At 38.7% G+C, this 72089-nt stretch overlaps 4 protein-coding genes and 1 non-coding gene across 5 annotated transcripts; 4 read left to right on the top strand and 1 right to left on the bottom strand.

The window, feature by feature from the left end:
- Nucleotides 1-1650: 1650 nt before the first annotated feature.
- Nucleotides 1651-4266, top strand: LOC113891795 (olfactory receptor-like protein OLF3). The gene is made up of 3 exons (XM_027540278.1): nt 1651-2579; nt 3452-3478; nt 4236-4266. Exons 1-3 carry the CDS (start codon nt 1651-1653, stop codon nt 4264-4266), a joined length of 987 nt encoding a protein of 328 aa, XP_027396079.1.
- A 6000-nt stretch (nt 4267-10266) lies between these two features.
- Nucleotides 10267-10339, bottom strand: TRNAV-AAC. The gene has a single exon. It is a non-coding gene; the product is annotated as a tRNA-Val (tRNA).
- Nucleotides 10340-15625: 5286 nt separating this feature from the next.
- LOC113891827 (olfactory receptor 6B1) lies at nt 15626-16558 on the top strand. Its single transcript, XM_027540307.1, has one exon. It carries the CDS (start codon nt 15626-15628, stop codon nt 16556-16558), a length of 933 nt encoding a protein of 310 aa, XP_027396108.1.
- A 29715-nt stretch (nt 16559-46273) lies between these two features.
- Nucleotides 46274-47206, top strand: LOC113891826 (olfactory receptor 2A5). The gene has a single exon (XM_027540306.1). The coding sequence runs from the start codon at nt 46274-46276 to the stop codon at nt 47204-47206; it is 933 nt and encodes a 310-aa protein (XP_027396107.1).
- An 11927-nt stretch (nt 47207-59133) lies between these two features.
- Nucleotides 59134-60063, top strand: LOC113891825 (olfactory receptor 2A25-like). Its single transcript, XM_027540305.1, has one exon. The coding sequence runs from the start codon at nt 59134-59136 to the stop codon at nt 60061-60063; it is 930 nt and encodes a 309-aa protein (XP_027396106.1).
- The last annotated feature ends 12026 nt before the right edge of the window (nt 60064-72089 follow it).

The raw sequence follows: 72089 nt of genomic DNA, 5'->3' as shown, positions 1-72089 counted from the left end.
TCCAATCAATCTGATGTAAGTGACAGAAAGCTTTCAGTGCAAAGACTTGAAGGTGGTATCTTTGTTCAATGATCATTTCTAGTACTTTCTGTGTGATATTCATTTTCTGAAAGTTCTCTTTTTAATAAATTCCTTGACATTTTGGACCTTATTCAAAACAATACTAAATCCTGAATATATTATAGTTAACAATATGAAAATAAACTATAATAGCAAGACCTCCAGCCATCTGTGTTATAAGTGGTGTAGTCTGTAACAATCATCCTAAAAGTTTTTATGCTAAAACTGGAAACGTTTAATAAATGTAATCTGTTGCCCGTCTGCTGTATGAATAGTAAATAAGCCTTTGGAATACTGACCCTCATGTGCAATTTTCAGGTACTGTCACAGGAGTATCTCAGAGACTTCAAACTCCCACCTGCATATTTTACTTAGGGATACATTTCTTTCCTTAAGTAGTAAACATAAAATAAGTTTTGTCTTGGGGTTAAAAAAAAAAACTGTTCCTGTCTCTGTTATCATGTTCTATAATTAAGATGTGATTTTATACCCTTCTGCCTTCACTGGTGAGGAGTGATTCCTGTTATATTGGTGAATGAATGAGTTGTCCTTTCCTTGAGAAAACATTGCTATTAAGTAATAATATGAAGGGCTTCCCTGATGTCTCAGTGGTAAAGAATCCACCTGCAATGCAGGAGACACGGGTTCAGTCCCTGGGCCAGGAAGATCCCCTGAACCATGAACCATGGCAACCCACTCCAGTATTCTTGCTTGGAGAATCCCATGGACAGAGGAGCCTGGTGGGCTATAGTCCATAGGGTCACAAAGAGTTGGACATGACTGCAGTGACTGAGTATGCACACACGATAACATGACATCATTAATCACATTATTAAATTACCCTTGGAGGGCATAAGAGATACATTTCAACAGGTAGGTAGGTATACCTTGTCTTCATTTAACACCTGATTCTTGAAGTTGGCCATCGTGGGTAGACAGGTCCACCTGGGCGACTGGTGTGAGGTAGGTGAAGATGAGACCTTCCACCTGACACTCTCAGATTAAAAGGGAAATTATAGAAAACAAATTCCAAATCCCTTGGTAATAAGTATGAGAATATTACTTAAAACATTCAGGATTTCATGAATACATTCCATTGAGGAGGGGTGAGTACAGTTGTGTCTGAGACATCCAGAGAGTAAACAAAACAAAAAAGTTAAATGGTACCGAACATCATGTAGAATTCAGAAGAAGATCTTTCATGTGGGCTAAAAACTGTCTCACCAGAAAGACAGTAATGATCCCCTCTAATAACTACTAAGTTAACTAGAATTTTAAATCTAAACACTTCATTAATTTCCTTCCTCCATTTAAGAGTAGATATTTGAGAGAAAACTTATGTTCTAAGAAATTGAATTTCAAGAATGTAACCTTTTTTTCCCCTTGATTTCCAGCTGCACAACTGGGTACTGTTAGATTCTTCCTCTACAGATACGTTAAGCAGAGTCTGGATGACGATCTGGCTGAGACATTCAGGGAGAACTTTAAGTTCAAAAGGGTAGGTTCTCCATGTGGTATGAAAGCCATCTTCCAATTCTGAGTTTCTTTAATTTGTCAGTTTGACATCTTTAGTTCAGTTCTTAGAAACCAATGGGTCAGGGGAATAAAACGCAGACATGGGTGAGTGAGTTCATTCTGCTGGGGCTGTCCAGCGACTGGGGGACTCAAGTCTCCCTCTTTGTCTTGTTCTTGGCCATGTACTTGGTGACCATTGTGGGAAACGCCCTCATCCTTCTTCTGATCAGACTGGACAGCAGGCTTCACACCCCCATGTATTTCTTCCTTAGTGTTTTATCTCTTGTGGACCTCTGTTACTCAAGCAGTATTGTCCCTCAAATGCTGGCGCACCTGCTCTCAGTCCAGAAGTCCATCCCATTCTACAGCTGTCTGATCCAGCTCTCTACGTCCCTGGCATTGGCTGCGTCTGAGTTCCTATTGCTGGGGGCCATGGCCTATGACCGCTATGTGGCGGTGTGCTACCCGCTGCACTACACGGTCATCATGCATGGAGCGCTGTGTCTGGGACTGGCCGTGGGCTGCTTGGGGGCTGGTCTCACGAATTCACTGCTGGAGACAGTCATCACCTTTCGGCTTCCCCTGTGTCACAGTGTTATGAATCACTTTGCTTGTGAGACCCTAGCAGTGCTGCGGCTAGCCTGCGTGGATATCTCTTTCAACAAGGTCATGGTGGCCATCTCAGGATTTCTGGTGATCATGCTTCCCTTTTTCCTGGTTCTGTTTTCCTATGGTCGTATCGTTGCTGCCATTCTGCACATTCATTCTGCTCAGGGACGTAGCAAAGCATTTGGGACATGCGCCTCTCACCTCACTGTGGTTTCCATGTGCTTTGGAACTGCCATCTTCACCTACCTGGGGCCACGGTCCGCCTACTCAGTGGACGGGGAGAAGATGGTTGCTCTCTTCTATGCTGTAGTGGCCCCTATGCTGAACCCCTTGATTTACAGCTTGAGAAATAAAGAGGTTATGGCTGCTCTCAGTAAACTTTTAGACAAATTCAGAGACAAAGGGTAAAGAGTATAAAAACTTCTTGTTATCTATCATCAAAATCAAAAAGAAGGTCAGATAAGTGAAGGGGGGACTGCCACATTTACACTAAAGAAGACTATTATGGTCAGATCCTGGATTTCAAGTGAAGAATTTCTCCACATAATTAATGCATTTCCTTTTGTAGGCTAATACCAGGTAATTTACATACCAGTGATTCATGAAAGGGCCTTTTCTTAGATCATCTTATCTCAGTATCCAGTAGTATTTAGGATTCTTCTCCCATTTTTACATTTTATTAGCTTGTCCATGTTTAAAGGAATAATGCATGGCTTCATCAAGCAGACCTGGTCTGTGGATTGAATGGATAGATGAATTCTGACAATTAGGTCTACTTACACTTTTGTGGACTAGAAGAGAAAATGTCTGTTTCTCTTTCTACATGACAATACTCCAATTGTTTTTAGAACAGCTTTATTTCCTCCAAATGATTTTTTCAACTCCTTAAAAAAATAACATCAATTTTGGAGCTTTCAATACTCTCTATGCCTAAATCTGGACTGTGATATTATATTCTGAAGTAAATAATATATGACAGAATATCTGTTCAGATCATTATGCTGGATCTTATTTGCTTTGAAGATGAGAATTCTGTGGCTTCACTATAGTCTTTTTTATTGTGGTAAAACATACAATATATAATATAAAATTTGTCATTTTAGTCATTTTTAAGTGTGTACTTCAATGGCATTAATTACATTCATAATGTGTACAAACATCAGCACTGTCTATTTCCAAAGTTATTCATTACTATAGTCTTTTATTCAACTAATTTTCAAAGACCAGATTCCTATAAACTGGTTACAAAGATTCCACGCCCACTGTACTCATTTTCTCTTAAACTTAAACAAAGGTATGTGCATTTTGTTTTGCTAGTCAGTATTGATTTTCACACACCAACCGGCCTAGATTGTTTTGAATTTTAATTCTCCAGTTCATTCCATTTGTTTACTTTGTCTTTCTGTTGATATAGTTACAATAAATGGAAGAAGTTATAAAAATAAATACCAAATCAGATCAGATCAGATCAGATCAGCCGCTCAGTCGTGTCCGACTCTCTGCGACCCCATGAATCGCAGCATGCCAGGCCTCCCTGTCCATCACCAACTCCCGGAGTTCACTGAGACTCACGTCCATCGAGTCAGTGATGCCATCCAGCCATCTCATCCTCTGTCGTCCCCTTCTCCTCCTGCCCCCAATCCCTCCCAGCATCAGAGTCTTTTCCAATGAGTCAACTCTTCGCACAAGGTAGCCAAAGTACTGGAGTTTCAGCTTTAGCATCATTCCTTCCACTAGTACACATCAATTATATGTCACTGCAAACTTGGGGAGAAGGGGTCCAGAATGTCTTATAATTGGAATCATACAGTATACAGCCTTTCATATTGGCTTCCTTCACCTAGTAATTTGGATTTAAGTTCCTTCATGTCTTTTCATGGCTTAATCATTCATTTCTTTTTGGACCCGAGTAACATTCTATTGTTTGCATGTTTATTCATTCACCTACTGAAGGACTTCTTGTCTGCTTCTAATTTTCAGTAATTATGAATAAAGCTGCTTATAAACATTTGTGTGCAGGTTTTGTGTGGACATATTTTTGACTCCTTTAGGACTCCTTTAGGTAAATACCAAGTAACGTGATTACTGGATCATATGGTAAAAGTATTCTTTACTTTGTAGAAAACCACCAAACTGTCTTCCAAAGTGGCTGTACCGCTTGGTATTCCCACCAACAGTGAATGAGAGTTTCTATTGCTCCATATTTCTCCAGCATTCTCCAGTGTTTAGGATTTTGGCTGTTCTAATAGTGTGTAGTGGTATTTGATTACTGACTTAATTTGTATTTCCCTGATGACACATGATATAGAGTATCTTCTCATATGTGTGTATTAATACTAGCTTAAACTCTTCCAGAATATAGAAAAGGAGTAAACGCCACATTATTTAATGAAGTCAGGATTACCCTCACACCAAACCAAGCCAAGACATTATAGAACGGAAACCACAGGTCAATAACACTCATGAACAGCCACACAAAATTCTAAAAATATTGCAAAATAAAATCCCACACTTTGCAAAAATATAGTAGCTTATAAGTTAATTTAGTTCCACACCTTAAAATAAATCACTGTATATATTTCCCTGTATCAATAGACTAAAAGGGAAAACCAGTTTAGCACTTCAATAGGTGGCAAAAAGTATTAATGTTAATAAAAAAAATCTTTGCAAACTAGGTATAGAAGGAAACTTCTTAACCCAATAAAATGTATATACAAATAACTTACAGCTGACATCAATATTTATTAGCAAAAAGTGGAATCATTTTCTCATTGAGAACAATGCTTAATGTCCATGATCATCAGTTTTCTTATTTGGAAATTCTGGCCAAAGGGATAAGGCCAGAAAAAGAAATGAAATGCAAATTAGAAAAAAACAAATAGAATCATTTTGTTCTCAGAAGGCATTATTATTTACATGTAAAATCTCTAGGATTCTACAACAAAAATCTTGGAATTGATAATGGAATTCGGCAAGGTTGAAAGATGCAAAGATAATATGTAAAGTATGCGTGTGTGCGTGTGGGCAAGCTAAATCGCTTCAGCTGTGTCCTATTCTGTGTGACCCTACGGACTGTATCTGGCCAGGCTCCTCTGTGCATGGGATACTCCAGACAGGAATACAGGAGTGGGTTTCCATGTCTTCCTCCAAGGGATTTTCCTGACACAGGGATCAAACCCAAGTCTCTTAGGTCTCCTTCATTGCAGGTGGATTCTTTACTACTGAGCCACTGGGGGAGCCCACATTTATGTATCAGTTCAGTTCAGTTCAGTCATTCAGTCATGTCCGACTCATTGCGACCCCATGAATCACAGTACACCAGGCCCCCCTGTCCATCACCAACTCCCGGAGTTCACTCAAACTCACGTGCATAGAGTCGATGATGCTATCCAGCCATCTCATCCTCTATCGTCCCCTCTCCTTCTGCCCCCAATCCCTCCCAGCATCAGGGTCTTTTCCAATGAGTCAACTCTTTGCGTAAGTATTGGAGTTTCAGCTTCAACATCAATCCTGCCAATGAATATTGAGGACTGATTTCCTTTAGAATGGACTGGTTGGATCTCCTTTCAGTCCAAGGGACTCGCAAGAGTCTTCTCCAGCATCACAGTACAAAAGTGTCAATTCTTCGGTGATTCAGCCTTCTTCACAGTCCAGCTCTCACATCCATACATGACCACTGGAAAAACCATAGCCTTGACTAGATGGACCTTTGTTGGAAAAGTAATGTCTCTGCTTTTTAATATGCTATCTAGGTTGGTCATAACTTTCCTTCCAAGGAGTAAGTGTCTTTTAATTTCATGGCTGCAATCACCATCTGCAGTGATTTTGGAGCCCCAAAAAATAAAATCTGACACTGTTTCCACTGTTTCCCCATCTATTTGCCATGAAGTGATGGGACCAGATGCCATGATCTTCGTTTTCTAAATGTTGAGCTTTAAGCCAACTTTTTCACTCTCCTCTTTCACTTTCATCAAGAGGCTTTTGAGTTCCTCTTCACTTTCTGCCATAAGGGTGGTGTCATCTGCATATCTGAGGTTATTGATATTTCTCCCGGTAATCTTGATTCCAGCTTGTGCTTCTTCCAGCCCAGTGTTTCTCATGATCTACTCTGCATATAAGTTAAATAAGCAGGGTGACAGTATACAGCCTTGACGTCCTCCTTTTCCTAGTTGGAACCAGTCTGTTGTTCCATGTCCAGTTCTAACTGTTGCTTCCTGACCTGCATATACGTTTCTCAAGAGGCAGGTCAGGTGGTCTGGTATTCCCATCTCTTTCAGAATTTTCCACAGTTTATTGTGATCCACACAGTCAAAGGCTTTGGCATAGTCAATAAAGCAGAAATAGATGTTTTTTTCTGGAACTCTCTTGCTTTTTCCATGATCCAGTGGATGTTGGCAATTTGATCTCTGTTTCCTCTGCCTTTTCTAAAACCAGCTTGAACATCTGGAAGTTCACGGTTCACATATTGCTGAAGCCTGGCTTGGAGAATTTTGAGCATTACTTTACTACCATGTGAGATGAGTGCAATTGTGCGGTAGTTTGATCATTCTTTGGCATTACCTTTCTTTGGGATTGGAATGAAAACTGACCTTTTCCAGTCCTGTGGCCACTGCTGAGTTTTCCAAATTTGCTGGCATATTGAGTGCAGCACTTTCCCAGCATCATCTTTCAGGATTTGAAAGAGCTCAACTAGAATTCCATCATCTCCACTAGTTGTGTTTGTAGTGATGCTTCCTAAGGCCCACTTGACCTCACATTCCAGGATGTCTGGTTCTAGGTGAGTGATCACACCATCGTGATTATCTGGGTCGTGAAGATCTTTTTTGTACAGTTCTTCTGTGTATTCTTGCCACCTCTTCTTAATATCTTCTGCTTCTGTTAGGTCCATACCATTTCTGTCCTTTATCGTACCCATCATTGCATGAAATATTCCCTTGGTATCTCTAGTTTTCTTGAAGAGATCCCTAGTCTTTCCCATTCTGTTGTTTTCCTCTATTTCTTTGCATTGATCGCCGAGGAAGGCTTTTTTAAATCTCTCCTTGCTATCCTTTGGAACTCTGCATTCAAATGGGAATATCTTTCCTTTTCTCCTTTGCTTTTCGCTTCTCTTCTTTTCACAGCTATTTGTAAGCCCTCCTCAGACAGACATTTTGCTTTTTTGCATTTCTTTTCCATGAGGATGGTCTTGATCCCTGTCTCCTGTACAATGTCACGAACCTCCATCCATAGTTTATCAGGAACTCTATCTATCAGATCTAGTCCCTTAAATCTATTTCTCACTTCCACTTCCACAAGGGATTTGATTTAGGTCATACATGAATTGTCTAGTGGTTTTCCCCACTTTCTTCAATGTAAGTCTGAATTTGACAATAAGGAGCTCATGATCGGAGCCACAGTCAGCTCCCAGTCTTGTTTTTGCTGACTGTATAGAGCTTTTCCATCTTTGGATGCAAAGAATATAATCAGTCTGATTTCGGTGTTGACCATCTGGTGATGTCCATGTGTAGTGTCTTCTCTTGTGTTGTTGGAAGAGGGTGTTTGCTATGACCAGTGTGTTCTCTTGGAAAAACTCTATTAGCCTTTGCCCTGCTTCATTCTGTACTCCAAGGCCAAATTTGCCTGTTACTCCAGGTGTTTCTTTACTTCCTACTTTTGCATTCCAGCCCCCTATAATGAAAAGGACATCTTTTTTGGGTGTTAGTTCTAAAAGGTCTTGTAGGTCTTCATAGAATCGTTCAACTTCAGCTTCTTCAGTGTTACTGGTTTGGGCATAGACTTGGATCACCATGATATTGAATGGTTTGCCTTGGAAACGAACAGAGATCATTCTGTCGTTTTTGAGATTGCATCCAAGTACTGCATTGTGGACTCTTTTGTTGACCATGATGGCTACTCCATTTCTTCTAAGGGATTCTTGCCCACAGTAGTAGATATAATGGTCATCTGAGTTAAATTCATCCATTCCAGTCCATTTTAGTTCACTGATTCCTAGAATGTTGACGTTCACTCTTGCCATCTCCTGTTTGACCACTTCCAATTTGTCTTGATTCATGGACCTAACATTCTAGGTTCCTATGCAATATTGCTCTTTACAGCATCTGACCTTGCTTCCATCAGCAATCACATCCACAACTGGGTATTGTTTTTGCTTTGGTTCCTTCCCTTCATTCTTTCTGGAGTTGTTTCTCCACTGATCTCCTGTAGCATATTGGGCACCTACCGACCTGGGGAGTTCCTCTTTCAGTATCCTATCCTTTTGCCTTTTCATACTGTTCATGGGGTTGGTATTTAAATATGTAGATTAATTAAATGTATAAATATTTATATAAATATAAATTATATACATATTTAAGGTAATGATATTTTTGTAAACATTACTGAAAATTGTTGAGTAGGGAATTCCAAGACTTTATTTCTCCACAAAACAGCCAATAAGCTGGCAAAAACTTTTGGAATTAACCTTTGCAGAACTCTGGAATCTGGTAAAAAACTGACTACAAAAGGGGAAAGATTAATAAAAACTGAAAATGCTGCATTACAGTAAAATATACTGGGGCATTTCAGCTGCCCACTTATTACCTCTCACCTCCCAAATTTGTGACAGCCATGAAAGTTACAGTCTATACTCCTGGTGCAGGTTGCCAGTAAAAAACACTAATCTGGACCTTACTCAAAGAATTTTGGCTGTTTCAACATGTCTGGCAGCTACCTGAAGAGCTGGCATAAAGGCTGGCCTTTGTTTTACTGACTCAGGACTTGTATTATCAGGACTGGGATGGCTTTCCAGGTGGCATTTGCTGAAAATATTTAAAGGCAAAAGTATGGCAGCCTAACGCTAGGGTTAAGAGTCAAGACAGCCAACAACCAGACTGAAAAGACTGGGAAGCAAGAGGCTGGGAAAGGATGTATATAAGGGAATAAGGGCTTTAAAAGGTATCCCTGGTAGCTCAGCTGGTAAAGAATCCACCTGCAAAGCAGGAGACCCTGGTTTGATTCCTGAGTCAGGTAGATCCTCTGGAGAAAGGATAGGCTACCCACTCCAGTATTCTTGGGCTTCCCTGGTGGCTCAGACAGTACAGAATCTGCCTGTAATGCAGGAGACCTGTGTTCGATCCCTGGGTTGGGAAGATCTGCTGGAGAAGGGAATGGCAACCCACTCCACTATTCTTGTCTGGAGAATTCCATGGGCAGAGGAGCTTGGCAAGCTAAAGTCCATGGGGTCACAAAGTGTTGGACACAACTGAGAGACTTTCACTTACTTTCAAGGGCTTCCCAAGTGGTGCTAGTGGTAAAGAACAGTTAATAGAGCTGAAGCATAAAAACTAAATTGCAACAACTAAAAATAAGACACTTCTTTCAAATCCTATTTATCCTGAATCCTTTTATCCTAAAATCCTAGAACAACTGACATCCCCCCAAATGTATCATTTGATATCATCGACAGTTTTCCCAAATGGATCTTAAATATATCATGATGTGGCGGGCACTAATGGAAAGAAATGACAGAGGGTCCGCCAGACAGTATCTGTGCTAACCCGGTTCTGGCCACCTGCTGTGGTGGCAGTGTGCCAGGGAGACTGAGAACGGGAGCACGCTTCTCCTCCAAAGATTGGGAATGTCTATCGTCAGAGTGTTCTATGAATTACTGTGTCTGTGTCTTTACACAAGATGCTTAGCGTCAGAATTCCATACAAATGATCTCAAATAGGTAGGAGGAGTTCTTGAGATACAAACTGGCTATATTCCATGACACACTGACACTATCTTATTCTAGAATTCAGCTATACAGTCTTTTCTTGGAGATATATATGTATTGGCTGGCAGTTGCAGGTTGGATAATTTTGCAGATCTCTGTCCAGGGTATGTGGGAAGCGTTAAGGAAACCCAGGGAACTCACTCTCTGTCCTGTTTTCCCTCAGGTCCTGAGGCCCTTCAGCTGTCATCTTGTATCTGTTGTGTTCCATTTCCTTCTCCAGGGGATCTTCCCAACCCAGGGATTGAACCAGTGCCTCCCACACTGCAGGCATACTCTATACTGTCTGAGTCTCAGGGAAGGCCCAAAATAAGGATGCCTACCAGTGTTGTTTCCGCCTGGTTTCGAACCAGGGACCTTTCGCGTGTTAGGCGAACGTGATAACCACTACACCACGGAAACCTGCATGTTATGTCTAGATTTTTAATGGTAAAGGACAGTTCTTTTTTTTTTTTTTTTTATTGCTAAGCAGTAGTCCAGTATATGGGTGTTATCACTGTTTGATCTCTATTCATACTTCAGCCCTATAAACTGTGTTAAAGCCTGTTTAATTATCATAGACACATTGGAGGGCTGAATTGCTTATAACTACTAATATCTCCAGTTTTCATTTCATGAAACCCCAATGAATTAGACAGCTTTTGCTTCTGTGAGGGTTATTTAAGAGTTCTTCAGATTTCAGAGAAGTGATTTTAGTAAACTAAAATTTTGTCCTAGAACATGAAATACTGGTCAAGTGGTTCTCAAAGGCAGCTGACGAAGTAATGATCCCATTATGATAAATTTATTTAGCACACAATTACAGCAGAAGCATTTAAACAAAAACCTTTATTTAAAATTTTACTGAAATGTAGCAGTATGTTTACTTTAGATATTAGTATCTCCCATGGAGTACTGATATGATTGTCCTGTTTTAAGTAACTGAAGATTGAATAATAATTGAAAAATCTATGAAAAATGAGTGTTAGTCCCTCAGTTGTGGCCAACTCTTTGCGACCCCATGGACTGTAGCCCACCAGGCTCTTCCATGGAACTCTCCAGGCAGGCATACTGAGTGTGTTGCCATCTTCCTGACCCAGGGATCAAACCCGGGTCTCCTGCATTGCAGGCACTTTCTTTACCATCTGAGCCACAGGCCATCCTGAAAATCTACAGATAGATTTAAAAGTAGTAATTTTTTTTTTCTCTTTGTGCTTCAGCAAAGACTAAATTCACAGGTGGTTCTTTTCAAAGCATGGATTTCTTTCCCCTCTGGAACTAATACTGTATAAAATAAGTTAGATTACCACAATAGGCAAATAGAAATTTCTCATGGCTCCCACAAGAGACGTGAACTGCCTTGTCAAAGTGCTTTTCTCCTGGGTGTTTGCAGAGATGTAGGGCAAGTCTTAAAACCGTATAAAGCTCTCAGAATCCAAAGATCTTCACAGTGTGGTGCGCCTAAGACCACTGCAGCTTCCTGCAGGAGGGCAATGGGTGCTCTGGCCCCAGGATACTGGGAGAGCCATCCTGGAGCCACATCAGGCCCAAATGTGTTCCCAGTGTCCAGGGCTCACCTCTCCTCTAGTCCTGACTATCAGTTTGGAAGCAGCTGGGTAACCTGTGGCCATTCACCCTTTGTATGTTTAGACAGTGTGCTTTTCACATCTACCCAATACCTGAATCTTTCTTTTCTACTTCTTCCTATTTTAGAATCAGTGAAGAATTTCTTTTCATATCCCAGCCATTTAGAGGCTGCTGAGCCAAGGTAAGAGTCCCTTCTCAGAATATCATTTTATTTTTTAGGACTCAGTCTAATGATTATCTCCTCTCTGATACATTTACCAAGCATTTCTGTATGTTCATTTCTGTTTTACATGTATGATAGAATATGTATCTATGTCACATTTCTTAAAATGTGGACTCATCTCTAATAGCTTGTGCCTATAATGAAATTTCAGCTCTGTTTCAGGTTCATATGGCACAGTGACGTTTAAATACCAAACATTTAATTCTGTTGTCACACGTCTTTCTTCTATCCACTCTCAATCTCCAGCAATCAGTCACAGTCATAATCTCGTCTTTTGAACTCTAAGTACAGCCAGATATGCAGAGAGCACATTCCTCCTACTACGTTTGAGGGGTATCTCTTGATATTGGGTCAGAAATGAAAACCCCAGGCTCTGATCCCAGCCTGCAGTTTCTTATTATGCCTTCTGACAGCAATTTTGCTGCTGCATCTTCCTGGCAATTTCTTTGTGATGGTGGCTACAAAAACTGCTGCTGTCTTGACAGGGAAGGAGGTTATGTTTCTATCATATCTGGATTACTTGGATCCTACCCTTGTACAGAATCCATACAGAGTTAAGCAGAAGTGTACACTCAACAGGCACAAGAATGGAGAGAAGAAGCTAAAATGCTTGATTCTGGATCATTGGTAAAAGTCTCAAATGAGGGGGTAACAAATTTGAGTACACCGTAGTGGAGTAAAAACCACCATGAGTGTAAAGGTCCACAAAGTTTATGGTAAAATCATACATTGAAAACGCATGTGGTCAAGTCCTCCTATTCATATGCAATGGTTAGTGCTCGCACCCTTCGTTTAGTGGGTGAGAAATAAGGAAATCTGTTGTGGTTGTTGAGCCTCCTCTAGGAGTGTAAATTTACTCATATAACTTGTGAACAAGTATGTCTGCGTATGTTTGTCTTCTTTTCTTTAATAAATGCTATAACTGGGGTGATTTTTCTTTTCTTTGTGTGTGTCTTTGTTGGCTATGAAGTTGTATTCCAACTAGTGCTTTAATCTCTGATTTGGCAACCCTGACCCAACCAAATCCATGCCCCCCATAACAAAAACCAGGGTGCAATGTGAGGATGTTATCAGCTGCTGAAAACATTCAATGATTGCATATTGTCTATAATATAGAATAACTCTTAAATACCTTAATATTTCATATGAGGAGAAGGCGATGGCACCCCACTCCAGTACTCTCGCCTGGAGAATCCCATGGACAGAGGAGCCTGGTAGGCTGCAGTCCATGGGGTCGCTAAGAGTCGGATACGACTGAGCGAATTGACTTTCACTTTTCACTTTCATGCACTGGAGAAGGAAATGGCAACCCACTCCAGTGTTCTTGCCTGGAGAATCCCAGGGACGGCTGAGCCTGGTGGGCTGCCGTCTATGGGGTCGCACAGAGTTGGACACGACTGACGTGACATAGCAGCAGCATTTCATATGAAGGAATCTACAATCTAGTCCTTAACACTATTTTATCTCTTCTTCTCTTTCCCTAGGCCGTTGCTCTCTCTCTCCCATCCCCCTTTTCTCTTTATGTTTCTATTCATTTATTAACTTATAATTTTCCCACTCACAGAGGAAATAGGTCTTAATGAGATGCCTCCCTGAAAATGTCAGGCTATTTCATATCTCTTTGCCTTTGTTCACTCTGTTTCATCTGTCTAAAATATCTCTAACATTTTTATTGTCAAACTTATCTTTATTGTAATGATTTTCTCTCCTCTGATACATTTACCAAGCATTTCTATATATTCATTTCTGTTTCATATGTGTAATTGAACATGCAGTCTGTCACATTTGTAAAAATTTGGGCTCATCTTTAATAGCCTGTGCCAATAATGAAATTTCAGTACAATTGTAGAATATTTCCTAAAATTATCAGACATTTTAAATATTTAAAAAGTTGTGTTGAGTGAAAAATCTGGTATTCCTTATCTATATGTGAGACAGCATTGTGGTTGAGGCTGTGCTTTTGTAGTCAGACAGATGGTGTCTTCACTTTAATTCTGGTTTCATCACTCTCAAACTTGGAAATGTTACTTAATCAGTCTAAACTAAAGTGTCCTCTGTGAAATTAGAGTAACGGTGCCTCATTTATTTGTTTTGTGTATTTAACGGCATATTTGAAAAGTACTTAGCAAATTTCCCAGCCCCTAGTAATAACTGATAAATGATTATTAGAGAATATTCTGGACAATATTGAACAATATTCTGTTCAATATTCTGAACAATATTCTGGAATATTGTTCAGGCTTCATGTTAAAACTCATCAGAACAAAACCCTAACAGATTCTTGCCCATTGCCATCTCTTCAACTATGAGGAATGTGTCTGTAAACACCAAAGTTTTTCCCATTACAGTAAATGGCATCACTTCCATATAGTGAGCCATATACCTGAATTCCTCCTTGATTTCTCTCTTCTCTTTCCTCCCATATTTAATCCATCAATTACCATTAAAGATGCTTTTAACATACATTTGGAGTCCCCTCACTTCCATGAAACAAGGTTTTCAAGGTCACCGTCACCTTTGAGTAGCCACCAGCAATCTCACAACTCCCACTCTTGCACAACTCCCACTCCCACAGTCTTTTGCAATGTCAGAGCGATCTTTCCAAGCGTGAGTCATACTCTGCTCCTATTCAGCTTTAAGCCTTTCACTTGCTTCTCATGGTATTTAGACCACTATTCAGATCCCCTGTTATGAGCTGTGGGGTCTTACACGTGCTGGCCCTGCTTGCTTTTCCCCCCTAGTCCTCATTTCTTCTCCCTCCATCACAGCAGGCATGGCCTCATCTCAGTGCAGCTCTCTCCCACCTCACTCTTCAGAAGGCTGGGCCTCCGGCATCCTCCTCTGTGCAAATATCACCTCCTCAGAGGTCAGAGAGGCATTCCCCAATCACACGTGTATCATTTCTGTTTTTTAACCTTCATAGAAAAGGTCTCAAATTTTATTATGTATTTCTTATTATTTGCTGATTAAAGAAAATCTCCTCCAAGAGACTTTTACCTCCACCCCCAAGGACTTCAGTGTCCACAAGAAGAAGCTCATGTCCACTTCCTACTCTGCCTGGTCCACAGCAGTCACTCTCCTCGCTCCTGTGAGCCCATTCTTATCTTTTAAGGCCCTGAGATGGGAGAGGAGCCCTTTCACACTTACTGTCATTTATATGTTTATAAATTTTACTTTATATACAATTTTACTTACATTATTTCATTTGGGTTTTGATCCACATTGACATAAGCTAAATGAATATTAATATTTGCACTTGCAGAAGAGGAAATTGGGTTTTGGAGATGATAAGATTTTAAGGTTCATATAGCAATTTACGACTGAGGTCCAGGTTTTTAATACTGGAAAGCCTGACTCTCCCCACCTCACCGTCTCATGTACCTCGCAGACAATGACAGGTTTCACTCTGTCTCCCTGGATAGTACAGGGGGAAAAGCATTGTAAAGGCAGAACTTCCAGCGCTCTGGGTGGGTGGTAGGCCAGGAAGGCCAGGTGTATCCTTCACAGTTGGCAATGGTAATGTGGAACATGGTTGTTTGATACTGTTTAATTTGGATGTGGTTGTGAAAGGCAGTGTAGGGTAATAGATACAGCATGGTGTTTAGACTTAGACTTGAATGTGATTCCTGCCCTGCTACCAGTGGGAATGTGGTAGGTTACTAATACTTCTCTAAAACTCAATTTCTTCATTACTAAGATGTATAAAAAGACTATGTGAGAATCAAATTACATTGTGTACATAATGTACCCAGTGTATGATCTAACCTATAATGCACTATTAAAAATGATGTTACTGTTGTTACTAGTCAAAGAAGGCAAAAGATGGAAGGTTCCAAATGGACCGTGGAATCTGACCAGTAATTTTTTCTCCCAGGAGAGTTAAGCCCTGTGTTTCCAATATGGAAGTGGAAAACCAGACACGGGTCACCAGGTTCATCCTGGTGGGGTTCCCTGGGAGCTGGGGCATGCGTGCAGCAGTGTTCCTCATATTCCTCATGGCCTATATTCTGACAGTGGCTGAAAATGTGACCATCATCCTGTTGGTGCAGCAGAACCGGCCACTGCACAAGCCCATGTACTTCTTCCTGGCCAACTTGTCCTTCTTGGAGACCTGGTACATCTCTGTGACTGTACCCAAGTTGCTGTTTAGTTTTTGGTCCGTGAGCAAAAGCATCTCCTTCGCTCACTGCATGATACAACTTTACTTCTTCATTGCACTCATGTGCACGGAATGCGTGCTCCTGGCCACCATGGCCTACGACCGTTACGTGGCCATCTGCCGCCCACTACACTACCCCACCATAATGAGCCATGGGCTCTGCTTCCGCCTGGCTCTCGGTTCCTGGACCATTGGCTTTGGCATCTCCTTGGCTAAGACATACTTCATCTCTCGCCTCAGCTTCTGCGGCCCTAATGTCATCAACCATTTCTTCTGCGACATCTCTCCAGTACTTAACCTCTCCTGCACAGACATGTCCACAGCTGAGCTGGTGGACTTTGTCCTGGCACTGGTCATCTTCCTCCTCCCGCTCACTGTCACTATTCTGTCTTACGGATGCATCCTGGCCACCGTTCTACGCATGCCCACGGGCAAGCAGAAGGCGTTTTCTACTTGTGCCTCCCACCTCGTGGTGGTCACCATCTTCTACTCAGCTACAATTTTCATGTATGCCCGGCCCCGAGCCATTCACGCCTTCAACATGAACAAAGTTATTTCCATCTTCTATGCCATTGTCACCCCTGCCCTCAACCCTTTCATTTATTGTCTAAGGAACCGAGAGGTCAAAGAGGCAGTGAAGAAGCTGGCTTATTGCCAGGCCAGATCTGACTAGTCTGTTACAAGTGATTAGATGAAGTAATTTGATTTGGAGCCTGCTCTTCAACCCCCATCCTTTCTCCTTTAATGCTGCAGCTGGATATTAACATATTACTCATGTTAATGTGACCTCACCAGATCCACATTAACCACCGGCTCTTGGTTGTGTCCTGAGATCTACATCTGCGCCTGTGGGCTGTGTTTTAAGGGCATGCCCTTTGAACAGTGTGTTCTCTTTGACTGTGATCCAAAATGGGGTTTCTAAGATTGTGAGTAAATTCCTGAGTTGAGTGGGAGAGAGAGATGGCAGCATATGAATTAGCTGTTTTAGGATCTAGCAAGTACTATACTCTCCAGGGAATCAGATTTGGTGATGGCTTCCTGACTTCTCTGCTTCCTGACTGAGACAGAGGTAGCTGCTCCTTTAATAATCCCATTGTGGCTTTGATGCCAGGAGTCAATCTCGGTGGCAAAGACTAGAGGAACAGTCTCTAGCCTCTTTCAACACTTGTTGTAAACACCCATTTCCCTGCATTAAAATACCCTTCTGCTTCAAACTAGCTGGAGTGCTTTCTGTTATCTGCAAGGTGTCACCTATAAGTGAACTGTACCTTTTATAGTTTACATTTGGTTTTCTTACATAACTTATTCAGTTGTTTTGTGTTGAACTTCATATTTCCTTCCTAGCAGTCACAGCATATTTATTTGTATCCTCCAGTGGATGAACACATGATCGCTGAGAAGTAAATGAGTATCATCACATTTATTACTTGCTGTAGGAAGCTTGCGCTCATAGTCCCCTTTCCTTCTGGTCTCAGTCTTCTCTCAGTCCTCTTCAGCTTTCTTTTACTTCCTCTGGCCTCACTCTCTTACCTCATATACAAGTAGCCAGCCCGGTCTTGGGAATTAACAGATTTTCATCCTATACCACAGTGACTCTCTCCTCTCCTCCTTCCTTATCTGACACCCTACCCATGTAAGCTTTACCTTTTTGATAAAGTGAGCCCACACACCTGCAGAAGTGCATATGGATATGCCTACTCTTTGTTCATAGTTCTGACAAAGGCAAAGGGAGCTATACTTTAAACTGTATTCAATGTAACATGCTGATGTCAGTACGAATTTAAATGTTCTATTGTGTGAGTACTGTGTGCTCAGTCATGTCCAACTCTTTGCGACCCCAAGGACTGTAGCCTGCCAGGCTCCTTTGTCCATGGAATTTTCCAGGCAAGAATACTGGAGTAGGTTGCCATTTCCTACTCCAGGGGATCTCCGTGATTCTAGGATTAACACATGTCTCCTGCATTGACAGGCAGATTCTTTACCACTGCGCCACCTGTGACGCCCCATATTGATTCATATAATTACCTTATTTGCTTATAGAAGAAAGATAACACTTTAAAACAATGATTTTTTGTTTTTTGATTTTCAATCAACTCATGAGGTAGCCACTTATCGAGACTTTTCACCTTTCCAATTTGTTTTAAGTGCTGAATTGCCATAGAATGGTCGGCGTTGAATTCTTCGGCAACTTCTCACATAGTTGTAAGAGGATCAGCTTCTATGACACTCTCAGTCAGTCATTGTCAACTTCTGGTGGCCGGCCACTATGCTCCTCACATTCAAGGCTCTCATTTCCTTTGCAAAACTTCTTGAACTGTACATTTGTTAGAAGTTCTGGGCCAAATGCATTGTTGATGATACTAATCGTCTCCTCTGCTTTATCACCTATTTTTAACTGGAATAAAAAATCGCTTGAATTTGCTTTTTGTCTAACATCATTTCTATAGTCTAAAATATAAAATAAGCACCAACTAATAAACCCTTACAAAAAACATAAAGTGAGGAAATGCACATTAAAATGAAGTTTAACATAACCACATTCATTTAAAAATAATCATACGGTAGCTTTATTTTTAGCTTTTAAAGGAATCTGCATACTGTTCTCCAGAATGACTACACCAATTAACATTCCCAACAACAATGTAGGAGTGTTCTCCACACCTTCTCCAGTATTTATTATTTGTAGACTTGTTGATGATGGAATACTTTAGTAACAATGGTCTAGGAATGCCTATGAGGAGGTAATATTTTACACAAAGCCTGAATAATGAGAAGTCAGACAGTCATGCTAAATAAAATGCAGTGACTGAAAAGCACAGGTTCTGGGTTCCCACTTTGAAACTAGTTCCTGCTGTGTAAACTTGGGCAAGTTTAGTCTTTCTGTGTCTGTTTTCTCATTTGTAAAATGAGGCTCATAACTGAGCCTACTCTGTTGCATTGGTTTGAAGATAAGTAAATATACGTACTTAATCAGTACGCAGCACAGAGTAAGTGTTCTTACTTAAAGGATTGTTTTTATTTTTGTGTCAGGCAAAGCTTTATAGGCAAAACACGTACTGAGTACAGGAGCTTGTAGTGAGAACCAGAGTAGCATGTTGAATGAAGAAGGCTAATAATACTGGAAGTAAAGTAAAACTTGTAGTATAATAATTCCAGTTTAGACATTTATACTGGGCTTCAGTGGTGGCTCAGCTGGTAAAGAATCTGCATGCAATGCAGGAGCCCTGGGTTTGACCCCTGGGTTGGGAAGATCCCCTGGAGAAGGGAATAGCTACCCACTCCAGTATTCTGGCTTGGAGAATTCCATAGACTATACAGTCCATGAGGTTACAAAGAGTTGGACACGATTAAGGAAATGCATCCATATGGGAATAGTCAGGGGGATGTTCATTACAATGTTGTTTATAACAGAAAAAAATGAAAAAACCCAGCATGTCAAAAAAAAAATAGAGTTGGATAGAGTAAAACGTCCTCGTGATGGAAAATATTGTAGCTAAAAAAGTGGCATGGGATTTTTTTATTGATAGTATAACTCACATTATACTATTGAGTAAAAAGCAGTTTGCAAATAAGTAATTACAAAAATGATGTACAGCATGATCCCATTAAATACAGGAATATATGGCATATGTATACTTTTTTGAAAAGAGATGAAAGAAGGAGCATTAATAATTTCCAGACTGCAGGGATGAGAGTAGATAGATCAAATATTAATCAAATGAAGGTTTAATAACCCAATAGTGTTTTAGAGAGCTAGGCAGCTATTTCTTTAACCTGATTCTTACATTTTGTACTTGTGATATTATGCAAAGGCAGAATAACAAAGAACAGCAAAATTGTTATTCTGCCTTGGTGTAATATGGTTTTCCTTTTTCCCTTTTGTTTATTGCCAGATTCTTTTGAGACCCAGAAGCCTCTGGGAGTTGGGCTGGTTATGACACCATAAATGTATACATAGATAAACATGCTATATTAAAATATGAAATTTAGGTAAGTTAATATTTCTGATTTATAACAGAGTATAAACAAATGCTATCTGTGGTTTATTTGATATTAAAAAATATGAAGCCTCAAACAGTGAGGCAAAGCTTCTGGATCAAAACAACTTCATCAACCTTGCCTTTTGCTGAACAGGTTGTCATGGTAACAGGAGGGCGCAGAACTGAGAGCATACTAAAGCAGCTATTATAACTCTACATGAAACATATTTGACATTTGGAGCATTTCCCTTTTGATTCATGATTAGACTGAGGCACGGAAATGTCCCCGTGGTGGGCTGAGATCATGTGGCCAATGACAATCTGAAAAGAGAAATATCTAGAGATACAGATACAAAATTAGAAGTGTTTATCTAGGAGTGGATGCATTTCAAGCATTTATGTCTCTTCCACTTCCCTCTAGTCCTCCTCCATTTTTTTTCTTACCTAATATTTTCTTTTTTAAATTTATTTTTAATTGGAGTGCAATTGCTTTAGTTTTTCCTGCACAACAAAGTGAAGCAGATGTATGTATACCTATATCCCCTCCCATCCCACCCCTCTAGGTCATCACAGAGCAGAGCTGAACTCTCTGTGTTATACAGCAGCTTCCCACTAGCTATCTATTTACATATATTTACTTCATATATTCTTCTGTTTTTCTACTTAATAAATGCTGTGTTCCTTGTTTCCTAGATAAAATAATTCCCCCCAAATGAAAACACTACTGTGCTCCTGTCGCTCTCCTCTTTAAAACACTTCATTGTTTCTCTTCACCGTCTCCAAAGACGACATCCTTAGCTTGGTCATGAAGCTGTCTGATGTCCTGCCCATTCTTGCCCATCAGCATCCACTTCTCCATCATCAGGGCCAGATATTCCCACCTAGCACTTTTGTTCTCAAACGTCTTATAGTTTATAAAACACAGCATGCTCTTTTAGGCATGCCTGTCTTGTTCAGGCTGTTTCCTGAATCTCTTTCAAGAATCTTAACAACAAGTGCCTGCACTTCCTGTCTGATGCACAATCAGCTGTTCTGTGTTCTCTTTTTGATATCAAAGGAACAGGAACTCATCTCATTCATCTTTGTTTTCCTAGATTCTAATAGCCGCTGGAATAGAGTTGATGCCTGATTAACACAGCGAATGTAAGCTAAACTAAGGGAGAGTGTTTTATTTTTTAGATTCCACGTATAAATGACAACACAGTGTATTTATTTGTCTTTGTCTGACTTACTTCACTAAGCACAATAGTCTCTTGGTCCATCCACATTGTTGCAAATGGCAGAATTTCATTCTTTTCCGTGGCTAAGCAGTAGTGCATTGTGTGTGTGTGTGTGTGTGTGTGTGTGTGTGTGTGTGCATACCCGGCATCTTTATCCATTCATCTATTGATGGACATTTACATTACTTCTATATCTTGGCTATTGTAAATAACGCCGGTATGATCATTTGGGTGCATGTATCTTTTTAAATTAGTTTTTATTTTCTTTAGGTCATATGGTTATTCTTAGTTTTTTGAAGCAGCTCCATACTGTGTTCCATAGTGTGTGTTAGTTGCTCAAATCAGGTCCAACATTTTGTGACCCCATGGGCTGTAGACCACCAGGCTCCTCTGTTCATGAGGTTCTCCAGGCAAGAATACTGGAGTGAGTTGCCATTTCCTTCTTCAGGGGATCTTCCTAACCCAGGGATCAAACCTGGGTCTCCTGCACTGCAGGTGGATTCTTTGCCACCTGAGCCACCAGTGTTCCATAGTAGTTGCACCAATTTACAATCCTACCCACAGTATACCGGGGAAGGCAGTGGCACCCCTCTCCAGTACTCTTGCCTGGAAAATCCCATGGATGGAGGAGCTGGGAAGGCTGCAGTCCATGTGATCACTCAGGGTTGGACACGACTGAGCGACTTCACTTTCACTTTTCCCTTTTATGCATTGGAGAAGGAAATGGCAACCCACTCCAGTGTTCTTGCCTGGAGAATCCCAGGGACCGGGCAGACTGGTGGGCTGCTGTCTCTGGGGTCGCACGGAATCAGACACAACTGAAGCGACTTAGCAGCAGCAGCAGCAGCAGCAGCAGCAGTACACACCAAGTGTTCCCTTTTCTCAACAGGCTCACCAAAACTTGTAATTTATTTTCTATTTGGTGATGGCCAATTTGACAGATATGAGATGATATCCGTTGTTTTGATTTTCATTTCTCTGATGATTAGCAGTATTGATTATCTTCTCACGTTCCTGTTGGCCATCTTTATATCTTCTTTGGAAAAATGTCTATTCAGGCTTCTGCCCATTTTTTAATTGGGTTGTTGGTTTTTTTTAATATTGAGTTATCTGGACTGTTTTTATAGTTTGGATATTAACCCCTTATTGGTCACATCATTTGCAATTATTTTCTCCCATCAGTAGATTATTTTTATTTTGTCAGTGGTCTCCATGGCTGTGCAAAAACTTTTAATGAGGTCTCATTTGGTTAATTTTGCTTTTATTTCTTTTGGATTAGGAGGCAGATCTAAAAAAAAAAAAATACTGCTGTGATTTATGTCAAAGAGTATTCAGCCGATGTTCTCTTCTAGGAGTTTTATGCTTTCAGGTTTTACATTTATAACTTTAATCCATTTTGAGTTTATTTTTGTATATGTTATGAGGAAATTTTCAAATCCCATTCCATTTTAATTTGCCCAGTACCACTTATTGAAGATTGTCTTTTCTCCATTGTATATTCTTGTCAGGCTTCCCTTGTGGCTCAGCTGGTAAAGAATCCTCCTGCAATGCGGGAGACCTGGGTTCAATCTCTGGGTTGGGAAGATCCCCTGGAGAAGGGGAAGGCTACCCACTCCAGTATTCTAGCCTAGAGAATCCCATGTACTGTATAGTCCATGGGGGTCGCAAAGAGTCGGACACAACTGAGCGACTTTCACTTTTTTTGTTTGTCATAGATTAATGACCATAACTGTGTGGCTCTCTGTTTCATTGATTTATGTACCAGTACTATGATTCTTTGGTTACTATAGTTTTATTGTTTAGTCTCTTCAGTTTGTTGAGATGAGTTTTATGGCCCAGCATGTGATCTAGCTTAGAAAAAAGTTCCACGTGCACTTGAAAAGAATGTATATTCTGCTGTTTTTGAGTGGAATATTACATACATGTCTATTAAGTCCAACTGGTCTATTGTATAATTTAAGACCACTGTGTCCTCTTTGATTTTCTGTCTGGATGATCTGTCAGTCCAGGTTGGTAAGGTGTTAAAATCTCCTATTACTGTTGTATTATTGTCAGTTTCTCCTTTTATATCTGTTAATATTTGCTTTATATTTAGGTGTCTTGTATTGGGTGCATTTAGGTTAACAAATGTAATATCCTGCTGTATTGATCCCTTTATCATTATATGGTGCTCTTCTTTGTCTTTTGTTACAGTCTTTGTTTTAATGTCTGTTTTGTCTAACATGATTATTGCTACTCCTGCTTTCTTGCATGAAATACCTTTAATGTCCCTCACTTTCAGTCAGGCAAATATAACTTTTAAACATATTTCTGATCATGCACCTCTATGTGGAAAAGTCTTCAATTTTACCTCATTGTCTTGTTTGACATTCAATATCCTCTACTATCTGCTTTAACATGTTTTTTTTTTTTTTTTTTAATGACACAATAAATTGAGCCCATAGCCTCAAAATTAAATGTCCCAATCCCCAAGAAGACCAATGCTGATTTCTGATCTGAAAGTAATATGTGCACCCTCTGACTAAATTCATTTTTAGTTTGTATTTTATTTTTAAAAATTGTATCTCTTTCATTTTCTTTATAAGAGCATCCATGCATGACTTACCTTTATGCAGCCTCAACCAACCATTATGTTGTTGTGTTCAGAGTAGGAATTCAGTAAGCATTTGTTTACCAATGTATTTTGTGTTGATTTCATAAACATCACTGTAAATAATGTGTTTTGGAGGATATTCATTACTTATTAGCAAATGTCTGCTTAAAAAAAGGAGAAAGAATTGTATGATTCTCTGTTATTTTTCACAAATTATAACTGGTATACATAACAAGCTACCTATTCTGATTATTCATTTTTACAACTCACCTAATAAAAAGTTAATTTTCTTAAGTAGTGTTTATTTGGTGTCAGTACCATCTAGTGGCAAATTTGAGTAATGCTCAGCAATTAAATCTGCATTGAAGAGTTAGTACTAAGCCAGGTCTTGAAGATCATCTGGGCTGAATAATTGTATAATTCATTATACAAATTATTAAACTGAGGTTTTGAAAGTTTAGGAAATTTCTTACAGTCTACATAATGCTGAACACCTATTATGTGAAATGAACTGTAAATGGGATATTAAGAATTATAAAGTGCGGTTCATGACCTCACATAATTTACCACGAACACAGGAAATAGACTTTAATATGTAAAAGATGACAATGAAATATTTAAATTATTAAATATAAGTTAAAATGCTTAATGAAGTATCTAGACAAAAGTTTCTATAAGAATTCAGAAGAATAACAAAAATGTGCTAAAAGTGCATTGAATAAAATGTAAAGTTTTTAGAAGGGGTTGAATTTGTGTTGTATTTTGATAAGGTTGCAGTATATTTATTGTGTAATCCATCTTTGCATCACTGATCTGAGATGCCATTATCATAAAAAAATCCAGTATATATTTGTTTATTTACAGTCTTTTATTCTGATCCATCAATGCATCTCTCTAGTCATGCACCAGTAACACACTGTTTGATCACTATAATCCTATGAAGCTTGAAAATAAAAAAGGTTTAGTCTTCCTTATGACTCTTCTTTTATAAAAATGTCCCAGTTGTTTATACTTTTTAGTTTTCCATATGATTTTAGCACATCTAATCTAACTTAAAAATCCTGTTGCTACTTTGGAATTGCATCGTATTTATTGAATCACTTAGGGGAATTGACATTTTTATAATGCTCAGTCTTCCTGTTCAAGAGTATGAAAGTTTTCCCATTTGATCAGGTTTGTTGCATCACTAAGCTATTCTTTACAAAGTTTCTTTTGCACAGTGTTTATTTACAGGTTGTGTTAATTTTTTAAGATACCATGATATTTGATCTTTGTGTATATGAGAGTAGTCTATTGGCATTTTGAAGGAAGACTCATTTTTTTCAAGATTCAGAGTCTCTGAAATATTAATAAGATGTACTTTATTAATTATGCTATTTTCATCTTCTAATAGTAATTTTTTCAGTGATCTGATAGGGACTGAGAAAAGTGAACTAATGTCTCCTACTGCTTCTGTTTTTCTATTTCTCTGTAAATCACTAGCAGTATGTGCTTTATGAAGAATGACTATTTCATTTGAAGTTACATCGTTATAGCTATTATATGTTCTGTGTTAATTGCATTACTTGGTGTTATGAGTGCCCTTATATGATTTATGCTGTTTTTGGCCTGAATTAAGCCTTCTCTGATATTCAGTTTACAACTCATGGTTTGCTTGTGTCTGTGTTTGCCCTGTTTGCCATTATCTGAACTTTTCTTTCTAAATATTCTGAATCTCTGCTTTGCCTGTGTTTCTGGTGAAGAGCGGAGACGTGAACTTTGTTTTTCTTTCAGGCTCTAAGTTTGAATGAATTCCATCATCTAGTTTTATGCTGATCTTGATGGATTTGTAACCTGGAGAAACTGTGCTGTATTTGTGTCATGCGCATGTGTATTAATAACTAGGAGAATTTTGATTTCATCCTGGGGGTTATGCTTTATATCTACAGTTTTGTATAGCATTTTACATTGTCCATATTTTTACACTGAATTTAATTATCTGCCGCAGGTAATAATTATCTACTGTGGGCAGTAATGAAATTTGTCTGTGTACCTACTCTTCATCCTTCCCCTTTTCTCTCTTTTCTTCCACCTGCATTTAGTTGATCTTCAGTTCAGTTCAGTTCAGTTGCTCAGTCGTGTCCAACTCTTTGCAACCCCGTGAATTGCAGCACGCCAGGCCTCCCTGTCCATCATCAACTCCAGGAGTTCACTTAGACTCACGTCCATCGAGTCAGTGATGCCATCCAGCCATCTCATCCTCTGTCATCCCCTTCTCCTCCTGCCCCCTATCCCTCCCAGCATCAGAGTCTTTTCCAATGAGTCAACTCTTTGCATGAGGTGGCCAAAGTACTGGAGTTTCAGCTTCAGCATCATTCCCTCCAAAGAAATCCCAGGGCTGATCTCCTTCAGAATGGACTGGTTGGATCTCCTTGACGTCCAAGGGACTCTCAAGAGTCTTCTCCAGCACCACAATTCAAAAGCATCAATTCTTCGGAGCTCAGCTTTCTTCACAGTCCAACTCTCACATCCATACATGACCACTGGAAAAACTATAGCCTTGACTAGATGGACCTTTGTTGGCAAAGTAATGTCTCTGCTTTTAGATATGCTATCTAGGTTTGTCATAACTTTTCTTCCAAGGAGTAAGCGTCTTTTAATTTCATGGCTGCAGTCAGCATCTACAGTGATTTTGGAGCCCCAAAAAATAAAGTCTGACACTGTTTCCACTGTTTCCTCATCTACTTCCCATGAAGTTATGGGACCAGATGCCATGATCTTCATTTTCTGAATGTTGAGCTTTAAGCCAACTTTTTCACTCTCCACTTTCACTTTCATCAAGAGGCTTTTTAGTTCCTCTTCACTTTCTGTCATAGTTGATCTTATCATTCTTGATAATTACTGTCATCAATTAAATGTACTTATAAATCTTTTACATGATTTCCTTATTTAAGTGAAATATTTTTCTTCCTAGATACTAAAGATGAGGAAGTCAGCATTATCGAATCTCCTATCTACCTTTCCTTTCAACTTTTGTTGCTTCTATTTGCTTCCACATTTTCAGGGTATGTTTTAAGCATTTGAATTTTGCTCTATTAATATTATCTTAATCCTCATAATTATATTCATCATAGTCCTATAATTAAAAAGGTTCCATTTTCAATTCTCACTGGCAATTATTTTGCCATAGATTTTTTAGGCCTGACATTCTTTGGATATTTTTTATCACTCTACATTTTGTGCTTCTGCATTTGTATAACCACTGGGCTGGGTATACAACTTGGTGGAGTACTTCTTTCCTGGAGGATTATGTAGGTGTTGCTTCACATAGCATTGGATGTTGCTGTGGAAATGTGTAATTCCAGATGGAACTGTTTTTTTGTTTTATGAGTGTTTTCAGTTCAATTTAACATTTTATTTCAGTTTGGTTATGCTGCTTTTATTATTATTATTATTTTTTTTTCTCCAATTTTATTTTATTTTTAAACTTTACATAATTGTATTAGTTTTGCCAAATATCAAAATGAATCCGCCACAGGTATACATGTGAGTTTGGTTATGCTGCTTTTATTATTTTTAAGCTCAAAGTTCCTTAGTGTGTTTCCAGGAGCATCTCTATTCTCTTTTCTCCATCCCAATTTCCACTTCATTTCTGGAATTTTCCCCATAGTTTTCCATTTATATTTTAAGCTTTTTATTTCCATACTTCATCTCTATTGCTACATCAAAATATTGTTCATAATTTCTTAATTCTCTGCAATGTTCTGAGTCTCTGCCAAGTTTGTTTTATAGAGAAAAGAGCTTCATTAACTTTTGCAGAGAAATATGTGCTTACCATTTTCATCTCTTTTGTGAGAAAATTTATCACCTATTAATCTTTCTAGTTTCTTTCCTTTTTATCTTGCAGAATATTTTAATATTAATAGAGCCAGTCTTCATTACTGGAAGGTTATGTATTTGTGAATTTGTCTATTTGCTAAAATGTGTGCATTACCCCAAATAAACACGTGAGATGCCTTCACGGTCATTTGCAGCCATGAGTAGAGTGGCCAAAAATTTGAGTTTCTCTATGTATGTGTTTCCAGCTAAGATGAACAAGCTGATACTCTGCCTTGTTATTTCAAGTCTCATGCTGTAAACTTGTCTCTCTTTTGTGGTCTAATTAATGCCACATTTTTCATATTTTGGTGCTTTTTGTTGGCAAGTGCATTGTTTAAGTTGCTCCCCGAATGCAACACTGAAGTACTGTCTAGAGTCCCTAAGCACAAGAAGATTGTGAAATGTTTTACAGAAAAAATAACCATACATTTGGTTGATGAATGTTAAATAAGCTTCTTTAGGCATGATTTATACTGCTCTTGGTCTTGAGTCCAATGTTAGTGAATCAACAGTACAATATATCCAAGAAAAGTCAGAGGGAATTTGCTGATGTGTTCATGAGAACTCTCCTAAAGTGCTAAAGGAAAAGCTACAGTGCATGATGAAACTAAGGAGGAGATGGGACATGGCGAAATTGTGCATTCATGAGACGAAAACTGATAAAAAGGAAAGTGTAATGGGCAGCATTGTTGTGAGGCTGAAAGTCAAAGGAAATTGCAATCACATTACCCAGAGTCAGAAAAATGTTGACCTTTCTCAGCTAGTGCTGGCTAACTCACAGTTTTCAAAAGGCAATGCAGAGTGAAAAATGTTAAACTTTCAGGCAATACAATTCTCTGCAGATATGGAGACTATGCAAGAATTTAAAAAATACTTGCTAAGTGTTATACAAGAAAAAGTGTATATGGAAGAATTTTCAATACTGAAGATATGGACTTATTTTACAAGGATGTTGGTAAGAGAACTATATAATGCAAATGGCATTTTGATTGATAAAAATGTTGTGACTAGGGGTTTGCAAGAACCTAATACTGTATTTTCCCTGGGAGCACTAGTTCAGTATTTGGTAATTCAGTTCACAAACAGTGCTCACAGTAAATCACAACTACTGCAGATAATGAGAATTGGCTATATTAGTCTGTTCTCTTTTGACTGTTTTTGAAGCAGATGAAGATTTCCTGGGCAAGCTAAGAAAGAGCCAAAACGAACAGAAAATTTCCTTGTGAAACAGAATAATACAGTTGATTTTTAATTATTTTCAGTAATTATATTCTAAAAAGTCACTGTGAACAATGAATGAACAAATATAGAACTAGCACTTCTAGAGGAAATACAGTATTGGATTTTTTTCAGACTCGCTTTTTTTATTTTAATGTTTTATATAGAGAGCAGGTTTAGGTTTACAGCAGAAATGAGCAGAAGTTACAGAGATTTTCCATATACTCTTTTCCCAACAGGGACATCACCTCCCCCTTTTTCAACATCCTCCACCAGAGTGGTCATTTGTTATAATTGATGATACAGAACATTTTCACTACCAAAAAGCCTCTTTTCTTCAACTATTCATCCCTTCCCCCTCAACCTCTGGTAACTACTGATAATTTTATTGACATCTTGGTTGCTTCCAGATTTTTGCAATTTTGAATAAGGGTGCTATAAACATCCATGCACAGGTTTTTGTTGGACTTGCATTTTCAACTGCTTTTGGTGAATACCAAGGAGTACAATTGTTTGATCATATGATAAGAGTATGGTTGTTCCTTTAATATAAGAAGCCACAAAACTCTCTTCCAAAGTGGATCATAATATTTTGCGTTCCTATTAATGAGTGATAAATGAATGAGGGCTTCTTTTGCTCCACATTCTCACCGGCATTTGATATTGTCATTGTTCTGGATTTTGGCCATTCTAATAAGGTGCAATAGTATCTGATTGTTTTAATTTGCATTTTTCCTGGTGACATATGCTGCAGAGTGTCTTTTTATATGTTTGTTTGCCATTTATATATCTTTTTTGGTAAGATTTTCATTGAGGTCTTTGACCATTTTTTAATTGAGTTATTTGTTTTTAATTATTGATGTTTAACAGTTCTTTGTTTACTTTGGATAATGGTTCTTTATCATATGTGTCTTTTGTAGACATTCTCTCCCAGCCTGTGGCTTGTCTCTTATCACTTTTATTCAATATTGTACCAAAGTTTCCAAAAAGTGCTATGAGGCAGCAAAAGGAAATAAAAAGTATACAGATTGGAAATGAAAAAGAAAAATATCTTTATTTTCAGATAATGTATGTGTGTGTGTATATTCACGTACACAGAGAGAGGGATGACAAAAACAAGCTACTAGAACTAACATGTTATTTCAGCAAGGCTATAGGACATAAGGCCGATATATAAAATAAATTATATTTCTAAGTACTACAGCAAATAAAGATTGGACTTGAAAAACAAAAACCATTTATAATAGCAACACAATTATGAAACATGAGACAAAAGTTGTTTGAGACCCGTACTCTGAGAACTGTAAAGTATTTTCAAACAATTTAAAGGAAACCCTAAAAAAAAGGACATATGTCTTGCCAAAAAAATTGAATATTATTAAAATGCCAATTGGTTTTTGACAAAAGTGCTAAAAGAAGTCAATGGGGAGACAATTTTTTCAATAAATTGGAGAAAAATTGAAGATCCATATGTAAACAAAAAATAACAAAACTCAACCATCCTTACTTATCATCACATACAGAAATGAAATCAAAACGTATTATAGGTCTAAATAAAACAGGCAAAGTTATTGAAACTTTAGAAGAAAATATGAGAAAATTGAGTGATATTGAGTTAGCAAAGGTTTCTAAGACACAAATTATAATATTCAAGAAACAAATAATACTATAATATTATTCAAGAAACAAATTATAATATTTGTTTAATAATATTCAAGATATTAATATTGAAATTAATATTCCATAATTATTCAAGAAACATGTAATATTCAAGAAACAAATTATAAAAAGAAATATTGATAATTACACTTTATCAAAATTGAAATATTTTGGTCTTCAAAATACAGTATAAAGTAAATGAAAAAACAGCTTATAAGTTGGGAGAAAATATTTGCAAAAGACATGTATCTGTGCTAGATAAAGAATTTCTTCAGTTCAATAGTAAGACAAATGACCCAACAAAGTAGGCAAAAGATTTGAATATATACTTCATAAAAATATATACATGGAGGAAATAAACATGAAGGAAGGTACTAAACATTATTACTCATCAGAATAATGGTAATTCAAACAAAGAGATTGTAATATACAACCAGAGAAGTGAAAGTTGCTCAGTTGTGCCCAACTCTTTGAGACCCCATGGACTATAGTCCATGGAATTCTCCAGGCTAGAATACTGAAGTGGGTAGCCTTTCCCTTCTTCAGGGGGAGTGTTCCCAACCCAGGGATCAAACCGTGGTCTCCTGCATTGCAGGTGGATTCTTCACCAGCTGAGCCACAAGAGAAGCCCAATATACGACCACAGGAATAGCAAAAATGTCAAAACTGACCGTACAAAGTGTTGATGAGGCTACAGAGCAGCTGGACCTCTCATCATGTGGTAGTGAAATGTAAAACAGGACAAAAAATTTGGAAAACAGTTTTATAGTTTCTTAAAAATTTAAATATACACCTACTATACAACCCAGTCATTGTGCAAGAGAGGTGAAAGCACTGATCCTCACAAATACTTGAACACAAATGTCATAATCTTTTTTCACTTGAAGTAGCATAAATGTCTATTAACAAGTGAATGGATAAACAAATTATGGTATATCCACACAACAGAATACTATGTAGCAATACAAAGAGTAAACTATTGATGCAAGCAACCACACTTACAAATTTCAGAATAATTATGCTGAATGAAGAAAGGTTTTATCAAGATTTTATATTGTATGAGTTGTATCCAGAAGAATATATACTGTATGGTTCTATTTGTATAAAACTAGAAATGTAAATTAATCTATAGTTACAGAAAACAGAGTTGAAATTAACTGGAAATGAGGTGGAATGAAGGACAGATTTCAAAGGGACTTTTGAGGGTGATATTATCATTATCTTGATTGTAGTAGTGTTTATGGGTGCATTTGTTGTTTACTTGCTAAGTTGTGTCCAACTCTGCAATCCCATGAACTATAGCCCACTAGGCTCCTCTGTCCATGGATTTCTCAGGCAAGAATACTGGAGTGGGTTGCCATTTCCTTTTCTGGGGGATATTCCTGGCCCAGGGATCAAACCTGTGTCTCCTGCATTGGCAGGTGGATTCTTTACTGTGGAGCCATCAGGGAAGCCCCTTAGGGTACATACATATGTCAAAACTCATTAACTTGCACTCTTTAAACATATGCAGTTTATTGTTCTTTCATAATACTTCAATCAAGTTATAAAATAAGAAAAGGGTGACCTTAGTTTTTCCAAAATAGAGTTTGTAGCTTTTGTTTTTTATTGTCTTTGAGGTTTATAGAGAACTTCAAGGAAGAGAAGGTGGATATATCAGACGTTATTACAGTTTGAATATTTGTGTCCTCCCAAAATTTGTATATTGAAATCCTAATTCCCAAGGTGATGGTGCTAGGAGGTGGGGACTTGGTGGTGATCAGGTCATAAGGACTGAGACCTCCTGATTGGCATGAGTGGCTGTATAACACCCCATAGAATGCCCCACCACACAATGAGAATACACTTGCCTATGACATATAAATCAGGGTCCCACAAGACACCAAAACTGCTGACACCATTGTCTTGGACTTCCCAGCCTTCAGAATTGGGAGAAATGCATACTTTTGATGAGCCACTCACTCAGGGGTATTTTGTGACAACAGCCCAAACAGCCTAAGACAGATGCATGCCCCATTACTAGAACTGAAAGACCCCTGTTTACTTTTTGAGATTTCTGGATAAAAAAAAAATCCCAAATCTAAGATGACACTGTATTTTAAATGATGTAACATTTACTAGTAACTTATTAAAATCATTTTGGTGGAATTTCAGTGAAAAGGTTTTGTTGGGAGCAAGTCATAGGAGGTGATGAAGTGTTGAAAAGTCCTTCAGCAATTCTGACAGTAAAGGGACCAACCAGTAGTTGGTGAGATAGGTTTGTTTATTTGTGGTCCATAGGGATGACAGGCCGGAAAGCCAATGGAGAGGGAAAAGGGGAAAGCTGAAAGCACCATTTTTTGAGAGAAATGAAGGTACAGTATTGAGTACTTGTGTAGAAAATTGGCTCTAATTTAAAGGGAAGACTTTCTCCACTGGTTAGGAAAGAAGAGGGAAAGCGTAGATGTGGATGAGGGACATTTTTGTGTTGGGAAGGTGAAGGATTTCCGTATGAGGGCTTATGCTGTTGCTCTGTGAAAAGGAGACAAGTCATTTGTCCTGTGTGACTTGGAATGTTGGCCAAGTGTGGGGGTGGGCGCCTCTGAGGTTCAAATAAAATGGAAAAAGTAAAATACCAGTGTGCAGAATTAGAGAAAAAATTGCTGTGTAGAGCTGATGGCTCAGATAAGGTTGCATATGATGAGTTTATACTGGAAACTGCTTCTCTAGTAGTCACATTTTTTTCACTAGTGCTCAGCCTGAGTCTGAAGGGAAAGAGTGAGATTGATCCAAGAACACTGTCTTCTCCAGGCAATTTCAGAGAAAGGACAATGGGATTGAGATTATTAAAAACATTGTTAAAAAGAGATGGAACATGGAGTGTAATTAGAGTGAGAAAATAAGTGAAAACACATGAGACTAATAGAAGAAAGGGTGGAAAAATGGAAAGACTGGAGGAAATCAACCCTGAATATTCATTGGAAGGATGGATGCTGAAGCTCCAATACGTTGGCCTCCTGATGCAAAGAGCCGACTCATTGGAAAAGACTCTGATGCTGGGAAAGACTGAGGGCAGGAGGAGAAGGGAGCAACAGAGAATGAGATGGTTGGATGGCATCACTGACTCAACGGATATGAGTTTGAGCAAACTTTGGAGATAGTGAAGGACACGGAAGCCTGGTATTCTGCAGTTCATGGGGCTGCAAAGAGCCAGACATGATTTAGCAACCGAACAACAACAGAGTCTCTCAGGGAGTCAGAAAATGAGGATAAGTGAATTTCAATGAATGGGAAAGCTGAAATATAAAAATCCAGTTTGTGGGTTTTTGTGCCTCAGAGATTATTGGTGGCCACAGGGCTCAGTGACAATGGCAGTGAGTGAGCAGAGGAGAGGAAATACAGCAATTAAGCTGTACATATTGTAACTTTTTTTGTTTTGTTTTGTTTTGATCACATTAGTCCGATTCTTCTAAAAGCAACTTGGTAAAATTATTAACCTCTAGCTTAAATGACTGAATTAAAATTGGCTGAAACTAAATAACCTTACCAGAGCCTTAAATGTGGAAGGAACAGCTTGAATAATGTTTTTGTTAAACTCAGAGTTTCAGTATGAGAAGAGAGACTGGAAAACAGGTGGAAGAAGGAAAGTTGGACTAAGGGGACCCAAGCAGGCTGACTGGGAAAGGTGTATTTACTAATTAGACTGATTCTTAGGATAGGGTTATTTTATTTGTATAGTAATTTATTTTTCATAAATAGAAACCATCTTCTAAAATCCAAAGCAGAACATAAGTTGGGATGATGCTGACCCTAAATGTTTCACAGTAGCAATGACAGCCCATGTTTGGTGGCTGCCTCTGTGCTCTGTGCTAGATAATTTAAAAGTGTAAAAAATAGAAAACAATATACGAACAGATTTTTTTTGGCGATCTTTGGCTAGCAAAAGTAAATCAAGGTGAATGCTGAAAGAAAGAAATTGGGTCGGAGTCAGACTGATAGCTATAGACTCTTTTATATCTTAGGTTCTTACTTTGTCTTGTTTTCATATTACATCTTTTGGCCAATCTAGTTAACGTTTTACTTGATTCTATTTTTCTTTTTAACCAGTGTTTTATTGTAAAGTTTTAAAACTCACAGAATTTTGAAAAGAATAATATAGTGAACACCTTTATCTCCTCCTATATTTCCTAATTGTTAATTATTGGTATTTTGATATATTTTATCTTTACCTATCATTTATTTATCTATCTTGCTTTCTCTTAATAGCTACCTAGGTCTATATATATATATAGCTATTCACATACATATATCAGTGGCAATTTGTGCCCCGTCCCCAAGGGATATATTACAAAGCCTGGAAATATTTTTAACTATTAAAATTGGAGAGGGATGGTACACTCATCTACTGGTTGAAGACCACAGATGCTTCTAACTGTTCTACAATATATCAAGCAACCCTCCATAACAAGGAATTATCTAGTCCAAAATGTTAATAATGCTGAGGTTAATGAAAGGAATAATACTTCATGCTCACAACATTTATATATATATATGAGTATATGATACAATATATACTGAAAATAAATATATAAAGTTTAATACTGATACAATATTATTTTCTATCAGTGGTTCCTTGGACTTTTTTTCAGTTCAGAATCCAATCAAAGATCATGCATTGTGTTTAGTTTCTTATCTCTTTAGTTTCATTTAATCTCAGACTTTTTGTCTTTAACATCATAGACGTTTCTTAAGAGTCCAGGCTAGTTGCTTTGTGGAGTGTCCTGAAATTTGGATTCATCTTATTTAGGGCCAGATAAAACCTTCTTTTAAGGAATGCTACATGGATGATGTTGTGTTCTTCCTAGTGTATCATATCAGGGGGCCCATGACATCAGTCTGTCCCAGTACTGATAATGTCTAGTTTGGTAATATACTAGAACAGTTTCTATTAGATTACTCCATTGTAAAGGAAATTTTTCCTGCTTTGAAATTAATTAGTATTCTGCAGCATAAATCTTGCATATTATGTGAGGATTCTGTCTCCTAACACTATTTTCAGCCAATTATTTTAGCATCCATTGATTGCCTGAATCAATTATTGTGTTGTGCTGTGCTGTACTTAGTCACTCAGTCATGTTTGACTCTTTGCAACCCCATGGATGCAGCCCATCAGGCTCCTCTGTCCATGGGGATTCTCCAGGCAAGAATACGGGAGTGGGTTGCCATGCCCTCCAGGGGAATCTTCCCAACCCAGGGATCGAACCCAGGTCTCCCACACTGCAGGCAGATTCTTTACCATCTGAGCCACCTATTAACTGGCCACAAAACAGTGATTTTCTAATTCTGTCCTTTTACAATTATTGGTTATCATTTTGCTGGATTCAGCAGTAAAGAATCTGCCTGCAATGCAGGAGCTACAGGGAATGGGTTTGATCCCTGGGTCAGGAACATCCCCTGCAGGAGGGCATGGCAACCCACTCCAGCATCCTTGCCTGGAGAATCCCATGGACAGAGGAGCTTGGTCGGTTGCAATCCATGGAGTCTCAAAGAGTCGGACACAACTGAGCGACTGAGCACACACGCCTGCATGCCCTGCTCTGTGTCTGGTAAGACTGATCTGCATGTACTACATCCTGGGGCTTTACTGCCCTCTGGCCTCTTGTTGGGTTTGTCTCATTGGAAACAAAGACAAAAGACCAAAGAGATGGAGGAGAGTGAGGGTAAGTATATACTGTTTTGTGCAACATCAGTATGGACTTGTCCAGTGATTGTAAGTTTCCTATTTCTATCAGGGTACCCTTTCTGCGCAGCCCTCTTTTGTCTCCAGGCTCTAGTAACAGCAATCTCTTCTCCTTTAGGTCTAGAGGTTATAAAAAATTTTATTAATAGCTCAAGTTTTGGCACTAGCCTAGGATCTTGCACTTTCCCCTGTGGTTTTCCCACAATTTGCACATACATTGTACATAGTCCTTTTGTTAAATGTTCCTCAAATTATCACATTTGAGACTACCATCTGTTTTCAGCTGTGGCCCTAAGTGATACACATGCCTTGAGCGTTCCTTTCTCTCCATCACAGGAATCAAAGTGAAAGTAAAGTGAAAGTGAAGTCGCTCAGTCGTGTCCGACTCTTTGCGACCCATGGACTGTAGCCTAGCATGCTCCTCTGTCCATGGGATTTTCCAGGCAAGAGTACTGCAGTAGGGTGCCATTTCCTTCTCCAAGGAATCAGAAATCAGAATCACAGGAATCAGAGAGGCATCAAATAGCTCTTCAAGCTTTCATGCTATCCCTCCTTATTTTCCCTCATGGTGTTTTCCTAATAAATCCCTTGCATAGGTAATCTTGTCTTGGCATCTGCTTCTTGGAGGACCCGGACAAACACTAGCTCATTAACCTCAAGTGTTACCCCATGCCTTGGGCCTTAGTTAAGGCTCACAGAAGAACTAAGAGGGGTGAATAATTGGGCATCAATTTGGTATCTATCTATTGAGATGATTCTATTGTAGCATATAAGCAAAGGTGTCTGATCTGATCTGATCTGATCTGATGGCAAAAAGATGGTTGTGTTAGACCTGGGGTTAATACCAATGCAGACAGACACATGATAGCAGCAGGAAATGTTGAAATGGAAATAATGTTGCAAGAAGTTCTAGGTTTTATTCATCCTCATACTTCCTTTAATGTTGCTTTGTTTTGTCTTCCTTACTGTGGCTGAAAATAAATATACAGGGAAGCTGTTTGAGTAGCTGAACTTGAGAACTATGAGATGGTCTAGAGAGACCATGCTTGAGTTCATACTAGACTCTATTAACAGAAAGATGGAAAAGGCATCAAAATCAGTTTTGAATCGGGAGGCTGTCACTTATATGATCTTGGATGAGTTATTTAGCTTGCTGAGATTTGCTTCTTTTATAAATAGGCAGGTAATAAACATATACTTTAAAATGCCATTTTGATGATTCATAACAATTTGTATAAAGCTCTTAACAGTGTGCCTGGAATAAACTGCAGTTATTTGGTTTATTATTCTGTTGTCTAAATGTGTGGATGGGGAAAGAGCTCAATCTATTGGTAAGATACTTGGAGTCCCAGTCTCCAAGGAGGGTGTCCCCACACTCCACTTAAACATGAACTCTGGGGCCCCACAGGTGAGCAGCCAGGACTTTCCCCCAAAACTCCAAGCACCCACATGCTTTCCTGTGCAATTGCCCACTGAGAGCTCCGCTGTTGTAATTAATAGTGGCAAAGTTTTAATGAACTCCACAAGGAGATTTTTACTGACACTTACTTTTTAGATCCTGAAATAGTCTCTATTCCTTCGAGATCAATTAAAAAGTTTTTTTTTTCTATCTTCTCCAAGATGCCTGAGGTAACTTTCCAGCTGTGTCTTTTTTTAATGAGTTCTCTAAGAGGCTCCTGTGCCTTGAGATTCTATAGCAAACAGACTGAAGTTGCAGGAGTTCTTGGGGAGTAAGGGTATGAAAACTGAGAAACCCTAAAGGTGATTTCCCTGGACAGGCGAGAGGTTGCACACACCTTTTAACTCAGAATCTCTCTAGAATCATTTGCAGTCACTGAGGGAGGGAGGAAGTGAAGGAGAGTTCTTTGGAAGTCTTCAAAAAGTCACTGATAGGCAAGGCTCTTCCAATTAGTTTCATACTTGAGTACAGATTTGGGCCTCTGTCCTACTGGCTGGCAACTGGAAGACCTACAGCATTGACCAGATCTACACTGGGGAGCAGAAGCATATATGCTCGCCCGCCCCATCCCCAGACTCAGGCTACCTCAGGGCTTTCATTAACCTGATGGCTGTGTCAAGCGATCCCCTCATCCCCAAGAATCAGCAAAGATTTAATGCATATATGTATGTGTACATATGTTATGCCATATGTGTATGTGCTTTTGTTGTTCTTGATATTTAGAGGCTAAGTCATATCCGATTCTTTGCGACCCCATGAACTGTAGACTTCCAGGCTCCTCTGTCCATGGGATTTCCCACGCAAGAATATTGGAGTGGGTTGCCATGTCCTTCTTCAGGGGGTCTTCCTGATCCAGGGATCGAACCTGTGTCTCCTGAATTGGCAGGCAGATTCTGTACCACTGAGCCATCAGGAAGCCCATGTATATGCTTCAGTTCAGTTTAGTTCAGTCACTCAGTCGTGTCTGACTCTCTGCGACCCCATGAATAACAGCATGCCAGGCCTCCCTGTCCATCACCAACTCCCAGAGTTCACTCAAACCCATGTCCATCGAGTTGGTGATGCCATCCAGCCATCTCATCCTCTGTCATCCCCTTCTCCTCCTGCCCCCAATCCCTCCCAGCATCAGAGTCTTTTCCAATGAGTCAACTCTTCACATGAGGTGGCCAAAGTACTGGAGTTTCAGCTTTAGCATCAGTCCTTCCAATGAACACCCAGGACTGATCTCCTTTAGAATGGACTGGTTGGATCTCCTTGCAGTCCAAGGGATTCTCAAGGGTCTTCTCCAACACCACAGTTCAAAAGCATCAATTCTCTGGCGCTGAGCTTTCTTCACAGTCCAACTCTCACATCCATACATGACCACTGGAAAAACCATAGCTTTGACTAGACGGACCTTCATTGGCAAAGTAGTGTCTCTGCTTTTGAATATGCTATCTAGGTTGGTCGTAACTTTCCTTCCAAGGAGTAAGCGTCTTTTAATTTCATGGCTGCAATCACCATCTGCAGTGATTTTGGAGCCCAGAAAAATAAAGTCTGACACTGTTTCCACTGTTTCCCCATCTATTTCCCATGAAGTGATGGGACCAGATGCCATGATCTTTGTTTTCTGAATGCTGTGCTTTAAGCCAACTTTTTCACTCTCCTCTTTCACTTTCATCAAGAGGCTTTTTGGTTCCTCTTCACTTTCTGCCATAAGGGTGGTGTCATCTGCATATCTGAGGTTATTGATATTTCTCCTGGCAATCTTGATTCCAGCTTGTGCTTCTTCCAGCCCAGTGTTTCTCATGATGTACTCTGCATATAAGTTAAATAAGCAGGGTGACAATATACAGCCTTGACGTACTCCTTTTCCTATTTGGAACCAGTCTGTTGTTCCATGTCCAGTTCTAACTGTTGCAGATTGAACATTTGATTGAACCAATCAAGCAATTCATGATGACAACCATTTAATTTAACCTCATTTGTAGAAGTAAGTTTGGGTGATGAAGCAGGTAATGGAAAGGACTGATATTTCTTGCTGATGTGATCAGTTCTTCTGAGTTCTTTGACCTTGCATTTACACTGGTTTTCATACTTAACATCGAGCATACCAATGGAGCAAGTTTAGGATTAATGTAAATAGAAGAAAAACCTAGGATAAATTCAATTTGTTATAGACAGTCCAGGCAGGAGAGACATTGACAAGATATTACTGATGGAATTTAATAAAGAAGATCTATACCATTATGTAAAAATAAATAATTTCCCCATTTCTGAAAAACCTCCCCCCAAAATAAGCCAGCAAACAACTAGTAGTCAAAAAAGCTTCCTGAATATGCTAGGGTTAGTTTCTTGTGTAAAAAATTAGATGAATTAAATTCAATTTATTTTAGAGAAAGATAATCTTAGGGTGAAGAACTACTTGATAGAAATATAGAATTTGAAGTGTTAAGTATTCTTTTAGAGCAAGGAAGCTTTATCATACACGAGTATCTTTTCTTCCTTTGGAGATACCACTGATATAGGTAATGGAGCAAAAGGTATAATCCGCAAGAACAAACAGAATGGCAGAGGAGACATAAGAAACAAGAGAATTGTAACATTAAAATACATTTATAAGAGTTCATGGAGGAATGTTAGCTAATATATCAGAGAGGAAGCAACCAAATAACAAGCATGCAGAAGGGGAAGCCACTAAGCAGTAAAATGTGTTACCTGTCACAGCCCCTGAGAGTCTGGAGACTTGAGGCTGGAGACAATGAAATCACTGCATATTTTTGTTGTATTTCTGGTTAACATCTTAATGACAGTCTCTTTGGAAATTTAAAATTTCTATACATGTTGAATAACATTCACACTTGTACAGATCAAGGCAAGTGGAAAATGATGTGAAGAAGTATTGTTTGTCTTAAAGCATGATAATGCCTGTTTCTTAGTGACTTTGGATTCATTTACTTGCGTCTATAAATATTACCTTCAGTGTAGCTCTATGCAGAATATTTTTGTACCTAAAAAATAAAGTTAGAATTACTCATAGGATTAAAGTGAATAGTTTGCACCCTGGCATAACATATAACATAGCTCACTGGGTTTTTTTTTTAATTCATATTTTCTGGTTTGTTACTCATCTCTTATCTTTTCTTAGCTCTCACTGGGAGATTAACTTCCTCTCACCATCTCTTAAATATTGGTCTTTTGAAAATGGAAGTATAGTTGATTTATAATATTATATTAGTTTTAGATATACAACATAGTGATCCAATATTTTAATATATTGTATTGAACTCCGTTTAAAGTTTCTTTTAATTTTGGCTGCATTTCCTGGGCAGTGTAATATATGCTTATACCTTATTTATTTTATACATAGCAGTGTGTACCTCTTAATCCCCCACCCCTATTTTATCTCTAAGCCCTTCTCCCTTCCTACTGGTAAGCACTGGTTTTGTTCTTCATGTCTGCAAGTCATTTGAGGATGTGTTACAGTTATATCCATTTATATCTTCACTTTTTAGATGCCAACATGTAAATTATAATATGGTATTTGCCTTTCTTGGACTTATTTCACTAAGCATAATGCTCTCCATATACATCCACGTTAAAAATGGCAAAATTTCCTTTTTTTCTGGTTGAGTAATATTCCATTGTTCATATAGACCAGTCTTCCGTATCCATTCATCTGTCAATGGACACTTAGGTGATCCCGTATCTTGGCTATTGTCAATATTGCTATAATGAACTTTGGGGTGCCTGTGTCATTTAGAATCAGTGCATTAATTTTTTGGATATATACATAGGAATTAAGTTGCTGGATTATATGGTAGTTCTATTTTTAGTTTTTTTAGCAACCTCCATGCCATTTTGTACAGTGCTGTATGCTAAGTCGCTTCAGTCATGTCTGACTCTTTGCGACACTGTGGACTGTAGCCTGCCAGGCTCCTCTGTTCCTGGGATTCTCCAGGCAAGAATACTAGAATGGGTTGCCGTGCCTTCCTCCAGGGAATCTTCCCAACCCAGGGATCGAACCCAAGTGTCTTCTGTCTCCTGCATTGGCAGGCAGGTTCTTCACCACTAGATTCTGTACTGGTTTACATTCCTATCAACAGTGTACTAGGATCCCCTGGTCTCTACATCCTTACCAGCACTTCTCATTTGTGACCATTTTGATGATAGCCATTCTGACCGGTATAAGGTGATGCCTCATTGTTTTTCTGATTTACATTTCTCTGATGATCGAGCATCTTTTCATGTGCTCATTGGCCATCTGTACATCTTGTTTGGACAAATGTCCATTCAGGTCCTCTCCACATTTTTAAATTAGGGTTTTTTAACATTGAGTTGTATCAGCCGTATAAGTCAGATTCCTGGGATGCATCCAGGGTCTGCTTTTCTCCTCACCACACATCAAAGAGTCACAATACTAATACCTGTATTTCTTTTACATGTTTCATATACATTATCTCCTGTCTATGTCTATAAACTACTACCTTAACTCAGGTACTCCTTACTCTCACATGATAACCCTTCAGGTAGCTTTGCTTCATAGTCCCCATCCTTATTCTTTTAAATAGTACTCTACACTTAGCAAAAAGTGTAACCATATATTTAGTCATATCATTATAATTATTTAAAATGAAGTCCAACATCTGACATGTTAGGGAAACTTGTCTGTGAGTCCCCTTTCCAATATTACTCTTTTGCTGTGCCCTCCTCACACCCTCAGATGCAGTCTGGCATGCCATATTCACCTTACAACTTATTGAAGAGGGTTTAAGCATCTCATTTACCAGGAAGCATGTCCCCACCGCCTTTCAGAATAATCTAGCACCATTGTGTACTGAGCATACTCCTATCATAGTTCCTTAAATGTTTATTTGCCTGGCTAATTCTGTAGGGAGACTACAAGATCCTTGAAGATCAAGGCAATGTCTCACTAATGTTTGAGTCTTTAGTTTCAAGGACAATGGCCACATACAGCAGATACTCAGTAAATATAAATTGAATGAGTGAATTATGAATGAATGACATTTAAATTATTGTGATTCATATGAGTAATCATGGATATTAACTATTCATGTACGAGTACTGTGTAGAAATTAGAAACCATCTTGGCAGTATTTTATTTAATTCTCCACTTTGGAGTAGTCAATTTCTTTTACCTTGTTAAGTTCTTCAGCTAGTTTCCTAGCCATGCAAAGCTTCTAAATTTTTCTAATCACTCCTCCAGAGATTTTAGGACAATTATTCCTTGAGCTTCTTTATTCTACCCATACAAATGTATGTGCTATGAATCCTTGATTAGGCAACCAAAAACTATAGGCATATTTCCTTCCATGTCTTTTTAGCAGAGAACCACATTGCTCATATGTTAACAATCTACTGGGCTGGCCCAAAAGTTCATTTTATGGAAAAACTTGAATGAACCTTTTAACCAATTAAATACTTCTCTTCAGTAAAGAACTGGCTATGTTCTTAAAACAGAGTTTTGGCTATTTCTCTCCAAAACTTTGCCCAATAAATAAATGTATATATAAATATTCACACTCATACAGACACACATACAAACATACACACATATATATGAAGGCATGACACACATAAGAGAGACAATAAGAAGAATTTTCAAGAAACCCTCTACTGTTTTACTATGTGACTATAAAGACAACACCTCAGTCCAAGGCATCATTATATCACAAGGTTCACTGAACTTTTGAGTGTATCCCTGCTTATTTAACTTATATGCAGAGTACATCATGAGAAACACTGGGCTGGAAGAAGCACAAGCTGGAATCAAGATTGCCGGGAGAAATACCAATAACCTCAGATATGCAGATGATACCACCCTTATGGCAGAAAGTGAAGAGGAACTAAAAAGCCTCTTGATGAAAGTGAAAGTGGAGAGTGAAAAAGTTGGCTTAAAGCTCAACGTTCAGAAAATGAAGATCATGGCATCTGGTCCCATCACAAATAGCACAAATAGCATGGCAAATAGATGGGGAAACAGTGGAAACAGTGTCAGACTTTATTTTTTGGGGCTCCAAAATCACTGTAGATGGTGACTGCAGCCATGGAATTAAAAGACGCTTACTCCTTGGAAGAAAAGTTATGACCAACCTAAATAGCATATTGAAAAGCAGAGACATTACTTTGCCAACAAAGGTCTGTCTAGTCAAGGCTATGGTTTTTCCAGTGGTCATGTATGCATGTGAGAGTTGGACTGTGAAGAAGGCTGAGCACCGAAGAATTGATTCTTTTGAACTGTGGTGTTGGAGAAGACTCTTAAGAGTCCCTTGGACTGCAAGGAGATCCAACTAGTCTATTCTAAAGGAGATCAGTCCTGGGTGTTCATTGAAAGGACTGATGCTAAAGCTGAAACTCCAATACTTTGGCCACCTCATGCGAAGAATTGACTCATTGGAAAAGACTCTGATGCTGGGAGGGATTGGGGGCAGGAGGAAAAGGGGACGACAGAGGATGAGATGGCTGGATGGCATCACCGACTCGATGGACGTGAGTCTGAGTGAACTCCGGGAGTTGATGATGGACAGGGAGGCCTGGCATGCTGTGATTCATGGGGTCGCAAAGAGTCGGACACGACTGAGCGACTGAACTGAACTGAAGGATATGAATTAGACATTTGTTGCCCTTCTACCAGATGCCTCTTCAACACTAGCTATACTCTGCTTTCTTTCCTTCCTTTCTCCTAACATCTCACATTTCAGGTACAACCTGTAGAAGACTCAGCATCTTTCTCAGCACAGTGCAGGAAGGTTGGTAGAAGTGTTCTTATCTATTAACACTGACTTAGAGTTGTCTTAGGAGGAAAGGGGAAAGAAATTACTGCCAATTTCAAGTCAATTTCTCATTAAGAATGATGTTCTGCTTCCTCCCAGCTCCACTAAATCCATCTGGGGTAAGCCTGAGATCCAGGAACACACCACCATCGAAGTACCTGGGGAGTGTAATTTACAACATGACCCCGGGAGTTTGTTTGTTCTTACTACTTCATGACTTTGATGTGCATGAATTCATCTGGGTATTAAGTTATCACCTGCCAGCTTCTTTTTTCCTGAACATCCATCCCCAGAGTCCAGAGGAATGGAGACAAAAAGTTAAGTAATTTTTGTTCCCCTGCTAGAGATGGCATCTGTGTTTTGTATGTCCTAGTCCCCTCCCCCTCAGGGACACTCAGGGGACAATCTGGGAGGATTTGGGCAGAGATGAGCATAAAGCCTCTACTGCTGGTGCTCCTAGTGAGCAGGGATCCAGTCCCTGCATCCGCCTGTGTGAAGAAAGCGGGGATAGTTCCTGCAGCTGCAGACCCCCTCATTCAGAGGCAGCTGAGGGGAGCCAGAGCCTCAGCTTGGATCTTCAAAATCTCTCCTGGCCTCTGTGCTGTTTCCTGTACATATAAACCTATCTCTGGGTTAAGACCAGTGCCACAGTGAGTAAAGGGCTTTTGGCCAAGTGTGATCATTTAGAGAAGCTGGGATCTGGAGAAGGGAAGGACTCCAGAAATCGGCACACTGAATGGGAAATTCGGGCCAGCTTATGGGCAGGCAGATTTCTGGGCTTAAAACAGCCTTGGGATTTGCAAAGCTGGGTCATAAGCTGCTCACTGAGAATGATCACGTATATCATGAACTGTCAGGTAATAGGTGTATACTTCTATGGGACATTTCAGGTTCTCCCTTTCTGTCACACTTCTCACCTTGTTAACCATGGGTGGCCATAAGGTTGGTGGAGTGGTAGCCAAAAAATTAAAGGAGAGTCAAAAGACTTGATTAAATTCCAGAATATGCTCTGGATGTTATTCCTAAAGTAATGCCTTTTATCCATCCTTTACCATCCATCCATTCATCCATTCAACAAATGCACTGTACAACTGCAAAGGGCCCAGAAATAACATCTCTCTAGAACCAGGGAAGCAGCCCTGCAAGAAGGTGGTATAGGACAGGAGTAGGAATATAATAGAGATCCTTGCCCTGATCAGAGATCATAAACAACTTCTGTGAATGCTGACCAGATCAGTGATGGCACTCTGCTCGTGCCCAGCATGGAAAAAGCTAGATTTTCCTGCATAGTATCAGGAAGAAAAAACTTGGTGTCAATTTCATTTGCTAAAGCTTTAAACCTAGTGGACACAGAAGGAAATATACCTTCTTGAAGTTGCATTTGTACATCTCATCCCCTGTTTTATTGGTGTATTTACTTCATGATCATTTATTGAGCAACTGCTGTGTGCAATGTACTCTGCACAAGCTTTAAAATAAGAGCAAATCAAATGATAAAGTATGAGCAAAATTTAAGAACTGAAGAAATAAGAAAGCAAAATGAGAGTGTAACTATGCGCCTTTCTTAAAAAGTAAAACGATTAGTCATTATGGAGAACAATTTATTCTGTGGCTGCCATCTTGACTGTATGAGTATAAACTTTGCAATCAGAGTTACATAAAATTCTGTAGAAATGGAAATAATGCATGACACCCTGTGTTCACTGATCCTATTTATGGGAGCCTTTCTGCTTTACTGTGGATTAAAAGACTTGACATGATGAATCTGAAAATGATTGTTAGCTGAGTCAGAACACAGTGCACACCACAACTTCCCTCTTTCTGTTAATGGCTAATCCAGACCCGCCTTTGTTTCTCAGCCCACAGGCACTGCAGCAGCTGTGATCAGCACAGGCACTGTCACCAGGGCATGACAGAAAATCAGACATGGGTCACAGAATTCATTCTCCTGGGATTTCCGCTCAGCCCAAGCATGCAGATACTCCTCTTTGGGCTCTTCTCTCTGTTCTATGTCCTCACCCTGCTGGGGAATGGGGTCATCCTGGGGCTTATCTCACTGGACCCCAGACTGCACACCCCCATGTACTTCTTCCTCTCACACCTGGCCATCGTCGATATTTCATATGCATCAAACAATGTCCCGAAGATGCTGGTGAACCTTCTGAACAAGAAAAATACTATCTCCTTTGTCCCATGCATAATGCAGACCTTTTTGTACATGGCTTTTGCACACACTGAGTGTCTCATCTTGGTGGTGATGTCCCATGATCGGTACGTGGCCATCTGCCACCCTCTTTGTTACTCTGTCATCATGAGCTGGAGAGTGTGCACTGTTCAAGCTGTTGCTTCCTGGACATGTGGCTCCCTCCTGGCCCTGGTCCATGTGGGTCTCATCCTAAGGCTGCCCTTTTGTGGGCCTCATGAAATCAACCACTTCTTCTGTGAAATCCTGTCTGTCCTCAAGCTGGCCTGTGCTGACACTAAGCTCAACCAAGTTGTCATTTTGGCTGCTTCTGTGTTTGTCTTAGTCGGGCCCCTCTGCCTGGTGCTGGGCTCCTATGCGCGCATCCTGGCCGCCATCCTGAGGATCCAGTCCGCTGAGGGCCGCAGGAAGGCCTTCTCCACCTGCTCCTCCCACCTCTGCGTGGTCGGGCTCTTCTTTGGCAGTGCCATCGTCATGTACATGGCCCCCAAGTCTCGCCACCCTGAGGAGCAGCAGAAGATCCTTTCCCTGTTTTACAGTCTTTTCAACCCCATGCTGAACCCGCTGATCTACAGCCTGAGGAACAAAGAGGTCAAAGGTGCCTTTAGGAGAGTGTTGTGGAAGGACAGGCTAATGTGAGGGATGCCAGGGAGAGTCCTGAGGGTGGGAGGTTTGTTCTCTGCGAGATCTGGGAGAATGGCACTGTACATGCCTTAAAATCTCGTGTCTTAAATCTCTGGCATTAAGAATTTATATTGATCAGGTGCTGTTCCTAACTCCTAAACATGGAGTTCTGTGCAGACCACAAACATGAGCAGAAGGTCACGGAGAATACAGGCCATGAGAGAAGAATCATGAGGAGGTGAATGCATGGCAGAGAGCCATCAATTCTCAGGGCCAGTTCCCAACACTGAGGTCTAGTTTCTTTTCTTTTGAGGTTTTGTTGTCTCAAATCTCTTCTTAAATTCCGTGACGGTTTCCTTCTCCCTTATAAATATATGCATATGCTAGTAATGTCATAATAAATGCTGCTACCTCTAACAAGACAGAATAAACACTGACCTTGGTTAAGCGTGGATCCTATTGGGAAATGCAGTAAGAACTATAGAAAGAGCCAACTACTTGGTCTGGTACTTAAAATCTAAGGAGGATCCCATGTGTTCTGAAAAATCACCTGAATCTGAGCCTAATGAATTTATTTGTATGAAAACAAAAGCTTAATTTTGAGAATTTTTTTGATATGGGAGACAAAAAAATATGAAGATCTTTATTTCATTTAAGTTTGCACAATTTAATTAGAAAGAGTTTGTGTTTAGAATAACAGGCTCTCATATTTATATGAGAGTTACCTTTATAGGGAGAGTTACCTTTTTCAGAGTTCAGGTTACAAAACTGGGAGTAGGTGACAACTGACCCTTATGAAGAAGTATTATGGGGTTTAGAAAATATTATAAAGGAAGTATCAAGAGGGGCTAATAGCTTGACATAATGTTGTAGGCCCACATTTCTTGATAAAGCCTTGCAGGAACCTCAACACAGCTCCAAAGAGCACCTGCTCCATGTGATATAAGTCACATATTCTGGACCCAAGTGATCAGAATAATAAGGGAAGATTTATTTCCTTTTAACACAAGTTCAGGAACTAAGTGGCCAACACAGTAAGGCAATGGTGATTTGTTCAACACAGAAGGAACGCTGTCTTTTGAAACTTCTTCTCTTCTCTTTTCTTGTAGCATCACATGACATTAGAATGTGTGATATATGATGATGGTATGATTATCTTTCTGTAGATCTATGTTTTCACCCTAATTCTTTCTTGAGTCATTTCCGTTGTATATCTTTCTTCTCCTATGAAATTAAAGAATCAAAGAGGAAACTTTTCCCTTCCACCTTTTCTCCTAAAGCACTGTTTTCCGCTTGGTTCCCAGAAAGCTCATTTACTGACTCTTCTTATTGACTGTTCTGTTCACTAATTAATTTGGGCAAATCATTTTGTCTCTGGCCATTATCTTAGTCTTCTTACCCCAGCAGTATCAGGAAATTGCCAGCCCCCAGAAATCCACATTTATTCCAGGTCCCTCCCCACCCAAAAAGAATAATGTGAATAAAGAGATAAATATTAGCTTTAAATGTAACTTTTAAAGCACTATGTAATTATTATGTATCCTATTTTAAAGGTAGGAAAAAGCAGGTTAATATTTTCATAAAAATGACTTTTTAAGTATAACTAGAAAAATTATGTTCTCTGAAACGTGTGTGTGAGTGCTCAGTCATGTCCTACTCTTTGCAACCCCATGGACTGTAGCCCACCAGGCTCCTCTGTCCATGGGATTCTCCATGCAAGAATACTGGAGTGGGTTGCCATGCCCTCCTCCAGGGGATCTTCCCAACCCAGATATCAAACCCACGTCTCTTAAGTCTCCTGCATTGACAGGTGGGCTCTTTACCACTGGTACCACCTGGGAAGCCCCCAAATATGTATACCTTATATTAAAAGAAGAGGAAGAGGAAAATATAGGATAATTTGCCTCATACAAAACATAAACCATTGGTTTGAACTCAGAATTTTTCTGTAAGGACTCATTAGAAAAATCAAGGGATTTTATTCACTCTTGTGTCAGTTCAAAAATACTTGAGAAAGAATCGACCAATCTTGTATGAAGGTAACTGGGGTAGATGAATTATGAAGAGATATCCTGTATCAAGTCTGAGGAGTGGCTCTGACTAAAAAAAAAAAAAAATGCAACGAAACTATATCGTTAATAAATTGCATAAAACACTTAAATAGATGAGAGATTACTATGAATTGTTTTAATATTTGTGTTATGAGATTTTAATAAACAAATGATATTTTGTTGTGATCCATTATATATATTTTATTTTAACACTTGCCATAGTTTTGAAAAGGCTGAGGGCAAGAGGCAAAAAGGATACATTTACTTGATGCTTAGGATTCTTCTGGATGTTTCCCAATGTTATTCTACTCACCTTTCACTCTAATACTGTAAAGTAGATTTAAAAAATTTACTGAAGAATATTTGCTTTACAGTGTTGTCTTAGTTTCTGCTGTGCAGAAAAGTGAATCAGATATACATGTGTGTATATATATATATATATATACCCTCTTTATATATATATATATATATATATATATATACCCTCTTTTTTGGATTTCCTTCCCATTTAGGTCACCACAGAGCACTGAGTACGGTTCTCTGTGTGGTTACAGTAGGTTCTCATTAGTTATCTATTTTATACACAGTATCATCAGTGTACATATGTCAACCTCAGTCTCCCAGTTCATCCCCTTCTCATTCCCCTCTCAGTGTCCATATATTTGTTCTCTAGAAAAATGGCACAGATGAACCTATTTGCAAAGTAGAAATAGAGACACAGACATGGAAGGAAGGTATTATTTTCTAAAGTTTGGAGTGATTTAGTAGCTTTCTCACACCTCACCTCACAGCCAGTAATAGGACAGAGTTGGGAGTTTAATATCATTGTACTGATTTCAAACCCACACTGCTTTTTAGTTTTCTTCCTGAAACATCACCAATTTTACCTGAACCTGTCTTAGGCTTGGCATATGCATGACAGCAGTGTGGCAAAGAAATATATTATAAAAAGAGTAGAATGGAAATCTAAGTGATCACACAGTAAGATTATATGCTGATAAAACCCATGATTCAAAATCTACATTGTTTTGGAGAAAGTCTCATTCAAATGAGGTTGAAGAACAGTGCATAGGAGCCTGGATCTAAAATGGTTTTCATTGCTGTTGTTCAGTTGCCAAGTCATGTCTGGCACTTCATGACCCCATAGACTGCAGTACATCAGGCTTCCCCATCCCTCACCATCTCTCAGAGTTTGCCCAAGTTCATGTCCATTGAGTTGATAATGCCATCCAAACATCTCATCCTCTATGGTATCCTTCTTCTCTGACCTTCAATCTTTCCCAGCATCAGGGTCTTTTCAGATGAGTTAGCTCTTTGCATCAGGTGACCAAAGTATTGGAGCTTCAGCTACAGCATCAGTCCTTCCAATGTTAAGGACAGAGGAAGGGTATTCAGAGTTGATTTCCTTAAAGATTTACTGGTTTGATCGCCTTGCTATCCAAGGGACTCTCAAGAGTCTTCTCCAGCACCACAATTCCAAAACATTAATTCTTCGGTTCTCTGCCTTCTTTATGGTCCAGCTGTCACATCCGTATGTGACTATTGGAAAGACCACAGCCTTGAGTATATGGATCGTTGCCGGCAAAGTGATGTCTTTGCTTTTTAACTGCTGGGAGAAGTTGAAACTGTAAGAAGAAGTCTACATAAACTGTACACTCTGTATGTAGTGGCATTTGCAGAAGGATTCATGAGATAGCATCTAGGATAGGAAACACATACAAAAATCATCTCTCCGTAGTCTGTGGCTTTGTTACATTCACTTCCCTACCCACAACTAAGACTTCTCACCAGCTATATGTCTAGAATAGGTCTACTAGGGAGTTTCAAGTTCTACATGTGGAAATATAAATTCAGTGTTGTTGTAACTTGCACATTGGTTGAAATTTCAGCACTTTTAGAGGTTTGCTCATTGTATAGCTTTCTCTGTCCTTAAGATTGCCTGCCAAAAATTGTTGTGAGATTAGAAGAAGAATAAATAGATGAGCGAATAAACAAATGAACAGATAAAACTTTAAAAGATACTATTAGTATTTAGGCTGGAAAAAAGAAATAAAGAGCTATTTTCAAATGCCCCACAGAATATCCTTTAAGAGGTAAAAGTGGTAGTTTATTGCTTCCCTGGTAGCTCAGCTGGTAAAGAATCCACCTGCAATGCAGGAAACCCCAGTTTGATCCCTAACTGGGAAAATTCCCCGGAGGAGGGCATGGAAACCAATTCTAGAATTCTTGCCTTGAGAATCCCCATGGACAGAGGTGCCTGGTGGTCTACAGTCCATGGGGTCACAAAGAGGTGGACACAGCTGAGCAACTAAGCACAGAGGGAAAAACTAGTATCAATAAGTAGGTATACAAGGAGATGGAATAAAAATCCATGTGAGAAAATGTTTTCTAGCATTGCAAGTTACCCAGCAATTATATCTTATTAATTGGTATGCAGTCTTCCTATAAATATACAAGCAGAGGGTGAATGAATATACCTGGATTGAATGGATATTTGGAATATATTTTCTCCAATGCCTCTTCAGTCTTAAAAAATTTTGTTATTTCACAATAAGCTTTTAAATTTTATTTTTCACTGTGGGAAAGCTCAAATTGATTTTAAACAACCACTAGAGATTTTTAAATGGTAATAGAATTTGTCCATGTCAAAGTCCAAACTACCCCGTTCTTTCAATTATTGAGCCAATTCATCAAAAGAAAATATTGAAGTGGGAAAGAATGGTTGTATAAGCTCCATACTGGTGGTTCTCTTACTTTAATTTTTACACTGCCACCATACTTTATTTCTGAATGTAGGTGGCTTCATATTTTAAAATACTAACTCAATCTCCAATCATAGTAGCTCAAAGACTTTTGCTTCAAACACAGAGCAGCAACAGATAAAGTATGAAAAAAGAAAATTAAAAAGACAAAATCAGCCTGCAAGGCAAGATAAACATCTGTGTGGACCAGAAAGAAAGCATATAAATGACCTGTAAATGATGCTAACACCATGGGTTTGCTGGCTGAGCCTGAAAGCTGTCAGGAGAGGCAACATCTTTTCTCTTAGAAACAAAAGATAATGAAGCACTCCGTGTGATAATGAGGAACTTGGGTCAGGCTTCTTCCTTGAAAATAAGGTATGAGGAGGGCAGGAGGGAATCCCTCTGTTTGTTAATGGAGCTCAAAAAAATTTTTTTTTCCCCAAACAGCTTCACAATATAGCCTTAGGAGAATTGCAGGATAAGAATGTCAGAAACTCCAGGCTTAACACTGCAGCCTGACAAGGAATCCAGCCATCCACTCTGTCTGTACTGGATCTCTGAAATACTGAATATCACCTAGGGAAATAATCCTAAACCGTTAATATAGGATCTAAGTCTGGATATGATGGCTCATAAATTAAGCTAAGACAGTCTGTAATCTTCTATATGAGAGAGAGAGAGGGGAAGGAAGGGAGGAAGAAAAGGAAGGAGGGAAGAAGAGAGGAAGGAAAAAAGAAAGGAAGGGAGGAAGAAAGAAAGGAAGAAACTGGTCTGAAGAATAAGCTTTGAATCTATTTTCATGACTTGAGGAAATCAGTGCTGAGAAAAACAGCCAAAAACATCAACTGTAATACAAACTCACTTCTGATGATATTCATTTTGTGACATAAGGAATGAGCAATTTGACAAACACCTTATATTTATATGTTTCAAATGCATAAACAGACTTTTTAAAGCCCTGACAACTGTTTTAAATGACCAGGGAATTAAAAAGATTAAAAAATAACAAGTAGATTTCAAAAAGAATCATTTAAAAATCTTAGAAGTAAAACTATCATCCCTGAAATAGAACAGAAAAAAATCAACAAACAGGATGAATTCTAGACTGAGCACATTAGAAGAAAGAGTTTGTGAAATACAGGATGTGAAGTGAAAGTATTAGATACTCAGTCATGTCCGACTCTTTGTAACCCTGTGGACTGTAGCTCACCAGGTTCCTCTGTCCATGGAATTCTCCAGGCAAGAATACTGTAGTTGGTAACCATTTCCTTCTCCAGGAGATCTTCTCAACCCAGGGACTAAACCTGGGTCCCCTGCATTGCAGGCAGATTCCTTACCATCTGAATCACCAGGGAAGCCCAAAATAGAGGATATTAGTGAACAATTTACTAAAAATGCAACATATTATTTTTTAAGAAAATTGAATAAAAATCATATACAAGCTAGATTGAAATGCAATATTCATTTATCTTATAGGAATTCCAGAAGGAAGGACAAAATGAGGCAGAACACTAGTTGAATATATCACTCTTGAGATTTTTTTTTTTCTGATTGATGAATGTGTGAATTCTCAAATCAAGAGAGTACTCTGAGTATCAAACAATGGTGAAGAAAAATAAATCCATGTCTAGACATATTATGCATAATTAAAGCTCAGAACATTAAGGAGAAGGAGAAAACTTACAAAAGTTTCAGAGGAAATAATAGCTACAAAAGAATAACAATTAAAGTAATAGCAGACTTCTCCTCAGCAAAACAGATGGCAGAAGAGATTTTTCAAAATGATGAGGGAAATGCCGAATTGTGTGTCAAATGAAACTTGAACAATTGAATAATGATTTTGATGTCCTTTATTTAAGGGAAAACAACCCATGGATTGGAGGAATGCAGTGCCTCATAACCAGTGGAGCACTGTTCCCAAAGGATTTTGGACAAGAGCAAATTTTATAAAGTGTTGGAAGAGGTCATACAGGAACAGGACTTGATTGGCCAGGAGGCTGGGGATTTCTTTATAACGCTGGCAGGTCCTATTTCCTAGGGTAAGGTAAGCCAGCTAAAGCTGAGCTGTAGGACTGCGATTAATGTATGTTAGGTCTCCTTGACAGGTGCTTCCCATAAGTACAGGCTGAATTAGGTTTATTTTGTGGTGTGTATCAGGCCACTGGGGTAGCCTACATTCTGTGGGTCTTGATACACAAATTAACTTTATCACAGAGTATGGTAGTGAGGGGGCTTCCCTGGTGGTTCAGACAGTGAAGAATACACCTGCAATGCAGGAGACCTGGGTTTTATCTCTGGGTCAGGAAGATCCCCTGGAGAAGGGAATGGAAACCCACTCCAGAATCTTGCTTGGGAAATCCCATAGACAGAGGAGCCTGGTGGGCTATAGTCCATGGGGTTGCAAAAAGTCAGACATGACTGAGCAACTAACATTTCACTTTCATAGTAGTGAGGAGGTCCAATGGGATGAACCTTATCAAGAAGGCAGAATAAGTACAGTTTTGAGGAATTCTATTTTTCTTTGGGAGGCATTAATTCATGGTGGAGGATTTTGCCTTTCATTAGAGGATGGATTTCGTTGACCACGAGAGCAATGATAATGACAGCATTCAGCTCTTGCCTTGAATGGATAACCACCCAGTTAATGTCATCAAAAACCTTCAAGGAAAATGAGCCCAAATAAAGTGAAATTTATAATCCTAAAATAAAATATGTTGTTCTCATTAACCTGTTAGATATGCAACAAAATCTGTCAGTAAACAAAATCTATGAACCTACAGAAAATATAGTTGGTGGAAACCAGGTGTTGAAATGAGGATTTATGAAGAATATAAAAGAAGGCAAAAACTGATGAAAAGAAAAAGGGAAGAGAATAAAAAGCATGGAAGGAGTTCTTGCCCTTGGCCGAACTTTGAATCACGTAGAAGCTCTGGAAAACCTGTGGGCACCCACAGACTAAATAAATCAGTTTCTGGTGATGAGTCCTAACTGTCAGTAATTTTTAAGGCTCCCCAGGTACAAGATTTTAGAACCATGACTCTAATGAGAATATATATCACATTAAAATCAGTATAAACATTGCAAAAATCAAATGTATTAAAAAAACCCTTTAGATTTTCAAAGAATTAACATCACTAGAACTCATTATTTTACCACAATACATTTAAAATTAACAAAGAGATAATACAAATATTTGGAAACCAAAAATATACTTCTGCATAATTTATGTTTTATTGACAGTTAATGATAAATTTTCTGGATAACAAGCAAGATGTATAACTAAAATGGTATTATAAAGTGCAAATTATTTTTAAAAACCACACTTAATAATCAGCTCAGGAATATACAATGACCAAGAATTAAAATAAAGAGAGAGTATAGTTTATTTAAGAGCAGACTTTACTTATAAAGTAAGGAATTATAAAGATCATTAAAATAAAAACCTAATTCTTTTTACAAATGTCACTAAAATAGATTGATGACAAAAGAGGGAAAAGTTCTATATATACAATATTAGTAATAAAATGTAATATGACCCCAAATAAAAAATTTTGAAATGATAATATCAATATAGGGAGCAATTTCTTTCCAATATGTGAGGGTATAATTTAGACTCTTGTCACCAATAAGCCTTTAACCAAACAGATTTGATGAGGAAAATCCTATTTCAGATCTATTGCAGGTCATCACTCTCAGGGTAAAAGATAATTGCCCTATTATTTTCTTAATTTGTTGCTGTGTACACTAAAACAACTCTAATTTAGGAAATTATATTCTACCTACTTTATTATTTGAATGTAGGAATGGTGGTGTTCAGTTGCTAAGTCGTGTCTGACTCTGCCACCCCATGGACTGTAGCTTGCCAGTCTCTTCTGTCCATGGGATTTTCTAGGCATGAATACTGGAGTGGCTTGCTATTTCCTACTCCAGGGTATCTTTCCTACCCAGGGATCGAACCCAGGTCTCCATTGCAGGTGGATTCTTTACCACTGTGCCCCCTGGGTAGCCCATAGTGACGTGAGGTCAGTTAATTTCCATTTCAGGAAGAAGAGAAAACAATAGTAGTTACAGACCCAGGGGAACTTTGGTGTTTCTTCCCACAACCCCCTGGGCTCAGAATTTCTGGAAGCTAAGGAACAGGATTTAACAAGTCCCTCTTGGATACCTTATCCTCTTTCCTGACTCCTCAACATATTCTCTATAGCTTCTGTAGATCCTGCTACCGGTCTCACTATATGAACTGCATTCCTCGTGGTGACGATGGAAAAAATATATGGGATACCTGTTCAGGTCAGGTGCAATATAAAACTCAAACAGTACTAGAGACGATGCGAATAATATATGGGTCTTATGTGCCCTAAATACTACTTAATGTATTTGGTGGGTTAAAGAAGCGGGAAATGTCAGAGTTCTTGAAATTAGAAACAAGTATAGCTCTCGAGAGCCCCCTTTCCCTGGAAAAAAACAGGTGGTGGTGTGCAGTGCATCTTTATCCCTCCCCTACACCAAAGTCTCAGAAGTGTGTTTAAAGGTAGTTGAGCTAGGAGAGAATCATCTCTTTTGAGAGGTATCTTGTTGTCTCTATGGAGACAATTCCTTTTCTCAGATAATCCTTGGAAGAAAAGAATTTCAACACTGATTTACAGATGCCATTTATTATACTTTATGGGTGTGCTGTCACTTCATCCAGCTCATGCTCATCTTGTCTTCTTATATTTAGCTGTGAATTTGAAGTAAGTTTGTTATATCATCTAGCCTTTTTTCATTATACAATTTCAGATAGATTGTAATGAAAAATCACAGTGTTAAATGTAATTGTTATTGTCTTCTAACAGCAAATTTCTTCTATTTATGGATAGCTAATAGGAAAATATAAAAGTCATCATCTCTTTTAGAAACAACTAATATAGGTTATTACTTTGATGCATTTAGTATTGAATTTCTTACTTAAACTATAAGATAAATAGCTATTTGAGAGATTTCCTTACAAACCTTTCTATTACCTCATGAAGTTAAGTAGTGTCTTCATGAAATAATGGGCCAAATTGACTACAAAATGAGTTTGTTACAGAGACGTGTCCTGGAGGTTTTATTTTTAACATGAACTTTCTTTTGTTGAGTCATTAAATACGAGAAATTTCATCTTTGTGAGTTCTTTTAACAGTCTTATCATTCCAAGCAGGTTGTATACATCAGCAGACAGGGACTATCTTGTATATACTTAGCTGAAACATGTAGCAAAATATAGAATGTGTTCAGTAAATATCTGTAGATTTTATGTTTTGTGTTTTAGCTACTTGCAGACAGGAGGAAGATGAGGTGCCACTCAGTGATTTTTCTACTTTAGTTTCTTGTGTGCTTTAGGATGTGACATTTTACAAATAGCATTGCTAATTAAGTGGCCCCAAGTATTGCAAGGAAGTTGAAATGAAAATGGTTAACACTTTTCTATACATTGAAGGCCAATGAATCTATAGTTGGAAAAGACCTTAGCATAACACAAGGAATCCCATCTTGAATAGATGATTAATCAATCTTTGATTTAAAACATTCACTGACATAAAGTTCAGTCCTAATACATCAACCAGTTTTCAAGGAGGTGATTCTAATTGTTATAAAGTTATTTCTTAATAAGACAAAATCATACCCTCCCAGTAATTTCTATTATGAATTTGATTCTCCCTTTGAAGTAGGGTGAAAGTTTATCAGCTTTTGTTTAGGAAGCCTTTCAAATATTAACTTATCAGAAAATTTTAATGGGGACTTATAGAGAAGAACTGAATTAGAAATTTTTTTAGATTGATATTTTAGTGAAATTCAGATGTATTCTGCACTGATGAAGGCTATAGAGTCAGACAGGCAAGAAAACAGACAGTGGTTTAAAAGTTACAATGGTTCAAACCTACGCTATTGTGGAATGATTTTTAAAAATTTGATAAACCATAACAAACTAAAGATTCATGATAAATAATAACTTTTACATTAGAGTTGAGAAGATACAAAATATGTAAAAGATTCTGTGACAATGACTCTACAGTTAGGGCGTTAGCTCTAATCTTGGATATAAATCAATATTTTTTAAATTCCAGGTTATGACCCATTATGAAATCATTCAGCCATCATTTTTACTAATGAAATAGAGTGGAATAATATAGAAAAGAAAATACCAAGTACACTGCACATAGTGGGGATTCAAAAAATATGTGTGTGTATATATATATATATACACACATATATATATACTCATGCATATATGTTCCCAGCAGATGTTTTACTGTACGATATGGTGAAAATATTGGGAAAACTCAAGTATAGATAAATATAGATATATGTATGTGTATATATATATATAAACACACTTATATGTATAAACATATAAATGTGGTGGATATGTCTGTGTATATATGTGTATGTGTATAAACATACTTAAAGATATAGAGTATAAATATCCATATAGAATATAAGAGGGGCGACAGGGGTAATGTAATGATCATGAGACAGTGTGATCAGAATACCGATTGTGGGTACAAAAATCAAAAGACAAAGGTCTCTACTTTAAATCTAACTGAAGTTGTAACAAACTGCTTGCCATGCTCTTGAATTAACTGTGTTATGCTATCAGTAAAGATCACAAGCCCACAAGTAAGTCATTTATGAAAGGCACAAATTTGTGAGACATCCTGATAGATGAATCACTGACATGTTCCTCATTTTTCTTTCTTCCTTCATATAGAGATGTAAAGACAGTAGTGCAAATTTACACACATGTATATATGTACACAGCAGCTCAGGAGTACACGTGGGCAAACCTCTGATATAATCAGCCCAGACTGAGAAAAACTCCACTGCTATGAAGGCAATTTAAGTATTAATATATTTTGAGCTGTGATAAAAGTTGGTTTGGGAATAAAGATTTATTGGATACTAGGACTTCCGAATACTAGCATTTAGCATACCACAGTGAAAATGTTTCCTTCTGTCTCATGTGGCATGCATAGTTTTCATTTATTAAATGATTAACAGGACAAAAATATCATTGAAGATGTTTTATTAGGGAATAAACAGCGACTGACAAAGATTCAGCATGTTAAAACTCTTCCCTTGGACATTCCGATTTGGCAAGATTCATTGTCTCTTTCACAGGGAAATGGAGGGAAATCAGACCTCTGTCACAGAATTCATCCTACTGGGATTTCCCCTTAACACAAGCATGCAGATGCTCCTCTTTGGGCTCTTCTCCCTGTTCTATGTCCTCACCCTGCTGGGGAATGGGGTCATCCTGGGGCTCATTTCACTGGACTGCAGACTGCACACCCCCATGTACTTCTTCCTCTCACACCTGGCCATCGTTGACATGGCCTATGCCTGCAGCACGGTGCCCCAGATGCTGGTCAACCTCCTGAGTCCAGCCAAGCCCATCTCCTTTGCTGGCTGCATCACGCAGACCTTTCTCTTTCTGAGTTTTGCTCACACTGAGTGTCTGCTCCTGGTGGTGATGTCCTATGATCGGTATGTGGCCATCTGCTACCCCCTCCGATATTCAGTCATCATGAGCTGGAGAGTCTGCATCACCCTGGCAGTGACTTCTTGGGTTTTCGGAGTCCTCCTAGCCCTAGTCCACTTGGTGTTACTCCTACCATTACCCTTCTGTGGGCCCCATCAAATTAATCACTTTTTCTGTGAAATCATAGCTGTTCTCAAGCTAGCCTGTGCAGACACCCACATTAATGAGACCATGGTTTTGGCTGGGGCGGTGTCTGTGCTGGTGGGACCATTCTCCTCAATTGTGGTGTCTTATATTCATATTCTATGTGCCATCCTAAAGATCCGGTCAGGAGAAGGGCGCCAGAAAGCCTTCTCCACTTGCTCATCCCACCTCTGTGTGTTTGGGCTCTTTTATGGCACAGCCATTATCATGTATGTTGGGCCCCGATATGGGGACTCTAAGGATGGGAAAAAATACCTTTTGCTGTTTCATAGCCTTTTCAATCCCATGCTCAACCCCCTGATCTATAGTCTGAGGAATAAAGAGGTCAAAGCTGCTCTGAAGAGAATGCTTGATAAAGAGAGAAGTTGACAAAAAACTTGAATAATAAAGTGACTCAGTTTAAAGGGACCTAAGAGGTCATCTCGTCCAATAACTACACAGATATCAAAACATGCTCTACACAGACATAAAACTACACAGATATCAAAAAGTCCCCATATTGGGGCCCAACATATATGATAATGGCTGTGCCATACTGTGGCCACGTGATGCGAAGAGCTGACTCATTTGAAAAGACCCTGATGCTGGGAAAGATTGAGGGCAGGAGGAGAAGGGGACGACAGAGGATGAGATGGTTGGATGGCATCATCGACTCAATGGACATGGGTTTCGGTGGACTCCAGGAGTTGGTGATGGACAGGGAGGCCTGGTGTGCTGCAGTTCATGGGGTCGCAAAGAGCCGGACATGACTGAGTGGCTGAACTGTACTGATAACAGAGCCCAAAGGATCTCTCCTGAGCAGGCATTTTCTTCATCTTATGCAAAGTTTCCTAAGGCTGTCTTCCAAGAAAGCCCGGTCCACATTTGTGGCTCTGGTAGTAAAGCTAGTGCTGCACAAGAAAACGCAAATAGCTTCCAAATAGCTGCTCAGTGTGTACACTCTTAATGTGGTTATGTGAAATATTCTGAATAAGAAGAAATGAGTGTGTATATTTTTTCTTCTGTTATCAGAACTTATAGACAAAATGTTATGGAATAAAGCAAGGTATTTGTAGAATATTTAAGGTAAAGGAGTTGGGAGATTAATAACATAGTAGTTAAATATTTTAAATTCAGCAACTATCATCTCTTTCAAAAATTGGTTTACACTTGAAATATTTCTTTACATTTCCATGATAGTGATGTTTCCTAAGGCATAACCAGCTTAAATGAAGTAGAGCATGAGCCATGGCTTCAAGGGAAAGAGAATTAAGAATATAACTGTGATGCAATTAACAGCAACAGGAAAACAGCAAATGATGTCATGCTAATAAATATATAGACATACCAGAGCTTTCTCAGTCAGTTTTTTCTCTACTTGTGGAGTGTGGGTGTCAATCCATGGATTGTGGAGGTGAGAGAAGAGAGGAGAATGGAAGTAACAAAGTCCTTGAAAGAACTCTCTTTTTTCCTCATTGACTTGGTCATGGGAAATGACCAAATGACCTTGTCTCTTACAGGAAATGATCAAAATTTGAGAAAACACCCTAGCAAACAAGAACACACTGTAATTGTGAAGATTGTTTGACAAGAGATACTAGAGCTAGAACTTATCAGAAGTCATTTGATTTTAAATTGATATTTGAGTAAGTTATATATGGCAGAAAGTTAAGAGGAACTAAAGAGCCTCTTGATGAAAGTGAAAGTGGAGAGTGAAAAAGTTGGCTTAAAGCTCAACATTCAGAAAACGAAGATCATGGCAACTGGTCCCATCACTTCATGGGAAATGGGGAAACAGTGGAAACAGTGTCAGACTTTAATTTTCTTGCCTCCAAAATCACTAAAGATGGTGATCCAGCCATGAAATTAAAAGACACTTACTCCTTGGAAGGAAAGTTATGACCAACCTAGACAGCATAATAAAAAGCAGACATTACTTTGCCAACAAAGGTTCATCTAGTCAAGGCTATGGTTTTTCCAGTGGTCATGTATGGATGTGAGAGTTGAACTGTGAAGAAAGCTGAGCGCCAAAGAATTGATGCTTTTGAACTGTGGTGTTGGAGAAGACTCTTGAGAGTCCCTTGGACTGCAAAGAGATCCAACCAGTCCATTCTAAAGGAGATCAGGCCTGGGTGTTCATTGGAAGGACTGATGCTAAAGCTGAAACTCCAATACTTTGGCCACCTCATGCGAAGAGTTGACTCATTGGAAAAGACCCTGATGCTGGGAGGGATTGGGGGCAGGAGGAGAATGGGACAACAGAGGATGAGATGGTTGGATGGCATCACTGACTCAATGGACATGAGTTTGAGTAAGCTCCAGGAGTTGGTGATGGACGGGGAGGCCGGCGTGCTGCAATTCATGGGGTTGCAAATAGTTGGACATGACTGAGAGACTGAGCTGAACTGAATCAAGCATGAAATTCTAACAATTATGAAGTGATAGAAAATAGTTAAGAAGTAATGGAAAATGATATATAGAGAGGCTTTTTTTGTTTTTTACCTCTTTCCTCAAGTTACATAATTAAACCTTCTAAATATTTAAACTGTATATAAAGGAATTATTCAAATTTTAAAATAAAATCTTTTGTGAAAAAGTGTTTTTGAAGATGAAAACATATGAATTTCTCTTATAAAACAGATCCTTTTAAAGGATATCTGTTATGAAGGCATTTTATCCATTGCCAAAAAAAAGGGGGGGTTAAAAACATGCATATTTTGAGTTCAGCTAGAGCTTGGTTTCTATTAAGGTCTTTCAGTTGCTATGTGTGCAACTTACCTAAATTCTTTGAAATTTAGTTTTAATATATGTAAAAAGTTCACTGATACTAAGTTCACAGGTTTGTTGTGAAGAGAAAATACCTATATGCAAAATGCTTGCCAGAATCCATGACTCATAGTAAGAGCTCAACAAATGGTATTACTATCATCTACAACATAAACTTAGTATACCTTTAAAGAAGAAGACCTATAACCTATAAATAAGACAGTAGCAAATTAGATTTCCCACTGTACTAGAAAGAACCAGGAATATTATAAAATGTAGCCTTTTACCTGATGCAAAATAATTTATGAAGTCAATGACTCACAATGTCTTTACTTGGCAATCTTAATTCTCTAAAGAGATAATGAATAGTTAAAAATACATGAATAAACACAAGTCAAAATTGCTAAAATTCATTCACATGTGTGTACACTCACACACACATTTTGTGCTGTTAGGTCTGGAAATGAAAACATGAAAAGAATACATTTTTTACTATGACTTTATTCACTGTCTAGTGGGGATAACAACAGATGAATAAATGAAATTAACCTTGCCACGTGTCTGACCCTTTGCGATCCTGTGGACTGTAGCCCACCAGGCTTCTCCATCCATGGGATTCTCCAGGCAAGAATACTGGAGTGGGTTGCCATTTCCTTCTCCAGGGGATCTGCCCGACCCAGGGATCAAACTCAGGTCTCCCGCCTTGCAGGCAGATGCTTTAAACTCTGAGCCACCATGGAAGCAGCTCTGCAGAGGGTAGTGCTAATATAGCTCAGGAAAGTATAACTCACTTAGAGTGAGAGTGGCTAAGAAAGACTTCCAGGAGAAGATCATCTTAAAGGATGAGTGAGAGTTAACCAGAAGTATGAGGTGGCGTGGCAGAAATATGTATTCCGCCTAATCAGTGGAAGGAGCAAAAGCCCAAAGGGAGTCAGCGACATGTATGGGGTGGGGGAAACTACAAAGCTCAGGGTTTTTTGACAGGAAAACACAAAGCAAGGATTAATGAGAAGCAAGGTTGGAGAGAAAGCAGCATGGAAACACTCATATTCCAAGCTACTGATCCAGATGTATGTCCTGTGTGAAATGTGAAGCCGTTAAAGGGTTGTAAGTATGAAAATATCAAGTGGACAGACCTTAATTTAGGCTGCTTCTAGGGCTGTGTGGAGCAAGGATTTGAAGTAACCAAACCGGTATCAAAGAAAGAACTTAAAAGCTACTATTAGTCCAGGCAAGAAATGCTGGCTAGATGATGGCCTGGAGGAATGCACATAGGTTAGAGCGGTAGTGACGGACCTGAGAGGTAAGAAGGGAAAACGTTGTTCAGTTGCTCGGTCGTGTCCAACTCTCTGCAACCACACGAACTGCAGCACACCAGGCTTCCCTGTCCTTCACTGTCTCCTGGAGTTTGCTCAAACTCATGTCCATTGAATTCATGATGCCATCCAAGCGTCTCATGCTCTGTCACTTCCTTCTCCTCGTGCCTTCAATCTTTCCCAGCATCAGGGTCTTTTCCATTGAGTCAGCTCTTCACATCAGGTGGCCAAAATATGGGAGCTTCAGTTTCAGCATCAGTCCTTCCAATCAATATTCAGGGTTGATTTCCTTTGGATTGACTGGTTTGATCTCCTTGCTGTCCAAGGGACTCTTCAGAGTCTTCTCCAGCACCATAATTCAAAAGCATTAATTCTTAGACACTCAGCTTTCTTTATGGTCCAACTCTCACATCCAGACATGACTACTGGAAAAACCATAGCTTTGACTAGATGGACCTTTGTCGGCAAAGCAGACCCTTTTGCTTTTTAATATGCTGTCTAGGTTGGTCATAGCTTTTCTTCCAAGGAGCAAGTGTCTTTTAATTTCATGGCTGCAGTGATTTTGGAGCCACTATAGCCTGCCACTGTTTCCATTGTTTCCCCATCTATTTGCCATGAAGTGATGGGACTAGATGCCATGGTCTTCGTTTTTTTGAATGTTGAGTTTTAAGCCAGCGTTTTTACTCTCCTCTTTCACTTTCATCAAGAGACACTTTAATTCCTCTTCGCTTTCTGCCCTAAGGTTGGTGTCATCTGCATATCTGAGGTTACTGATATTTCTTCCAGCAATCTCAATCCAGTTTGTGCTTTATGCAATAGTCCAGCATTTTACATGATATACTCTGCATATAAGTTAAATAAGCAGGGTGACCAAATGCAGTCTTGACGTACTCCTTTCCCAATTTGGAACCAGTCCGTTGTTCCATGTCTAGTTCTAACTTGCTTCTTGACCTGCATACAGATTTCTCAGGAGGCAGGTAGAATTATTTAAGTCCCTGCCAGAGGCAGCAAGGGTCCAGGAGAGCTGTCTCACTGCTCCTGGATTCAGACACAACAGTTCTTGAGTGCTTATCTCTCCTTGCTCAATCTTATGTGATGTTTTCATGCAATTGTTTTGCACATTGATCTCCAGTCAGAGATACTAATGGGAAATGTTAGGGAAATATTCATATATTTTGAGATTTATTCTCATTGTATCCAATAGCCTCCTGTCTGTGATTTTAAGCCAGAATAGGAAACCCAGTATATACATGCATCTGACCAACAATGTTTTCTTACTTGTCTTCCTTTCCCTTCTATTTCAGTGGGACCAGAAGAACAGAGTTTCTGCCTCTCTGAAAACAGAGAATACCCCTACATCTTAGGCTGGATTCTCTCTGCCACTAGATTTTTGCAACTTCAGTGGCTCCATTATCCTGGGTTCCCCCCAAATAAAAGCTTATGTATGTAAGAAAGTGTTAGTCGCTCAGTCATTTCTCACTTTGTGACCCCATGGGCTATAGCCCACCAGGCTCCTCTGTCCATGGAATTCTCCAGGCAAGAATACTGCAGTGGATAGCCATCCCCTTCTCCATGAGATCTTCCCGACCCAGGGATCAAATCCACGTCTCCACATTGCAGACAGATTCCTTACCATCTGAGCCACCAGGCAAGCACCAACATTTAATGATAAATAAGGAAAAAGAGGAGTGAGACAAGAATTGGGAGAGGAAGTTCAAGGGTGCTTTACTGATGCTGGCATTACTTCTTGGTTTTAGAAACAATTAAGTGTCTTACTTCATGGGATTGTCTTATGAGAAGCCTTATGAAATATGTCTTTTGGAACAGTCCATCCAAGAACAGATAAGTGAATAACTTAATTGCTTATCTCACTGATAAATGAGTGTCTCACTCCATGGGGTATTAATTATCCTACCTTATAGGTTATATGCACATCATGGCCACCAAGGAGTCCAGTGTGACTTTCTCCAGGGGTAAAGGAAAACCTTGGCCCAGGAAGCAAGAGGAATGCAAAGTTACATGAGGTGAGGTGCTATTGTGTTTTACTAGTGAAGGCAACCAGGTTAGACTAGAGTTAGTCACATGGATGGCTGAGATGGGATAAGTGGATGAAGATTCCAGAGAGCTCAGACTGAGAGATGTGAGGAAGTGAGAGAGTGTGAGGAATTGAGAGAGATATCTGACACAAGGGTTAAGTCCCAGGGAACTAAGTCTTGATTTATCCATGAAGCACAATGAATTTAGACAGAGTCCACTATGTTTTCTGACTTTTATATTGGTATGGATTTGTTTGGACTACTTTTATGATTGCTATATTGGTATGGACGCAAAACCTTTATTCTAGCTGTCAAAATAAGAATATGGAATGATTGAGAATGTGACTGAGGCTTGTCCATTATAGTGTGTATAGAATGTACTTGTGTGTTTAAATATTAAGTTACAATGAGTTAATAAAAACTATACTGATGAATTTATTAATTTGGAGCTTTTTGGAGGAATTTGTGTTCATTTTTCTGAATCAGTAGTGCAAACACAGCATCACAATTATCTAGCAGCAAAGAAATTCAGTAAAACTACATGATAATGTATTCACAATGGTAAGAAAAAGAAAGAAGGAAAAGAGAAGGAAGGTAAGAAAACTTTCTTAGAAAGCAAACTGCCTTTCAGTTAAATTTCAGTATTCATTATCAAGCTTTCAATTTTTAACTGTCTCTATTCTAAATAAATAAAGCTTTTAAGCAACTAAGTTAAAGCTGTTTAACAGCTAAGTTTTTGAAATGTTTCAAGAGTTTGAAGTAGAAAAACAAAAACTTGAATAGAACACAAAATTTAAGCTGTTCTTTAAGCATTTTCAGAACATTTTAAAATTAATTTCCCAAATTATCATCATTCATATAAAAAATATAAATAATAAATAAATGTTGAAGTTAAAAAGAGATACAATTATCTGTAATTAATATTGATGACTTCTTCAATTTTATTCTCTCTTTATGGCAAGGCCTTAAGAAAATAGGTTATACTATTGTGTGTTCATAGGAGCCTAAAGCCCTATATCTTTCTTCAGGGAAATTTGATACAAAGAGATGAATGCTGTTAGTTTCAACCCAATAATTCCAATTTAAAGAATTTATCTGAGGACATAATTATGTGAGCAAAGATGCCTCATTGTAGCGGTACTTATAGTAGCTAAAAGGCTGGAAACATCCAAGGTTTCTACTATTAGGAGATAGATAAAACATGTATGGAACATGGGGAGGGAGGAGGGAGGAGGGTTCAGGATGGGGAACACATGTATATCTGTGGCGGATTCATTTTGATATTTGGCAAAACTAATACAATTATGTAAAGTTTAAAAGTAAAATTTAAAAAAAGAGAATATATTCTTAAAAAGCAACCTTTATCATATATGTATTGATTTGTAATATTTTCATTAAATTCATTTTAAATGAAAAAGATCACTAATGCCATTCATATACTATGCATTTTTTGAGAGTAAATTCACATAAAGAAAATATTTCCTTAATCTGAATTTTTAAGTCCAAGTATGATGAGCATATATTAACTATATAATGAAGAAATAGAAAGTTTTGGAAAGTATAGTTTTAAAAATAGAAAATCTATAATATGAAACAGTTAAATTAAGGTTTATAAACAATCTGATCATGTAGAGACAAGAAAAATTATGGGCTGGAAAAATTGGGGAATACAAAAATCTGATGGGTAAATAAAAGAAACTGAAAAGTGGAAATGGTGAAAATACGATGAAATAACACTTAAGTGGAGAAATTGGAATAGAAAATGTAGAATCAACAATTCTCAGAAATAATATCTTCAAAATTTGTTTTATTCCTATTTTATCTTTTTTTTTCATTAGTATATATTAGAATTTTTACCGTATTCCCATATGTCTTTCAGACTCAGCTCCATTTTTCATTACTTTTAATGCTATTGCTTATTAGTTTCTTATTAATCTTCATATAAGTTCATTGGTCCTGCTTGCTGTTGGGGGCAGTCATCTGTTAAATCTATCCAATGTTTTCTTAATTTAAGATAATACATACTGCTGTTTCAGAATAGATATTTGATTCTTTTTGTAGACTCTAATACTTCAGTGAAATATTACATTTTTCATTTTTTCTATCTTTGTTTCCCATTTCTTCAATATAAATTGCAGTTATTTGGTAACTTTATTTGTAACTTCACTATCTGTATTATGTCTGGGACCTTTTCTGTCGACGAATGTATCTCTTGAGCATTGATCATTTCTTTCTGATTTTCAATGGTTAAATGACACATTGTAGAAGTTATCAATTATATTATACTTCTATGAAAGTGAAAGTGAAGTTGCTCAGTCATGTCCGACTCTTTGCGGCCCCATGGACTGTAGCCCACCAGGCTCCTCCATCCATGGAGTTTTCCAGGCAAGAGTACTGGAGTGCGTTGCCATTTCCTTCTCCAGGGGATCTTCCCGACCCAGGGATGGAACCTAGGTCTCCCGCATTGCAGGCAGACACTTTACCGTCTGAGCCACCAGGGAAGCCCTTATACTTCTATAAAGATTATTTATTTTTTTGTGCTTTTCCCCTGAGCAAACAATTACATTTTTGGAGATCACCTTGTTTCTCTTGGGCCTTGGTTTTAGGTTTATTAATATGGGTCTATTTTATTGTTACTCTTACTCTCTGGATGTCATTTTTGCACCTAGATCAAAATCTTTATGAAGATCTCTTCAGGTTCGCTAGATTATAACTCCAACTTCTTCTAGACATTTTGCAACATCTGAAATATCTGTTCAGCTATGCTCAGCTCTTCTCACCTCTCAGTCCCTCAACAACTGTTCCCTGTTGGGTTTTAGCATTCATGTGCTTTAGGGTTAAGAAATACCTCACAAAAACTCTTGCACAAATTTTGGGGGCTCCTTATCTACAGCTCTTTCCTTTTCCAAATACCCCCACAACTCAATTCCTAGCCCTCTTATATTCCGTATCTCCATTTTTGAATACTTCCATCCAACAAGACTGTAGCTTTCTGCTCAGATTCCATTTTTATGGTCATCGTTTTGAAAATGCCTCTCAGAACTAGGCCTCTGGGAAAGTGAGCTCAGCTGGCATGTCCTTTTTCTCAAGGATCACAGGTTATACTATTGACTCATTTGAAGCCTAAGTTCACCAACAATTATGTTGATAACTTCCTCAAATAATCATTAAATATTATCAAATAATTTTTTGAAGAATTAATCTTCAGCATGTAACAAATTTTTGTTAAATTCATTAATGATTAAGGCAGCCTGAAATCCCTTGGAGAGGGTTTGGCAAGGGTATTTATACATAGTTTATGCAAATGCCGATCTGCTCCAGTTAATGTTTTTATTTTTATAATGAGGTCTTTATTAGTAGGAAAGTAAAAACTGGGGCAATGCAATCCTGAGCCATATTCCAAAAGAGATGATTATTCTTAAATGTCAGGTCATATACCTGAAAGCCAATATTCAGCAAGTTGACTTATGGCTGTTAATCATGCACACCACATGGCAACATTTCATTGTCTGAAAAGTGAGTAATTAGCCACTTTATACTGAGTTGTGTCCCCTCAAAGTTAATATATAGAAACCAGGGCCCCAGAGTACATATAAATGTGACTTTTCAGAGATAAGATTTATGGAGGTAATTATATTAATGTGAGGTATTTATAGTGGCCCTAATTCGAAGTGACCAATGTCCTTATAAGGAGATAGAATATAGACATGAATAGAGGGAAGACTTCGTGAAGATATAGGGAGAAGACAGTCATCTAGAAACCAGGAAGAGTGGCTTCAGAAGAAACCAAACCTGTCAACACCTTACTCTTTGCCTACAAACCCCTAGGACTGTGAGAAAATAAATTTCTATTATTTATGTGGTGGTTAGGTTTTGGAAATCCTAGAAGACTAGGCCATTAGCTCAGAGTTACAAAAGACTCAAATGAATGTTAGCGGAGAACCTAGGGATATCCTACTGTCGGCTTTAAATCATCTCTAGATTACTTATAATACCTACTTGCAAGATTGTGTTTGACCTGGCTCACCCCTCTCATTGTGTATTTATAGAATAGAGTGTTTATGGAAAAAAGTGAGAGACATTTATTAAGCATCACAGCTGTCGGAGGTATGATAACAGGCATTACACATGAAGATATGGTGCCAGACTGTCTGACCAAAAACTTAAGAGGAAAAGCTGAGCAATGAGATGGATACAGGTGGCTCTGAAAGGCTCCAGCATCTTCCTGGGGCTCTAGAGGACCATGCACATGCGTAGGGATGTCTGCATGTCCAGCACTCAGGTCTCTACAAGGAAAAGTGAGAAGGTTCTGAACTCTCACCCTCTACCTGACCTTAGGAGTCTGTACAAGTATAAAAAGTGAAGGCTTGTGTGGAGAGATGAACTGCCCACCTGAGCACTGATATTTTGCTCTCCTTGTGGCCCTTCTACTTTCCTGGTTGTTCCTCATCATTTCCCATTTCCAAAAAAACTGGCATTTTTCAGGGTTGATTCTTCATATCTATTTTCTATCTACTTTCTATGGACCTCATCAGTCTCAGTGATTACAATAAATCATATACTCTTGTGCTGTTGTGCTTTGTTGCTCAGTTGTGTCCAATTCTTTGCAACCCTATGGACTATATGTAGCCTGCCAGGCTCCTCTGTCCATGATTCTCCAGGCAAGAATATTGAAGTGGGTTGCTGTGCCTTCCCCCAGGGGATCTTCCCAAGCCAGGGATCAAACCTAGGTCTTATGCATTGCAGGTGATTTCTTTACTGTCTGAGCCACCAGGGAAGCCCATTACATACGCTGCTAACCCATAAATTAATATCTCAATCCAGGTCTCTTCCCAAAACGCGGTGGTCCAGAACAGATGTTGGCCTACTGCATGCTGGCCTGAAACAGTAGTGCCTGATGACTTTCTATCTCAAGAGAGTAAATCCAGTATTCTTAAAGTCACAAAACTTGCCTTAATTATAAGAGAATGGAGTTCAATCTTTATAAGTTTCTGAGTAAAAACAATTATTTGTAGTGGAAGATTTTGGTAGTTCATTTCATAATAACACTGTTCAGCAGACGAAGATTGTACACTCTCCAGGGAGGATTTGGTCCTTTGAGGTGCTGTCTTAACAAGCTCCATGGGGTCCACATGTACCATATCATGACATTTAAATCATTCCAAAAGGGGATATGGAGGCAGGCATGACTTGAAGATCAAGTACATAATAAGTCTCATTACTTAGAGATTGTTCTATGTGACATAATCCATAATATATGACTTAGACTTGTTAAATTTTCATACCAAGATCCCTCTGAGTAGGATTACCCCAGCCATTCTTCCTGAGTTCTTATTTCTCTGCTTAAGTAGTTACACACACACACACACACACACACACACACACACACACTCACGGATGGCAAACCTGGAAAGCAAAGAGGGGAGGGGTAGGTTTTGCTCTACTCTGTAGGGAAGACAGAATGGTGAGAAGACGCTTAGTAATTTGTTCCCTGGGCTCAACAGGAATGTCTCTGGGGAATGGACTGGTTTTAGGTGATTAGACTCTAAAACCCTCCCACCTCGAAGCTCCTGAGCACCCTGAGTCCTGTCCTTTCGTCAGGACAGAAAAGGTGCCTGGGATTCCCCATCCACTGCACTCACTCCAGGGAGCAGGTGCCTCAGCTCCAGCCATTCCCATCTCTGTGAGTTTTCCTCTACATTTAAGCCCAAGTTGAGGAAAAGATCAGAAGTAGTGCCAGCCCATAGTCGCACAAATCATTATTTATATACTGGTCAATGGTTTACAGAAGAGGACAGAAGGTTGGTAGAAATCATCAGGCTTAGGAAGACAAAAATGGCACTTTTGTGAAGACCCCTTTCCTGCTCTGTGCTGGGGTCTCAGAGTCACATCTGATACCCACACTGTCTCACCATAGGTTCCTCATTCCTCTGACTAGGCCCTCCCAGGTCACAGGGTTCCAGCCTTGTTCTGCAGGGGTGGTGGTTCTGATCCCAGGAAAACCCTTAATCAGATCCTAGAGTGGGATCATGTGGCTCCACCGTCACTTATGTTTAGAGGAAAGTATTTGCTGCTGGAAATTTGGTAAAACGTTCTACTATGAAAGCTGTTTCTCCAGTTCACCTCTGTTCTGTATCTGGCATCATGTTCAGTAAAAACATTTGCTTTATAAAAACTTTTAAAATTTAAATGTCTTCTTTCTGTCTTTTTCTTAATCACTTTCTAAGAAATGGTTGCTGAAAATATTAACCTAAGTGAAAATGTGTTGTTCTTAAATTTAGAAATCCAAAAAGAAAAC

This window comes from Bos indicus x Bos taurus, chromosome 4 (genome assembly GCF_003369695.1).
Source record: "Bos indicus x Bos taurus breed Angus x Brahman F1 hybrid chromosome 4, Bos_hybrid_MaternalHap_v2.0, whole genome shotgun sequence".
NCBI lineage: Eukaryota > Metazoa > Chordata > Mammalia > Artiodactyla > Bovidae > Bos > Bos indicus x Bos taurus.
Note: the sequence above shows the minus strand (reverse complement) of the source record. Positions and strands in the feature narration are given on the sequence as shown.

What these genes read in the sequence shown, in the direction of transcription:
- LOC113891825 (XM_027540305.1), top strand. Translation starts at nt 59,134, where the DNA reads ATGGAGGGAAATCAGACCTCTGTCACAGAATTCATCCTACTGGGATTT.
- LOC113891826 (XM_027540306.1), top strand. Translation starts at nt 46,274, where the DNA reads ATGACAGAAAATCAGACATGGGTCACAGAATTCATTCTCCTGGGATTT.
- LOC113891795 (XM_027540278.1), top strand. Translation starts at nt 1,651, where the DNA reads ATGGGTCAGGGGAATAAAACGCAGACATGGGTGAGTGAGTTCATTCTG. An exon ending in AAACTTTTAGACAAATTCAG is followed by an intron (nt 2,580 to 3,451) that starts AGACAAAGGGTA and finishes ACGCCCACTGTA; the next exon opens with CTCATTTTCTCTTAAACTTA. An exon ending in TCTCTTAAACTTAAACAAAG is followed by an intron (nt 3,479 to 4,235) that starts GTATGTGCATTT and finishes TGACTCCTTTAG; the next exon opens with GACTCCTTTAGGTAAATACC.
- LOC113891827 (XM_027540307.1), top strand. Translation starts at nt 15,626, where the DNA reads ATGGAAGTGGAAAACCAGACACGGGTCACCAGGTTCATCCTGGTGGGG.